This window comes from Diadema setosum, chromosome 12 (genome assembly GCF_964275005.1).
Source record: "Diadema setosum chromosome 12, eeDiaSeto1, whole genome shotgun sequence".
Classification (NCBI taxonomy): Eukaryota; Metazoa; Echinodermata; class Echinoidea; order Diadematoida; family Diadematidae; genus Diadema; species Diadema setosum.
Genome location: NC_092696.1, coordinates 23,081,135 through 23,153,223, shown reverse-complemented (window position 1 = coordinate 23,153,223; position 72,089 = coordinate 23,081,135). Strand labels below are relative to the sequence as shown.

At 38.5% G+C, this 72,089-nt stretch overlaps 1 protein-coding gene across 1 annotated transcript; it reads right to left on the bottom strand.

The window, feature by feature from the left end:
* Positions 1 to 52,361: 52,361 nt before the first annotated feature.
* On the bottom strand, positions 52,362 to 71,640 carry LOC140236143 (homeobox protein aristaless-like 4). The gene is made up of 3 exons (XM_072316114.1): positions 71,206 to 71,640; positions 53,405 to 53,542; positions 52,362 to 52,931 (listed from the first exon to the last, which is right to left on the bottom strand). Exons 1-3 carry the CDS (start codon positions 71,638 to 71,640, stop codon positions 52,470 to 52,472), a joined length of 1,035 nt encoding a protein of 344 aa, XP_072172215.1. The 3' UTR covers positions 52,362 to 52,469.
* Between the last annotated feature and the right edge of the window lie 449 nt (positions 71,641 to 72,089).

The window sequence follows — 72,089 nt, the reverse complement described above, 5'->3', positions numbered from 1 at the left end:
GGCTGTCATCGAGTGGTCGCTGACGGGACGGTGCCGGGCGCGATGGGCGAAGGGGCGGTGTGAAGAGAAGGGCACGAGGGACGGGGCAGCAGGTTTTTAAGGGGAGAAGACAGCAAGACTGTTAATACTTTCTACGACCTCAAACAAAGAGACTGAATGTGATCTCATCATGAAGAGAAACATTGAATTTCTATGATTAAACAATGCTTCTATTTTCGCATTTATTTTGCGCTCCTTTATTTCATTTTTTATTTTACCTCTTCAGTTCTAATCTTTTTGGGGGTGGGGGCACTGGCTTCCGTTCAAACTACACAACGATGCGTGCAAATTCCAGGAATGCAGAATGGATCTTATCGTTTTGAATGAAAAGCCAGATCTTTATACATTCCTTAGCAATTAGTAGTGAAAGAGCTCGTAAGATACTGATGTAGGACTTACAATCTCATTTATTTGAGTAACCATGGAAGTACAGACATCTTAACTATCACCCAATAAAATTCTGACATAGCCATCATTACATAATCAGAACCAGAATATATAGAGATCGAGGGTATATTCATAGGAGAAGATGATAAAGAAACTTATACCGTCCTTGATACATAAAAAGTTTAATGCCGAAATATTTAGAACGGACGCACTTAAAAACAAATGAAATGCCGAAAACGTTTCAAAAAAATGTTTCTTTATCAGCAATAGATAAAAAGTGGTTTATCATTGACTAACAATTCCATATTTTAGATATTAGAGAGATATATAGGGAGAGAATGATAAAATAAGTGTCCAAATATATACGTGACAGAAGTACACACACATGCACACACACGCACACACACACACACACACACACACACACACACACACACACACATATATATATATATATATATATACATTTATATATATGCATATATTCATTTATTTGTTCATCTATTTACAAAACATACATGAAGACACACAATATACATATATGCATAATATATATATATATATATATATATATATATATATATATATATATATATATATATATATATATATATATATATATATATATATATATATATATATATATATATATATATATATATATATATACACATACATACATATGTATAGAGAAACACACAGAGAGAATGAGAGACTGGTAGGGTGTAGATTAATACCCACACAGACATATTAAAGCACACAATGAACAATAGATTATATACTTGTAAAGGTAGAGCGGTCAATATAACTATGTCAAACATGTGGGCACCTATGGCAGGTTAAAGACAGAGAGAGGGGAGAACAGGGCGATTTAAGCTAGGTCAATGTTTTTATGGCTGTCAGTGAGTCACCAATCAGAAGTTGGCCGATATCCTTTCAAACAAAATCTTTATGTAGTTTAGTCCCCGAGACCCCGTGCTAATTCTTTCATTCCAGGAATCGTTCGCCACTGTCTCAGAACACTCCCTGCAGTACTCATCTCCTTAAAATCTTTGTCACTTACCACCACTTCCACAGCTGGATGCTTCCTCTTTCGTTGATTCCAAGGTACATCGAGTTGTAAAATTAATTGATAACACCATTTGATTCATATCTGTTTCGACAACATTGCGGTGGTAACGTTTCTTTTCATCGCATCGATTTGCAAACTCCTTTATCCGACAAAAATATTGTGAAGTCATCGTCACTATTCTATTTAAATATTATCCACAATGGACCAAGCAAGGTCACGAGAAGTAATGCAACCCTTATTTATTCCTGACTGAGATTCATGTTCATCAAACTCTTTGCTTTGATGCGTGTCCCACTAAGTCGATGAGTATGGTTTCCAACGAGTCTGAGATTCAAAGACTATGCATTGTAGTCTTCGTCTGTTGCTACTAACTTTAAGTACTCGATAATACAATGTAGTTGTTTGAATTGTCGAGATGCAAACACAGGTTTAAATTCACTCATTTTCTAAACAAACGTAGGGAGATTAATTACCTGAAGGTTCTTACACATTTATTTCTGTCACTAAATGACAAAGAGGAAACAAGAGAGACAGGAGGGGAGGGGAGGGGAGAGAAGGGGGTGGGAGAGGGAGGGGGCAGAGGGAAAGGGAGAGCGAGTTGAAGGGGTGGGGAAATTAGGGAATACAGTTGAAGTATAGAGATAAATTACTTCTTTTACCAATTGATCTCAATATGTCAGTCAGGTGAAAGCTCAAGATTACAGATTGAACAATGTTATCAAATTTGAATGCACATGTATCAAAAATTAATGTAGTGACATTCTTTTTTCTTTTAGATACCATGTGAAAATATGTGAAAAAGATTTAACAAGATGTAGGTTCGAACATCTTGAACATGACATAGCTTACTACCAATCTCGAAATATCCTCTGAAAAAACATATTACAGTTCGACCTCGATTATCCGGCCTCCTTTTATCCGGACGCGTTCACGCAGTGAAGGACTTTTTTTTTTCCATCCAAAAAATTGAGAAAAAACAGTGACTTTAACAGTGACTTTTCATGGATCTATTTCACTAATTTCATAAGATGTGCATGATAGGTTTCTCAATATCTAATGAGGTAAAACATGTATGATTTTCACATAAAAATATACTTTATTTTTGTGAAGAAGGGACTACAATTTTGCGCAGGCTAGCATCGATTTAATTACACCACCGTTGCGGGGTACGCTACCTGCCTAACTGCCAGTGCACTGGGACGGCAGCTTGGACGGCAGCTATATACATTAACATTGTGTCTCCCATATCAGGCCAATTCGCTTATCCGGATGAGCGCCGGTCCCGATATGGCCGGATAATAGAGGTCGAACTGTATGGAGGAGAAATATTTAAAAATGCATCAAGTTCAAGAATCGTAACATATTAGAGGTGATGACCTTGTGAATGGGAGGGGTTAAAGAAAAAAAAATTCTTTTAAATACAAAGTAATATGAAAGTGGTGAGGGAATGCCAAAATTGCCTCGTGTAAATTGTATATGATGCTAACATCATTGTTTCGCAAAAAAAAAAAAAAATCAAATCAAAACACACACAGACAACAACAAAATACCTTAACTTTCAACTATCCTTAATTTGGCATACAGAATACATTTACTGTTCTGTTTGGTTGAATTTACTATTTTTTGTAAAGTTTTGAGGACAAACAAATCCAATTAATTGACAAGATAAGGAGAGACAGAGAGAGAGAGAGAGAGAGAGAGAGAGAAAGAGGAAAACGGGCCGTTCTTTTTTTATTTTTAAACAGATCTGTGAGACGCTTCCTCGAAGCAAATATAATGACACCTTTTCACATCAAAATGCCCTCCTGAGGGAATGCCCTCTTGAGGGAATAGTGAATACAATAAATTGATCAATAGCCAATACAGGTATCATATAGGCGTGTGTTTGTTTGTGTGTTATGTTGTGTGTGTGTGGTCTTCAGTGTCCACTTTGTCAATAGCCGAGGAGCGAGGATGAGAGATTCTACGTGTAAATCCCTGGAAAGGCAAAAAAGTAATTTGAACTTAACTGTTGTAGGATGGAAAAATCAGCCAGAATTACTCATGTATCTGGGGTATTCTATCACGCCTCTTCACGCTCACGCCTCACTATACACGTGATGATGGGGGAAGAAGCCCTAGCGAGTATGTTTTACGTTAGTCTGTTAGAGTACGGATTGTTATGAGAGCACAGGGAGGAAATAAATGAAAACTTTCCTCTGAAAAACCCCCTCCGAAGACTTGCAGAAAAATCTCGAATTAACGCAACAACTATATTGCTCGGCGGGCCCAATCTGCGAAGGTTTTATTTGAAATTGATAAGGGCACGCTTGTCATAGCTGCAATTCAGGATGATGAGACATATTAGCAAAGAAAATTAATGCCCAACAATTCTATGAGGAGGATATCCCCCGACTCCGAATAATTCTGTTAAGTTGTATTGACTTGGTGACACTTCTTTAGCTTGTTGTTTTTTTACTTTTGTTTTCGTTTGGTAATTGCGGAAAGGTGGGGTACTATGAAACTTGTAAATATACATATGAATATACATTAAATATATTATCTTTATATGTGAGAAATGAATAGAGTATCTTACTAATTTCCGTAACACAATCTCAATTTTTTATCAGCTCACTATACCATCTCTCCAATAACGGAGAAGAAACACCTGAGTGCAAAATGGACTCCTAACAGTGCCCAATCTAATAAGCAAAAGAAAAAAAAAAAAAAGGAAAAAATGAAAAAATATGAAAAGGTACAATATACAAGCACAACAATACAGTCCTGTTTCAATCTCCCGAAGACTAGATATTAACGATACCGTGATAAAGAGAGAGTGTTACAGCTACAACAATACTTAAAGTTGAAAATGCACATTTCGTCCACCCCACAGTGACCGATTTACCCCCTCCTAATCCCTCCACACCTCCTCGGCACAGAGTTTTGTCTCCATCCGTGAAATATAAGGTAACATTCAGGTGTATCAAGGGGGAAAAAAGTGTATCGTCTGCAGTGATTCCATTCCGCAAAATTATGAAGCTATGAGCTACCCGCCGCTTTTGAAATGGGTTTGGTTGTTTACTGTACCACGGAGACTCCATGTACCGTTTTAGTATGACGAACCCGACCCTGCTGACTGCACGCAGGGGTGGTATCAACTCGTCCCAATTGCAACCAACAACTAAAATTGCACATGACATCTTTGGGCCTCCCCTATGCGAAATTTAATGTGCTTTCATTCCAACAATTGTATTTTCCACATCATTAAAGATGCAGTGCACTTTTCATCCCTCTCATTCCTTCTGTAATAATGCGAGTGACAAAATAGCACTTTCCAGCAGTGTACGAATGCTACTTCCATCAAACCATGAAGGATGATGGGATTACTCGAAAGCTTCAATTCGCGATACCGAAAAATATCCGCGGCTCAAGCATGTGTCATTGATCACTTTAAATAGAGGATTACCAGATTTTCTTTAAGAATGATTGATAACATTGCAAAAGAGATGACATATCTGTCGTTATGCTTGCAACTAGGGGCATTCTTTTTTTGTACTTAAAATAAAACAGTTTTATCGTTATCATCATAGCACTGCATGTTTAGACTAGTATTGTAACGTTCATTTATTCTAAACAATTACAATTTTGTGTGCAAACTTTATCTTGTCATTAATATTACTGAGTAGTAAAGACAGAAATAAAGTATATAACGATAATTACAAAATGCACGTAAGTTATCTGCTGAAAATCTTAATTTCAACAAAGCGTCTTCCAGTAGTGATTGTTCACTGACAAACGTCTTAAGTGCCATAATTTTTTTTTTTGAATATCTATGTTAATCCATTTTTGTTTAATGAATATTTTTCCATCTAACTTTTTACAGCAGCCAAGTTCGTAAAGTAATCTACAGTGCTTGCGGATACCAACAATTCGTCGCAATTGCAACCCACAACTAAAATTGCACATGACATCTAGAAAGAAATGAATGAATGAATGAATGAATAAATGAATAAATGAATGAATGAATGAATGAATCAATCAATCAATCAATCATTCAATCAATCAATCAATCAATCAATCAACTGGTCACACTTAATTTCGTGTTTCCTGCCTTAGTGATATTATTCTCTGCAGGTTGTAGTTGCAAAATTCTATAAGACACAGTCCCCTTGAGTGCATTCACCATTAGTTATAAATCAACCCTTTGCTAAAAACTAATGTGTTCTTGGGATACCATCCTGGATGTAGCGTGGCGTCCTATTGTACTATGCTTACGATGAAGAGGAGAAAAAAAAACCCCGCCCTCTGTAATGGTCTATCCGCAAGGTATACCTCCCTGCTTTGATCAATCACTGTAGCAATGATCCACTAGAAGACGAGTTTACGTCGCGGCGCGCGGTACGTATCTCGCTCTCTTGCGTCTAGATCTACTCCAGACAACCTCAGACAAAACAAGGCAAAAGGTGGTAATGAGATTACGTTTAGTCATTGACGTGAGGAGTTTCTCGTCGATGAGCGATAACCGTTTCTTCGAAAAGTTGTTGTACCGCTCTCCAAGCCCATCTCCGATTCGAGAGGGGGGTTTAGTTAACCCTTCCTCTCTTCCCGCTGGGCTCAGCCCACTGACAGCAATCACGAGCGACAATAATTTCCCCTCGCCGGATACTTCGTCCCAAAACGTAGTTCCTTTTCGAATAAAAGTTGTCCCCCCCCCCCCCGTCCCCTTAAAGAAGAAAAAAAAAAGCAATCAAGCAAGCAAGCAAAAAAAAAAAAAAAAAAAACACCAAAGAAACAAAGAACACCAACCAACTAACCAACCAACCAAAAACAAACAAACAAATAAACAAACAAACAAACAAACAAACAAACAAACAAACAAACAAACAAACAAACAAAATAAACACCAAACCCCCTAACAAACACAACAACAACAACGAAATTAAAACAACAATAAGCTACAGATCCTGATTTTATAACGTCCAACTCGCTTATAAAATCATAAACGAAAACAGTCCCACCGACTTGTATTGTTGTCGGCAGCAGGGCAAACTGTGTCATTTTGTTAGCATGGTTAGCATACCCTATGTAAATTGAACAAATGAATACACAATTCTACTAATGTGTATATATATGTTTTTAAATACATGTATATAAAAACTCACTCTTAAATGGTCGTGATATGACAAAGCTTGTGTACAAGTAGCAGAGATTCAAAAGCTATTACTCTATTACACACTTTATGTAGCCGTGATGTATAATGGTTAATTGCTGGTGCAACTGTGGTGTTGTGTTTTAATCAATATAAAGCTCTCATCAATGTAACTGGCAGGTTAAGCGGGCTACAATATTTGCCATAAATCTACCACATAATATTTACAAAAATATTTACATAAACGGAATATTTTTTGTCCACTATTGGTGCCGGTTGAAATCAAGACTGTGACAAATCGGAAGGGATTTCTCGTTTTACGTTGTTTGGTGATAATATATAGTGTAAAGAAGATAATGTCCTGAATTTATATGATTATCAAACAAATAAAATTATGTCCGCAGATGCATTCTGTAAGTGTAGTCGTGAGCTCTTCGTATTTCTCTTTTTTTTCAATGGTGGAAAATAACAACTTCACTTTACAATGTACGTGTATACTGCTTAAGCTTTTAACAATTATACAAATAAATTGCAGTATAATGGGATAGTTAGTTTTCTGTACATTTCTCTTGTCTTCGTTTTAAACAACAAAATCAATAAAGTTTGATGTAAAGTCGCACATCAAGGCTCGAAACGCATCAACGCACGAAAGGATGCTTTGCATTAATGGATCCAGATCGTAGTTGACCTCCAAATTGCAATGCCACTTCATGATGAAATTTACCCTAATAGTAATACGCATGCAGAGTAAAATCAAACAAATACAGTGCTAAGGGTTTCAAAGTCGAACTTTAAATAAGCACGTTTCGAGATGGCGATTTTTTACCAATTCACCGCGTTTTCACAAAGCGTTGATGCTGGTGGCAACTACATATCCAATCAGATGAAGCGGTAATATCACAATCTCATCTAGAATATCCAAAATATGAAAACTAAATGCTCATTTGTCCTTTGTGTTCTTGATGGCACTTCTGCAATTTTTAGTCTTTTTTATTGGGGGGGGGGTCGTTTGACTTTAGTTTTTTTAATTTAAATAAATTTAGAAATGGTCTCTTCAGACCAATGGACGGGATATAAAGCTTTTCTCACATTTGCAGTAAACAACTCATCCGCGCTCATGCAACACACCCACGCATACAGACAAACGTACACAGGCAGACGCATTCAAAACTGTCAGAGAATATCACTTATCGAAAGTTTTTCAGGAAAACCGAGAATGACATTGAAAAATCCGCAAATATAAAAGGAATCCTCCATTCGGTGGCATTTCCTTCCTTCTCCACGGCAGTTTCTGGAATGTTTTTACCAAAGAGGATCTATTTGATTCACATGTTTTCTACAGTTGAACTTCACACTTCACAAACAGAAAGATAAAAATCTTATTTTGGTTACTGTAAAGGCATGTGCGAGTAACGTGAACGGTAAGTCGCTAAATTTAGCGACGCGCCGGGAATACAGCCCTCGGTATCTTACCAACTCCTGCACGCAATGTTAAAGGCGCTACTTGAAGTGCACTTCTTGTCTGCTTTGATAATTATGTCTTGTTTTGATTGGGATATCATGGGGAAGCTTTATGGCACATAATTATATCCTTGTCAATGTTGTATCATTATTCTTGCATATCTAATTTCTTAAATGACTGCCTTATCTGACACTGCTCCAATCAATATTATTTCCTCACATATTCTATTGCTTTATTTACCTGTTACTTTCATTATCATTCATTTTAACATGACCTCATGGAAGATATCAGAGCTCCCGCATAAATCCTTCAAAATATGGAAGCATTAAGACCATTCGATTTTCTGTAAAGTTTACTGAATGTTGACGATTGAACGCCAAATTCTTAGAATGGTGTGGAACGTAAGCTTTTAGATAAGATAGGATTTGATTTGATTTTGTTTAAATACCAACGTCACGACAGTTGAGACTGATACAAAGTAAAATTCCTTGTGACTATTTCGTCTGGCGTAGCCGATATACCATAACCTACTGTGGCAATAGACTGGATATAATTTTGTTACTTTATACTTGCCAAACGCATAAGAAAGTGCATGGACGGATTCTATGGAGGCCAGATATCTTGTGGTGCTTATAAAGACAGTAAAGCAACAGTTACCATTGTAATGCCGTCTCCATCTCATTCTCTTTCTATATTCACACCCATGCATATGCATATGATTATAATCAAAGTGTAAAAATAACAATTATGTTGCTACGATAGATTTAAAAAAGATATCAGGAAAAGGATTGATTCCGATGAATACAGTTTTGGTGGCAAAATTATGATTTTTTATCACTCAGAGACAGAAATATGCGGGCGTAAGAATTGTGAATGTACATCACTACCTTCACGACCACACCGTCATAACCTATGCCTTAAACCGGAGAACTTCTTGTCTTAAACTCTTGCTTGGTTGGTATTATTTTGACAGTGAACTTTGCTTGATTGATGGCCCTTGAACGACACCATACATTAAGCGGGCTATTAAGTGGTTGCGCAGCTCAACCTCAAGTGCGTCGAGCGTTCAGATACGGGAGTCAGGACACACGTGATTACAATGACGAATGTTCGTATCCGAGCAGTCTAAAATGGAGTGCGCGGGGAAATCTTTCATCCTCCTTTTCCCAAAATGCCTCCAACACTCCTTCAATATGTTATCTCAGACTCGCTTATACATCATTCTTAAAAGAACATTACAAGTATGAGGTATGCCTGTAAAGAAGCTCCTAAAGCTGTTCATTAACCAGTAGATTAAAAATTCATATTTGTGTTGATATGATAAACGACGATTGATTTCACGAGTGACTTCGTAGAGACAAGGCAGGGAGATGCTTGTCTTATCCTCGAGTGCCGCATCGTTGAGTCCATCAACCGGAAACAGTTACTATGGGAACGAAATATTTGAACAATTTGTGCCATTAAATCTCCGCACATTAAAATTCCTGCGTCTATAGCTAAAAATTCGACTGTGCAGCCGCAAAGTTATTTTAGGAGTAATGGTAGGGAACCGCTTCGCACTAAAAGTATGGATTCTTCTGGGTTGGGTATTATGAGCTTTTCACTCAACTGCTCTACCATTCTTTTCTCAGATTGCATAATCAATTACTGTACGTTGCCAATTTTGAGTAGGCCTACTTGTCAGGGATCTTGCAGAAGCAGGATGAGGAAACGTCGATGAGAAGACGAGAGGAGGATGGAGCATTTGATGGGGGATGACAAAATTGGGAAGATAGGAATTAGTAGGAAAGTTATTTTACAGAAGTTGGCTGTTTCTCCTTCTCCCCTTCTTCCTCCTTCTCTTTCTTCTTCTTCTTTGCCTTCTTCCGTCTATTGCCATTCACATCTCTTCTTCATTTTGCCTCTTGTCTATTTCTTCTTCTCTCTCTCACGCTCTCTTGCACTCCTCTTTTCTTCAGTATATTGTGTTTTTCTTGTCAATTTTTCAATCTTTCTCTCTCTCTTACTATTTTTCTTTCATTGAAGATTGTTTACATGTCTAAGTGGGCTGCTGTAGTCTTTTTATTATTCTCACTCTTAGTCATCACCGACAACACGGGCTTTACAAATTTCCCATGATGCTCAGCCTCAGCTATACACGGTTTAACCCACCCAGCTTCCTCTTCATCACTTCCAAAGTGAACCATGGCTCTCCTGATCTATTTCTAGACATTTCCGACTAGATCTAAATTCTACCTGAGCTGCAGTATCTGGATTTGAAACGTAAGGACCGCCTCGCGTGTCAATTTGAATTTATGATGGAAAGAAATTCAGAGTATGCCAGCTAATAATGTGGCTCATACTTGGAAATTCGTATTGTCATATCTGGGTGAAAAAAAGAAATTGACACACAACGCCCAGAAATAGGGCGCGGAGCGACTTATTGTGTTTGGCAGTAACTTGTTTCTAGGCCACATACCGGATATATAGCCTGAATCTATACTTCGGGCTCACTTCCGGTTACCCCCTTCCCAGAGCGCTTTGGCGGAAGTTATTGATTCCTAATGCGCGCACTCACTCTCAACGCGGGCTCAATGATTGATGGAAAACCTCGATGTCTCGAGGACTGTTTACAACCTCTTTAACCGATGGTTTGAAAATAGAACAATAAGCGACTGGCGATTAATTTTAGGCATATTTTGATAATTTTGAGCTGCAAATACACCCTTAGCTCTGTCCCCCTTAAGCCTTTCTTCATATTCATTGTTTTCAGAAATTTCGTGACTTCTCAACAACTAGTCCTAGGTCTGTCCTCTGAACTTCCTAGAATAAACTACCTTAGATTTCTATTCCGATATCTGCATCCCCTTACCTGGAATATGTTGATGAATTTAGGACGGCATTCGCTGTCTCTGTGGAATCGTAGAATCCTTTACGAAGCACTATAAAAATGGACTACAAGCGGTTACTGTTTGTGGAGATTATACTGTTGTAAGTTTTGTGTTTGGTCATATTTTATCAAGGACGATGGGATTCAGGCAAGGTGGACGAAATCGAGAAAGCCCAGAGAGAAGAAGATGGGGAAATATTGGAAAATACAATGACTGCGTAAAAATGAAGGTGTCTTCAAAAACAGGGATAAAGACTTAAATCCAGAGAGGAAAGGGGCGTAGAAGACCACGGAGGTACTAAGTGAGCGCTAAGTACTTCCATGAGAAGACTGACTGTATCACTGATAGGATGAATGGGGAAAAATAAAAGGGGAATGAAGATAATTTTTAGTGACAAGATGAGAGAAATAAAAGCATGTGACCTGGAAAGGTAGGATGCGTATCCTGTCAACTCCCCACGTGTCTCTTCGACCACTACTCTGGACAACTTCCCAGCCGAGTCTTCCGGCTCACCTGTTCGGTGCGACCCCTTCTTGACGGCTGACAACTTCTAGATTCCGTTTGCCATTCGCATCAAAGCAATATCCTGATATTCGTGGAAAGGTTTTACTTCTTGATGAGAGAGAGAGAGGGAGAGAGAGAGAGAGAGAGGGGGGGGGGGGGGTTAAAGGGATAGGATCGAGGTAGGCGATTATGAGTGACATGTGAGAACCTGGCAGAAATATCCTACAACTTTGCATATCCTTATGAACAAGCAGAAGTTCTTCGAAAAAGAGGTAGAAAGTTCAAATGTTTTGTCTGCTTCCATGGTCCAAGGCTGACAGACCTTTGTCTTTTTCTTTTTCAAAGGAAACTGAAGAATAAGAAGGTTCCATGTATTTACAAAGAAAGTACGATGATCTTTGTCGGCTCGCAAGGGAAGGACAAGAATAGTCGGAGTCAAGAGCAATTTGTGTCGAGCGCTCACCAAAAATCATCACCGAATCACTCGGCTGACGTTTCCGGTCTACTAGACTCTGTTCCCAATCGTTTCATGAGTTTACTATGAATCTCGTGATCGACTCTTGAAGAAGACTGCCAAGCCATACCCTCGCACAAATCCGAATTAAGCTCTTTTCTCTGCATTGTCTAGACTGTGCAGTTTCTGCAATTATTTAAGGAGCATTAATGAACAGGTGAGATAAAACACAGAAACGAGCGTGTAAAAAACAAACAAACAGACAAACACACAAATCTTAGAAATTATCTGAATTGAGAGAGAGAGAGAGAGAGAGAGAGGGGGGGGGGGTGACGTATTACGGCCCAACGAAGGTTAGCAACTTGGTAAGTATTTTGACAGCGCTTCCTTTGTGTCTTTGCTTTCAATTAAAGACAAAGCAAGCAAACAAACAAACAAGCAAACTAATATGCAGATGTTTTTATATAAGTTTCACAAATTTTAAAACTGTCACATGGATGTTTTCCCAGGCACACTCGTGATTATGTTTGACGTAGATAAAGGACGATATGCCCATTTGGCTTTCGTTTCATATGCCTGTTCAGTCAGAACATGTTTTTAGCAAGTTAGCAAGTTCCGACAACAACATGTAGACTGTATGAAAACTTACTGACAGTCAACAATTTGAATAAAATCAGGATTAGATCCTCTTAAAGAAGCAATATTTCACAATAAAAAAAAAATGCCTACGAGTTATTGTCTGCTGAAAAATACTGATCTTTAGGTAGACATACAGAGTTGATAGGCTCTATAACGATCAGGATTCCTGTTACTAATAGTTTCAAATTTGAGAAACTTGATTGTTTCTGATGCGATACCACCTTTAGAATGATATGTACATCTATCTGCTGGGAATCGACGGAAATCATATATAGGCCGTCTCGGATGCCTGTCCTTTCTAAAGGGATCATTCAGTCTTCTTCAAGCACTAAGAGTTTTATAATTGTTCTCCTAAGAAAGTTGAATGATATATCAATTAGATTACAATGCATTTTCTTTGAATGTCATTTGTTTTATTTGAACTTCTTTTAATGAGAACCATCTTAGGCTAGGAGTGACAAATAATCGCATGAAATGTGACTTACTGACTACGAATTAAATGACCTTTTGCCTTCGTCATACTTGTCTTTGTTAAAAGGTTCAATAAACTTTCTTGTTCATTGCATCCATTATAGTTTTAAGAATGTTGACTTGGTGCAGTTTTTGCTTGATATTAGGAATTTTAAGGAATGTCGAAAACGACTCCCATTCAGGTTATAAACATACAGATAACAATAGCTCAGTGAGTCATGCCATGGTTTACTCCATGTTTATAATGTGTTGCAACGTGGACCCGCGCGCATTATACTTGCACTCTGCGTCAGCTGTTGATGAACAACATGTTTGTTGATAAATACTTTGGAATTAATCTTGATTCTTTTTTATGTCTTCTCAAAAACAAGATAAATTTAATGAAATACTTATCTCCCGTGGAAGGTTGGGGGGGGGGGGGATGAGGAAAATACGACACCGACTTTTTAGCAAAGACATGGGCAAGACGTTTTTATACTTGTTTATACACTTCTCCCTTTTGTAAAAGCGTCCACAACATTGCAAAAACAAAATTTAACGATAACGTTATCATGGTTATTAGCTGAGTCTAGTTCCAATTCAGATAAGATACACCTCGAAAATTATCCCAATGAAATGAAGCCAGAAGAAGAGACTCTTGATTTTCATCAGAGAGACTGGAGCCAGAGACTAGCCGGCGGAAGTAGAGATGTCACGCACACGGCATCTCTTGGGCAAGACTATACGGTAAATCCTTCTAGCGCTTTTTCCTCCCTCCTCAACACTGGCAGGGGGTTCCCGCCAGACTAGCCGGCTACTTGGCCATCCTGCTCCCGGGGAAGTGTGGGGGCTGGAGGTTTCGCTGCAGATGGGTCAACGGCTCTACGTACCAGAGCCAGTTTGCTGTCCGATGATTAATTGATCACCTAGTCTACGTTTCCAGTCCTCAAACTTTTCACTTTAAAATCTAGTGACAGCAAACCTATTCTCTATTCAACAAGACCTTGGAATGATACGCACTATACAAAAATGCAAATTGCATCTGCTGTTCGAAGGTCGGCGTTGCTATCAGCATGCGCATCGACAAAATATGACAGACCTTTAAATCTTCTTGCGTTCATGGGGAAATCCTTATTTGTCTCCACCTATACTTCTGATTTTTCCATTGATTTTTTTTTTTTTAAATCTGTGATACATTTTAGTGTGTTTTACTGGTTTTAGCAAATCAAATAAGTCATTTGGGGTTCAACTTTGCGCATGAGCAGAAAAAGGTCATTTGTACCAACAGGGCATGTTGGTTTGTCAATTTACTGAGATGAGCATCTGTGATGAAATTATTTATCAAGTAATCCTTATAAACATGCATCCACTTGGCAACAAACATGGCAAAGGTAGTATTTGGAATATCAATAGAAAAAATGTTAGTACATTCAAGGCAACTAATGGACCACTTTATATTGCCACCTGGTTTATACGCAGGTTCATCCTTTGTTTGAACATGATTGATGAATTCCATAAATTGGTGTACGTCGGACAAACTCATGCATTATGTCGCTTTGAAAACGAGTGAAGTGCCTAATTAAAACTGAGAAAAAAGAAAGGTCATTTGTACCCATGTACGCATGAGCTAACTCCGACCTGGCTTATCTTGATTTTTAAATTGAAGTACTGTACAATTCCTAAGCTTAATGGTGAAGATATGGGTTAAAAGCCTATTCAACAGTAAACGGCTGTAGCAAGGACGGGGTGCGATGTGGTCATTGCGACCACAGACTTCCTTGCTTTTCATCGAAGAAAAAAAAACTAAATAAAAGACGAGGTGAAAATTGTCTCGGGCCATCAGGGAAGAGTGGATGGCAGCTTAATCTCTCTTCGTTTTAAACTCGGTTATCATGTCCGAATCTCTGGACATGAGATTAAGAGGTCACCTTCGTTTCTTCAGCCGTGGCTTGTCAAACACACCTCTCGTTGTGCCCATCCTCGGCTTATAAAGCTGTGTAGGCCAATTTAGAATTAATTCGATTAATCAGACTGAAGCCTGTCGTGTTAGAGAAAAAGATGGTCGGAACAACTGCCGTGTTCGGTCAGATAGGCGTTTGCAATCAGTGCTCCTAATGAAGGAGATTCTCAAAGTTGACTCAGAGAAACTGTAAACTTCAGGATCTCGAATTCTTTTCCTAAACCTTTCTCCCTCTTTGACTTTCGTAGGGTCTCCTAAAGTGCTGAAAATGAATGTCTCCTAGAAATTTACACATATCGCGTCGAACTTGAGATTTGGCGCAGTATTACCGTGCTCCAAACTTATCTGGATCAGTGTCAGTTTCGCCAAAGCATAGAAGTTAAAGTCATATCTTTCAACATGGAGATCATCGAGTTGACTGGATGAGATCTGCCATCTCTCACTCTTCCTCATACACTACATTCGTCAGCATTCCCTCTGCCCACCCCCCCCCCCCCCCCAGCACTTCCCATTTCCCGGTTTGGTAAGGATAAATCTTTTAAACGTTTGCATTCTTCAAGGCTATGTTTAGGGCACTGTAAGTCACATCGGGACTTTCGGAAGACCTCATGTATGATGACGAGTCGAAATATTGGTGATAAATCATATCCGTTATGACGTCATACCTGTCACTTTTCTCTATCACTGAGGATATATTGTAGGAAAAACAACGACGACAACAACATAATCATATTTGAAGAAAATGTTTTGATATCATGCCATGTCACGTTGATGTGAAGTTTGTGGTTGGAAAAAGGGGCTTTTAGAGTTATTCGTCCTCTTTTGCTATTCTGTTGAGATGTTATCATTAGCTTAAAGTGCTAATTTATGGTCATAGTCCTATTTTCCCCCTTAATAAAATACGATGTGTTAAAATTCATTATGTAAAAATAGGATTGGGTTGCATTTATTTTCACTTTTTAGCTGGGATAGAACACGCCAACACTATATTCAATACAGAAAGTCCTCACCGTCTGAGGAACAACGTAAAAAATAAACAGTAGTTTTTCGGAAGGGAGGATTGCCTTTGTGTTGATTTTGTTTCTTTCTTTTTTATCCCCAAAGAAAAGCAAAAATACAAAACAAACAAACAAAAAATAACAAAAAATTACACCAGACGATCGAACTGCATGATATCAACAGGAGTGAAAACCTCAATGATACTTTATAGTACCTGATGTATTGTGTAATATAATGTAGATATGGCAATCATGGAAGACTTCACATAACATATGACACAAAAAACTGAGTATCTTCATGTTTTTGTGTTAGCAGGAGAGTACACAATGTAGTAGATACAGAAGGTATTTTGTCGGCGAAGTGACATACACGGGGAGGGTGAGGGGCGGGGAATAATCAAAGTTGCCTGTTTTGACAGATGGAATCAAAGATTATTTGTTATCTTTTAGACGCATTCACGGCGTTTTAAGGACACACGCTGGCGTGAAGACATTGCCTATATACTTTTTTTTTCCTCTGCAATTATAATCGAGTAATTGCACTTTCATGACACTTAACAGATAAATACTAGATTAAAATTAGTCTTCAGCCCAGATAGTAAATCTGACATTGAGATGGTTATTTTCATCAATGTATATTATCCAATTAAAATTTATTAACCATGCTGAACTTCTTTTGACACTTTGAGATACAATGAAGCTTATGGAAATGAAATTTATTTTCCAGTGATGGTTTCCTTTATGTTCATTTCTGCTCAAGTCTAGTTGACTTCAAGAAGCTATTAATGGTGTGACGCCATTGTACGGCTAAGTCATTATATCACACGAACTTCACATCTTAGGTAGATGTAAAAATGTAGGAGGCAAGAACTACAATTGTTGGTGGTGTGCCTTCACATCGCGACAATTTCTACTATCCAGCATAGATAGCTGGCTGAATATGACATCGTTACCAAAGCTGGAGCAAGGGTCAGGTGCCATAAACATGTCAGACAACCATGGGGTCCGAGGTTCAAATCCCAGACAGTAAAGCGAAACACATACAAAGTGGGGTGCTGAGGGTGCTAAGATGTTTTTGTGAGATTCTTTTTTGTGTGTGTGCATAAGATTATATATATATATATATATATATATATATATATATATATATATATATAATTACATATATATATATATATATATATATATATATAATTACATATATATATATATACTATATACATAATTTATAATTATATATTTACTTTGTGTGTGTGTGTGTGTTTGGTATGTGAGTGAGTCACTGTTATTCTATCTGACAGTTTATGCTTAATCACATGTTTCAAATATAACATGACAAGCAGAGTCAAAAATATCAATTTTCGTTGATCGTGGGTGAAGTAGGTTATCTTGATCAGAGGCTAATGAAATCAAAGACGGGCTCAGCTTCCCCATTGGCCAAGTTACAAGAGGCCATTGTGGCGTCAGTGTGAGGATATTATTGCTTTCCTATCCATTTATTTGCTAATTTCCATTATCATCCAATATTTTAATGAAAGTGCATTCCATTCTAAATTCCTTTCACTGAAACATTTCTTAAGCAATATGTAAGTGTTTACATAAACGAACTGCCTCCCTCTCATACGAACAAGATACTACGCATTCTTTCTAGAATTCCTGCATAACATGTTCTTTACTGTTCCTCAAGACCTCAAGATAATTGAGGTGCATCTAAGGTAGTAACATTTACTTTGCAGGAAGCTTTTTATGAACTTTCTAACTCTATGGCTTTACCCTCCTCAAGTCCCCCCCCCACCCAATATGGCGAATTCTATGGTCTTTTAAAGGCCACTCTTATAGAGCGCAACTGTTCGCCAATCAGCTTCCAGAATCCAACATGAAATACGCTAGGAAACAGCCCGAGGATAAAGAGTCTTGCTTAATTAGGCGCATGAATGCAGCTGCCTATAGGAGCACAAAACGTGGACCTCAAAACTGAGCATCCATGGTCTTATTCACAGAGATAAATCGGCGCACTATGTGAAATAACTAAATTTTGATATCAACTCGTCAGAAATGCCCAAAAAAAAAAATGTTGATTTGTTGCAGGTACTTAATTCGTGAAGATAACACACACATGTCAAAGCAAAGACACCCTGATGTGGGACCTTTCAATGCATACGAGTAAGCTATATTTCAGATGAGTGCTTTCACAAAACAGCATTGGCAAGATCACCAGTCGCACACTTGTCGAGGATAATGAATAGTAATTCTAACACCCATCAATTCATTAGGTTCATTGGAAAGAATTACCTCGGACATGACTCAGCCGACTTGACAAAGGCAGGAAACGGCGGGACACACGAGGTGCTGGCCTACGCGGGTTTTGGGTTACTCCATTACAATTAAAGGCTGGGACCAACCGTTTGTATGTGTGTGTGTGTGTGTGTGTGTGTGTGTGTGTGTATGTGTGTGAGGGAGGGAGAGAGATGTAGAGAGTGTGTGTGTGGTAAAGCTGCGGTCCCATAAGAAAAAGTAAATAAACACTAGTTTAGTTGGACATGAACGCAAAATGCAGTGACGAAGGTATACAGAAAGAACTAGAGTGAGAGAGAGAGGGGGGGGGGGGAATAGCAATAGAAAAACTAGTAGATGGTGGTAAGGACCAATCAAAAAGACAGCGAGAGGGAGGGGGGGGGGGGTTGAGGGAGAGATAGAGACAGAGAGAAACATAAACGGGGCGTGGGGAGGGGGAGTTTGGTTCCCGTATTGGGGTTACTGTCCGCAAGGGCAATGAACCGTTGGTGCGTCGATGGGGTGAAACTTTGCCCCCTGCCTGGGATTTGGGTGCGGATATGTTTCCTAACTGATAGCAATCGTGGCTCTCTTCACATAATTATCACCTTAAAGCCCCCTTAATCGCAAGATGAGGCAGACCTACTGCAGTAACAGCCCTACACACGTAAACTGTACATTCGTCTGATAACCTGTTCTCAGATACACGTGGAACAATTTAACACGCAATTTATCTTTCTCTATTTTTCGTCTCTTAATTCATCAGTTCATAAAAACATATACTTCCTTGAAAGCATGGTAACGTGACATGTCAAACACTTGCTTTATTATCCCAAGCATTTTTCATAGGCATTTTCATAGGCAATTTTTCATAAGTCTTAAACTGCTTTAAACAGCAAACACAAAGTTTATGCAGTTTCTTATAGATCTGTGGATGGCGTCTATGATCTTTGATATGATATCTGACACCTGTTTGTTCCTATTAGTTTATTGGCTTGATTCCACCACTGAGCTACATTTGTAGCTGCATGATTCCACATACAGACTCAGATTTGCCGTGCATGTTCAATTGAGTTTATAAACTTCGCAACAAAATTAATAGTATTACTCCATTAATCTCTGTTTGACCAACACGATAGTCACTGTTGAAATGAGCTGGTAAATGAAAGCACCATCTCACTTCATTAGTGATCCTATGGAAAGACACAACAATAACGTCAGCAGTAGGTACATGCGGACGCTGTGATTGAGGTAGGTGAGTACAGACCTCGTCCCGTTCACGGAGATCTTTTTCGTTGTGAAAAAAAAAGAGGAAAGTTTTTCTCACGACGGAGTCCTGTCTGTCGTCCAAAGCTTGCGTCGATTCTGAGCTAGGGAGTTCGGCCTCTATCATCCATCACCGCGTAGCTTTCTTCAGGCTTTACACCTTACTTCAGGCGAGAGAGCTGGGCCGACAGACACGGCACGTATGAATGCGTAATCCCCGATAGCTTCTCTAGCTCGCACGCCATATTTCTCTCTCCATCCCACAGTACCATGCTAATCATGGCGAAACTGTTGGGAGTGTGCTGCGGTGATAGCAGTTGCAGGTCGAGTAAAAAGAGAGCAGTGGGCATGGCTCAGCTTTTCTCAAAAAGTCATAAATCTAAGGTAAAAAAAAAAACCCACCACACCAAACAGCAAAAACCCCAAAACAAAAATCTTTCATCTTTACCTACGTAATTATCGCTATTCAAACATTTAGCTTGCTCCTGCACCGCTGACTTAGCAAATTATGCGCACTGAAACCATGACAGAAAGTAGAACAACAATAACCAAATAAAATGATTTAAAAACAAACAAGGTGAACATTAAGCAGGATCGATCAAATGCATCCGATCATACCTCAAAGAAGTACAGAACTGTGCTAAAGCTGATAATATTTAGAATCTTAAAAACGAAATTCTGAGTTTGAATCATTGAGCGGAGTGTAGAGCTATACAAGACACTTTGATTTGACTTGATTTGATTTCTACATTTTCTTCACAAAAAATATAATTTAACACTACAAAGAATATTTTTAAATAAAAATCATACAATGAAAAATATTTCGTATACGAATTATGCAATATGCATGAAGTGAAATCTGAACTTCAACATATAAATTATTGATTATCAAACCAAATTATTACAAAGTACAGCTTAGTCATGATGATGATGATAATAACAATAATGATGTATGATGCATATATATATATATATATATATATATATATATATATATATATATGTGTGTGTGTGTGTGTGTGTGTGTTCAACGCATCAACATCCACTTGACATTGCTTGAGATTTTACAGCAAAATCAAACTAACAGTCCCAATGTTATATTTTGCTGGGCATATTAATTTACCCTTGTAAAGGCATTAAGGTGAAGGTACGTTTGGTGTTAAATGAATGAAAATAAATGGAAATAAAATGATTCAGAGTTTTCTAATTCCATTTGCTTGGCACTGCAAAAGGGGCCGATTATGTTTTCGTGAAATTGTATGTATTTTCAGGCCTTATTTGCCTTTTCTTAAAAAAGAAGAAGAAATCGATTGCTTGGAATGATAGCAAGGTTTTTGCCAAACTCTTCAGCCTTAGAACCGGCAATACACTGTCCAGCATCCGTCATTTCATTGTGATGTCACTCTCTTTGTCAACAAACATGATGACGCAAGTATATTTCTGGAGGTTAATGGTGATGTGCATCTTAGCAGCCACTCGATCGTCATCTCAGTCTGTTCGAACAACCCAACGTCACCCCTACCTTATCACACGTTGCCCTGGCCCCATATCCTTCCGCTTACAAGCCTGTTCACACCTTTGCTGCGATCGCGGGGGACTTTCGTGAGGAACAAGCCCCAAGTTCAATGTCCGGGAAAGGCAACATGTTCGCGATTCTGTTTTAAAAACAAAACTCACGGTGCTACTTCGCGAGGTGCTTTTTTTGAAAGGAGGGATATTGTCCCAATGTACTGTTGAATATTGATTTGAGGTCTGTTAAAATGCCGTTACTGTTGAATATTTATGTGTTTCGTTATGGTTCCATGACATGTGCTCCTGCGACAATTGTTCTCATGAAATATCTGCACTCTAAGCCGAGAATAAATTCTACCCACAAACATAACCCTAATCCTAATCCTAATCCTAATCCTCACACCAAACTAAACCTAAAACCGTGTCACAACCCTAGCCGTAACCGTACAAGTTAGGTCCTTGGCGAATATAAGACCCTGACATATATCGCAGGAGCAAAAATAACGTCGTGTCACCGTTGTTATATTCATGTCGACTAAATTTGTGTTTCGTGCGTGGACGCAAGTTTAGTCATATCTATCAAATCTACCAAGCAATTCCAAACAGATATTACAGCGCATATATCGCTGTTACTTCCTATTTACAAGAGTCACCCAAATCAATAATAATGATTTTTAAAAAAATCATCAAACGTGGTCATACTCAGTAGTTCAGTAACTATGCCTTTGGTAGGCAAGAAGTATATAGTAGACAAGAAGACGATCAAAAGAAATGTTCAGTTAATGTCAACACCACTTCTCCATATCTTGTTGTTCTTTTTTTTACTTTCCAGTTAATGAGACGTATCCAGAAAAAAAAATCAATGTCATCAACACTCTTGTCTTTTCGGTTGCTCCTTTATCCAATCATTATAGTTATCGCCAAACGCCCGGTCTGATTGTTTTTATTTGTAAACAATGATTCATGGTGTTTAACGTATTGTAGTCACAGTTTATTCAGTAATTTCTTCATGACATTACTTAGTCAAGACCAAAGGATTTTCCCCCCCTATCCTTTCTGCGGAAAGGACGATAGAAACGAGTGTTGGGTATTTTTTTAACAACTCACTGTGTAGTCACGTAAGATGTATGTAAACACGAACAAGGAGGAAATTCTGCACCGTCATTCCGTACCATGGAGGGGAAAAAAGAGAAAAGGACCTTATCTCTCAAAATCACGACTGCGTTCTTGTCAAAGGAGTTGATGTACCAAAACAACTGTTCTTGTGGCAGGCTCTCAAGGGTAGGTGATGTTAAAACTCCTCTTCTTTGATCTATTTTGAAGCAGAGCGCTACACGCATGTGGGATCAGCCCTGGTGATGAAGCCGGTGTAATCTAATTGGGAAGTTGGTGTGCGCCATTTTCCCAGTAAAGCTACCCTCATCATCTCCTCCTCAAGTTACCTAAACAAGGCTATTGTCAGTGAGAAAATTTCTAATAGCAACGCGGAATTTCTCGAAAAATAACAGTTATTGATTGAATTGATAAATCGAATTATTATCTTTCTAATTTCTAAAGCTTTCTTTTCTCTTTTTTTCTTGTAGATATTAAGGACTGTGGTATAATTTTATGAAAAGTATTGGCAAGTGAGAGTCGCATTAACCATCTGAGAAATACAGACTCGACTAATCAATGGACGCGCTCTCTCTGCTGGGTGTCTATCGTTTCTTGTTTATAACTTCTACTTGGTGTTTTGGTTCTAAGCCCAAAGCAAAGCAACTGAATACAAACATAGTCATCTGAGAGGAGAACTCATTGCTTTCTTGTACGTGCGTGGGTTCTATATCTTTAATAGGAAATGATACTGACTACTGCTCATTGATTTAGTCATTAAAAGATTGCATACCATCATCATCATCATCATTATCACAGATCATAACAGACACATTTTATGATTTTTTTTTTACAAAACAGACAAAAGCATGCATTTCATGATTATTTCAAATGACTTCAGAATGTGTAGCAACCAGTTCCATAACTTACGCCAGACAATACGATACAACAATAGCCCCCTTGGTAAGAACATGTGTAGACATATTATCTATGTCCCTTGCTATTGATTTCAAATAAGTGTGAGAGGTATGGACGGAGCATCGTTCCAAGAACGGCACTGTTTGGTACTACTGCCTCAATGTCCATCATGATAAAACTGACTAAGATCTTGTCATTTGAAGAACATTGTACAGTTAACCTCGGAATATATATTGTTTTGTAACAGATCAATTAAATACTCAGATAAATTTAGCTCCGTTGTTATCTCTGTGCTAGGCCGAGGCGTCTTTAGTACCGAGTAGGCGAGCAATCGGATATCGAAGTGTAATCCGAGTATCCGTTTTAATTATCCGGATTACGTGATGAGGACAGAATTCGCTAACAAACGGGGGTTATGTTGCGACGGAGTAAGCTGCTGAGGGTAGTCTGCTATGTTCAAGTTTCCAAAACATCTTAATCCCATCAGTCACCGCTGGCCTTGCGGTATGCCTCCAGCAAAACCAAAAGAAGGAAGAGGTCAAACTTGGAGATGATTTATCAACTTGCGTGATTAAAAGAAAAAATGAATAAACTGAAAAAGGCAAATAACGACAAGAACATGACAATCACGCCAAATCTTCGTGGCTGTTATTTTCTCTCGTTCCTTTAATTGCTCGTCTCTTGTTTCTTTTATGTTCACATCAATTCTGAAAAGTCTTTAGAAAAGAGTCATCTTCATGTGATTCAGATTATCTTTTGTTCCCTCCGAGTAAACAAGATTATACACAAATTAACTTACAAACACTCTATATTTTCATCCCTTAAAAAACAACAACGGAGTACGGGGCTTATTTGCTGTCTCCTAGTGTATTCAAGCATCTGGATGCATATTGTTGTATTATTTATTTACTTAATTTACAACTTCAATCTGAAATTTTTAAGCTTATGGAGAAAACATGGCTCCGACGTTACGTGTTCGCACAGACGCGAATCCACTCCACATCGCGGACAAACAAACCCCTCACAGTAAAATTGTGGTTGCCAAATCATTTTCCTAGCAAAGCCATAACCCCTCGCCAAATTTTTCTTTCGCAAGCCATACTGAAGCAAATCTGAACATTTTGAATATCGGTATGCGTGATATGATGCTCAATTTCGAAAAGAAAATATCGGCAGGCAAGAAATCAGACTCGGATGCAAAATAATACACATAGTTTATTATGTTATTATCACTATATTATCATCCTATTAATATATCATTATTTTGGTGTACTACAGTATTATAATCGTACAAAGAGACAGAAGAGTTTATTCACCTGTATTCTTAATTCAAAGTAACAGCATTGATTGTTTAAGCGATCTGCTTATATTTTAATGCACATAATCGGGGGTACGATCAAACATGGATTAGTTGTGATGTTCAGGCTAAAGAAAATAGACTTATCATTAATTTGCTCCTTGATGGATGCCTAATCAGAGCTGTCGATATTTTGTTCCACTCCTGTTCTTGATATTCATGAATTGTAAATAAATTGTTACTTGAAATGTCCACATACTCGCTTAATGAAACCTTGTAAGAAGATGTGATTTGTATCGATATCGATTACCAGTCATTTGATGTCATTGTGTATGTGTCGTTCCAATTTTTGTTTACTATGATGATGATATAATGACTATAATAACAATTTTCATTTTTATTGGTATCATCATTATCATTGTCGTTACGCTATAATACCTATACTCTGTGAAATGCATGCTTATATAGAAGTTTCTAGAAAATATTTCATAATTCCACAGCACTGGGGCGTAGACAAAGAAGAAGAGATATTGTGGTAAAAAAGGAGGAAAAAACACAGAGCTAAACTGAATTACTTTTTTCAAGATTTGTAGAATATCCCTCTGGCAGCTCATTTGAGATAACTGTTTCTTTGCTAACATTTAGTCGAGTCTTGTCTTCATATCTGTAAAAAATGTTAATTATCATAACTCGAACAGAAAACTTGGAAGTAGATAAGAACAGAAAGATGCTTTTGTTGCAGACAGAGCTATCATCCTAACCTGAAGAAAGAAAGAATGAAAAATCAACCTGACGGATGGCTTCTTGATTTGCTTACGGAAGGACGGACACTCGAATGTCTGAAACGTGATAGATGAAACTACTACTCACAACCCTCCCAGAGCGTGCAGAGCCCTTAGTCCCACCTGTACTGCTCACAGGAAAACCTTGTTTAACCCGCAGTCATACAATAGGCGTGATTTAGACAACAATCTGATGGGGAAATTGTCAATTTTCTGAACTCGAGTTATAGAGGGAAATATGATAAGATGAGTCTAGACAATGGAAAGTTCTTGTAGAGGAGGAGCAGGGGGTAGATATATCTGGATGTGTTTCACCAGCGGTGCGTCCAATTATGCCAGTATTAATATCCGCTGCTCTGCTCGGTGCGTTTCCCTCGCGTGCCGCACTGGCAGCCAGCGACGACAATTTGGGCGGACACCAGCGAATTGGGAGCCGTCACGAGAGGAAGTCCCGCGAACCTTTCTAATTCGCAGCTCCCCAGCGGAACGGTGAGCATGAGCTTTACTGTGTATAGTCTCCGGCCACTAAGGGCTGGAACCGAGGAAGCATCGAACGATGATAGTGCCTCCGATGGTGTTTGATTTTTTCCGATGTTGTTTCTAAGCCGCCCCTTGGGAGAGACTGTGAAATCGATATCAAAGTTAGTTTTTCTTGATGAGTGAAATGAATCATACACGTTCGTGACTCTAGATAGCGTGACATCACTTCTTAACATTAATGATACAGAAGATTGTGAACATACAGTCGTCATAATTGCATGATTGAAAAGAAAAATACATAAGCAAGATGCTTGCCTGGCTTAGAATAAAACGCTATCACAGATTCACTAGACGGACACAAAACAAATTTACCAAAACGCACAAAGACATGGAAAATATATGGGCTTACAAACATCAATTCAAACATAATTACTTTGGGTGCACGTCACGAGCTCGACAGCTACAAGTCGTACAGCCTACGAGCTAGCTAGACACTACGTGAACAAGGCACACTAACTCGATATAAACTAATATAGCCCCACGAGCTACACGGTCCACGAGCTATATAGACATTAAGCAATTAAGGTCCGTGAGTTCGACACTAGGCAAACAAGGCCCATGAGCTTGACACTGCGTCACAGGTCTTAATGTCCGTAGTGTCGAGCTCGTGGGCCTTTTTTGCCTAGTGTCGAGCTCATAGGCCTTATTTGCTTAGCGCCTAGATCATGGGCCTGTTTTACTTATTGTGTCTAGCTAGTGGACCTGTTTTACTTGGTGTCTAACTTGCGGTCCATATGATTCGAGGGTGTCGATCTACTCATGGGATGACCCCATTATTTTCACCTGTACGAGTTTGCCAAGTACGACGGTATTTCATGTTTAGGATTTATACCGTAATATTTCCTGCAAGGATTTCAAGGGTCTATCTTTTCTAATGGTAATCAAGACAAACAAATAAACAAGCAAACAAAACACAATATTTACAACACATAGATGCAGTCATAAACACACGAACATACGTTTGAAACAAAATTTCTGTCAATGATATGTCCGTATTTGTAACGCACAAAAAAAAAGAGGAAAAAGATACTTGTCTCCGACTGTTGGAGATGCCAAAACCCCTCAAAATTACGAGAGGAAAAAACGAATTCCTCGACTCGAGAATGAATGGGTTGAGGGCCATCCCTCAATTCTCGAGCTAAAACAAAATTGAATAATTTCATTAAGATGTTGGTCATTCCTTTCCTACCGTATAATCGCCCCTGGTTGTTGAGAGTACCGTCTTCACTGGGCAGACAAATCGGATTAAATCGGCCAGTGATGTTGATTGAACCAATGCGGAAAGCCTGGTGATGTTGGAGGTAAATAATTTTTCCGCTCTTCGTTATGGAACGTGTACCGTTATAGCAAAATGTGTCACCTGCCCTCTGATTCTGACTTGATTTAAAGGAAAACGCAGCAAAATATGAAAAGACTTTTACCGACGATGCATACAAATTTTCTAATGAAGAGCTAGACCACCCATGGTATTCCGTGAGTAGAAAGTTATTCCACGTACATGAGGCTTGACTGAAAATTCTTTCAACTAAGAGGAAATGGGATCCGGTCTCCCTCAATTTATAATATTCGTCTTTGATGTTTATTTCTAATTTACCACATCGTAGGAAGATATGGCTGACATCTTTCCAGTTTGGTAATTCTTTATATATCTGATATCAAATATTTTGAAAGCAAAAGTGTCTTTCCTTCTGGATTCTATCTGTCATCTCCTCCATGCTGTGAAAATATTCCTTCAATTTTGTCTGCATCCTTCACGGAATGCCCCGAGGGAAGAAGTGCCTTCAAGGAGTTCAATTGTTGACAAACTTTGACGATAAATGTGACACACCCTTTCCAAATTGACTTGCCCAGGAGCAAAAGACGTAAAGAAATTCAAGAAAAGGTGAAACTTTGACAATTAAAACAAGGGGAAGACTGTCTGCACAGTAGACCTGTTAATCAGACGGTGGTGATTACGTAAGAATGTGATTGCGCACGCACAATTGTGTGAAATTCTTTTTGACCAACGGGCGATCGCACCTTAAAATTGTGTGCTTTACAAAATGAATTCAAAGTAATCTTTTCATGATTACCAGCGATGTTACATATTTTTGGTTTTATGATATCGATATTGTCTTTAAGTTTTGCGCGAAATAGAAATAAAAATCATCATGAATTAATGTTCAAAAAATAAGCCGAAGACAATTGTCATGTTAAACTAAAAAAAAAAAAGAAAAAAAAATCGGAGTAAACAAACAAACTAACAAAATCACCTCAAAACAAGATAAAAAGATTGACGCCAGAGCTATACAACGCCGCTAAAATAACGTGAGACACAGAGAACGTGAAATGCAGCGCGGTAGAAAATGAATGTAACATTTATCGGATTGCGAGATAGGCATGGCTAGACTTTCACATGCATGACAAACGCACATTCAGGTATACTTGTGGGAAAATCGACAATACATTGATGACTGCTTGGTTAGACAGGTATTCATTTGACAAGAGGAAATGCCGAGGAAGGTATACATGAGAAAAAGAGAGAGAGAGTGTGTGTATCTATGTATGTGTCAATGTATGACATAAAGGGGAAGATTTGTTCATTCATAAAACAATAACGTTCACACAAGTAAATGACTAGTGGTTAATCATAAATAAAGTAACGATGAACCTCTAGTCCTCTACTTATGTGAACATTATTGCTACTCTACGATCTGCCTTCGTGCACTCCTTACGAGGATATACTTCACAAAGTGAGTAAAAATGTATTATACTCTAGTATAATTATGTACAGAAGGAGAGAGAGAGAGTGAGATGACGAGAGGAGAGAGAGATGAAGAGGGATCATGGGGATTGAAATAAAGACATGTATTGAGTCAGGTTTGCTGCGGACTCATCTAACGTAGTTCTCTCTGTCACGGAATGCTACCCTCGTACGTGAAAGGGCTCTCTCCGTCCCCGGCCCGCCTACCTGGCGCCTCGCCGGACCTCGAGCCACGAAAACAGGAAGCTGGACGTAGGGACACCGACCGGAACGTGAGCGGCAAGGCACGGGACTATGATGGGACGCCACTCGCAGGGCTTCGGGTTCCACCCCGACGGCTGATTGGTGTTTCCTCTCAGGCGCTGACCAGAGAATATGACCACTACACTGGACTGAGCAGAGAGTTGTAGAAGGAGAGAGAGATCCATCCACACAATAAAAATGACCACAGAAACGTATGTAAGCATAGGACAAAAAATACTGAAGAGAAAGATGCGCGAGATTTTCTTTATGTGGAGAAAATTTAAACTTAAAAACTTGCGGACAAAAATTGCAGGCAGATAATGCAGAAATAGAGCTTTTCGCTAGGTAATCAAGTCTCATTGTAACACTTTGATATGAAAAATGTATCTTTCTATCACATCAGAACAGAAATATCAAATTCTAAACGTAATGACTGGCTACAAAATTGAACGTTTTGACAGTATATTTTTCCTCAACTTTGGTTTATCAACGCGGTTTTGCAGATGAGAGCTAACAACATAAACATACGTGGATACACACACACAGACACACATTATGCGAATAAATACATCTTATATTTTATTATGTATATATGAGCATATGTATGTTGTGTGTTTGTGTGAGTGTTTGTGTATGTGTATGTAAGTTTACATTGTACTTTTGTATACATGGTATGAATTTGCATAGGATGTTTCTCTGTATTAAAAAAAAATGTAATTTATCGCAGCACAAGTCAGAAGAATATAGCTGCTTATACTTTTGTTTTTATTCATCTCATTGTGAATATTATATGTTAATATCGAATAAAATCCAAGTAACAACATCATGAAAAAAAATATATGTAGGCCCTATCCTGTGTGCACCGACACATCTATAGATACTATAGATCGGGCTTGATACTACAATAGATACTACAATCGGGCTTGCACACACATTGCACATTCGACAGACCGCGTGTGAAAGTCAGACATAGATTATGGCACCACATGCACGTACTTGTATGTATATTTTACAACATACTTGTATGTACGTTATATATATTTGTACATGTATATACATCGACTCATAATATCAGCAGTGGATGTGTTGCTTGGATATATAAATAATGCGAAACACATTCAAGAGAAGACTTATGCATATCTATGTGTTCTTTATGTGACAGCGAAGATTCATTTCATTATCAAGGCAACTCTAAAAATTCAACATATTACATCACCACACAATGAAAGAAAGGTACGACAATTATAAACCAAGGTTTCATGTATAGAGATTCCCTGTACACACAAACTTTGATATGTATTCCATTACCAGCCAGATTACTCAAACAAGTTACCCACATTTGTGGTGAATATACTCTCGGATGACATGAGCAGATTTCGTTGAAATGGATTATTCAAGTAATCTTCAGCAAAATTTCTCCTTTGAGAAAGCGTTACTTTTCAGATCATTCTTATTCAATTCAATCAGCATTTAACATTCTGAGAAACAGTGTTTCTATATCTGCATTTTATGAAACGCGAACTCATATGAATGAGCAGACACACACCGTGACACGAGGGCACTTGAATTTCCTATTATATTGCTCTTAATTGATAGCTAATTCCAGAAACATCGAAACTGTACTTACGGGCAATATGCACTTAGATTTTATATTATGTACACAATGAAATTGCGCTATGAATCGGACTGCAATATACTAAGACAAACACGCACTAATTCTACTACTACTACTACTACTACTACTACTACTGCTACTACTACTACTACTACTACTACTACTACTACTACTACTACTACTATTACCACTACTTCTACAAAAGAAATAAAAAGACTTATACTACTTTCAAAAACTATTTATATGCTTCGAAAAAAGAAGAAGTTCATCTAGGCCAGTACAAATATCTAGGCACTTGGCACAATAATGCAGGGAATTATCTGTGGGTTTGACTAAATCCCTTCGAGTGCATCGACTGAGGGCGACATTTTATCTAACTTCACGGTATGAATGATTCTACTCCATCTATTCTTCCAATCTACACCTGCACCAGGTATTCAAAACTTCCTCTTACATCGGTTTTTCTTTTGGTGCACTTTGAATTCCACTGCTCGTCTTCATTTCAAAATTTTCTTCTGCTGAAAGAACAAAATTACGGAACATGTACTACACTATGACAACTTTGGCACTTTTTTTAGAGAGTCTCAAGAACACGAGCTATCAACTGAAAAAAAATACACTGTACTTACAAAGTAGAGGAATAAGATGACACCCCCCCCCCCCAAAAAAAAAAAAAAAGAAGAAGAAGAAGAAGAAAAAGAAGAAATGAGTAATGTAGTAGGGAAAGTCAGTGTCGTCAGCAGGGAAAATAATAAAATAATCACATAAACATAACTGTCAGGACACTTTGTCGGGTGGAGGAAAAGGTCATGAAGACCGTCAAGCTTTGTCATGTAAGGTCAACTGAAATGGTCGTGCTTAAAGAGGCATTTCGGATATTTAAAAGTCGTTGTAAAAAAATTATCAAAATCGGTTAAAAACTAGGGAAGTTGTGAAATTGTGAAATTCTTGATAATTTTCACAAAATATTTCTTAAAACAGCCAACATGGATATGCAAATGGTGAGTTGCTGATGTAATCGCCTCAGAACTTACTATTATAGTTTAATTATGCATAAAAACTTTACACTCCCAAATTATGCAGCAACCTCAAATTCTAAGAGATCATACTGATCATTAGTTTGAAATTATTTATCCAGGAATGACGTTGTGTATTACACTTCTATAGCAGGGGAATTAATCGTCATTAATTTGTTGTATAGGCCTACACGAGAAATTAGAATCTTGTGAGGTGGTAACATCATCAGCTCACTCGTTTGCATAATCATTTATATCAACTGTTACGGAAATGATCTTCAAAAATTAACGAATATTTTACATTTCATAACTTCTTTACTTTTAATCCGAGTTTGATAATTTTTTTTTTTTTACTGTTTTGCATATAAAATTGTACTCCTTCTTTTCAGACCAACTTTTATCTGGTCAGAAATTCGCTTTAAAGGCAAAACGGAATTTAGCGGAGTCAGTATGATCGAAATAATGTGTGTAAAAGGACATCTTGTGTGGAAGGAAAAATCCTGACAACCAGGCCTCCTGTCGATTGGAAATGGCACTGCGTTTTGTGTTAACTATCGTTATTTCATTATACATGATAATGTGTCAGAACTTACAAATTTATGCATCCTATAATTAGGTACAATAGACCAGTTCGTAATTCCACTTTGCGCATGAGCAGAAAAAGGTCATTTGTGCCAATAGGCATTTTGGTTTGTAAATTCACTAAGATAAGCATCTGTGATGTGATGATTATTCATGTGATCCTTATCTAAATGGTGCTTGCCAGCACATCCACCTGACAGCAATAATGGTATTTCGCAATATAGTAGGAAATAGGCTGTTATTGCATTCAATACAAAACAATGAAATGGATGCCTGCTAGCTAAATTATCAACTGATGGAGTATTCTGATCACCTGCTCTAAACGCACGCTCATTCTTTGTTTGAACATGAATCCCATAGATTGTTACGTCGGGCAAGCTTATGCATTATGCCGCTTTGAAAACGAGTGAAGTGCCTAACCAACTGAGAAAAAAGAAAGGTCATTTGTACCAATGTGTACATGAGCTAATTACGAACTGGCTTATTGTATGTAGTAATGTAACGTAAGTGAGGGGACTGCAATCTACAAGTTCGCTTTTTAGCAGCCCCTCAATTTTCATTTCCATGAAGTTCTTTTAAGAACCAATGTGTATTATTATGTTCCAATATATGTTATCATGTCAAAGTGTATTACCTGTGTTTGATTGGAAATGAAAATAAAAAAAAAACATGCATGTGAACATGCATGTGTGAAATGAAATGAATGATGTGAATGTCTAGTATTCAAGTTATCTGTGATATAGTTTCAAGTACTCGTGACTTCCAACTTGATTCAAAATTTCTTCGCTTCGCTCTCTTTCGACACCAATCATTCTATTATAATGATCACAAAATGACTTCTGCCAACTGGTGTCCCTTTAGTGTCCTTCCTTGCATATACCATGGAGCTACCAATTGTAGCTCCATGCATATACAATGTACATACGTGCGTACGCACTCACGCACACGCACATGCACGCACGCACACACACACACACACACACATACACACATACATCCATGTATTATAATCCTATAATACTTCTCATACATCTCCCATCCGCGGATGTACTGTACCTCACTAAATGTTCAGTTTTTTTTTTTGTTTTTTTTTTTTGATTGAACAGGTAATTCTATTTCTAGCTGTGTTTGGCCTTCATACATGTCATACCCAATCCGTTAACACACGAAATATTAGTAAAGTGACACACTAATCGTTTATTAAGATTGATAAAAAAAAAATTTGCCCTACTTCCTCTATTTGTATCACACTGCTGTCAGTACACAATACATGGAGATGGTTCATTGACAATACGCAAACTTTGGGCGGAACCCGGAACCCTGGACAGATCGAGTGTTTTATGGCTGTGATGTAGAGAATGAAAGAAAGATAAAGGGATGAGCAAGAAAGACACAAAGGGTAACAATCTTTGTATTTTTTAATTTTCTTTTATACGAATGGGAATAACACTGCGTTCATCCCATGAGCATCCGTATCTATTATGCCAGTTGGTTATAAAGAGGGATGATATTTCTTTATTTCATTATTTCTCAAATTTTCTTTATATATTTCTTTTCTATTCTGTCTCTCTCTCCCTCTGTTTCTCTCATTCCTGCATAAAATTGATGGTAGTGTATAAACTGCCAAAGTAACACACCCAACAAACAGGGTTTACTGCTATTTCGGTTATTTTATAAGATAGCATACATTTGATATTCAAAATGCATCCCATTGAAATTTACCGTACATGGTTAAACTAATTTTCACCAATTTTTCATCATCATTTTGTATCACTTATCATTCATGTATCTATGTTTTTCTTCGTATTCATGAACATAATATTTCATTTTCAGCTGACATTTTTCCTTTTGGTTTGTTTGTGTGATCATGTGAAAAGGAAAGTACAGTAGGTGGTGCTTGGAAGATAAGACTAAACTTTGAACCCATTTACGTACTTTTGATTCTTCATTTACACCCCCTCCCCTTATTGACAAGAGGAGGCATATAAGAAACAAAACGAACAAACAGTATAACGGTCCATGACGTGTTCTCTATTCACAACCTTTCCTCTAAACTTTTCATTTTCAAGCAGGACTTCTTTTTTTTTTTGACAGACAGATTTTGCAAATTGAATTTTCCTTTCCACGGTCGGGCCAATAATGCGGGTTATTCGCCTAATTTACGCCAGGTTCTTGGGCGTGCATTCCCCATCTTGTGGGATTTACCTTTAGCCTACTGACCAGACGAAAATAAGTTATCAAACTATTTTCTAAACATGTAATTCACCTTTAGCTTACGATACATTTACCATTATTTTCTTTCCCAATATGCAATAGATAGAATAGGAAGTCTTTTACGCTAAACTTTCGTTAAAGTCGCAAAGATGAACAGTTACCATGGCGGAGAGGGAAAAAAATTAACACAGGACTCCTTGATTCTAGGCTAGGCATCGTCTTACTGCCCACGAATAGGTAAATGATGTAATTGGACAGAGAGATAAAATACAAGGGGGAATCCCCTCGAATTAAGCATTAAAATCTAATATATTTGCGATTCATTCCGTTCGTTATTACGTCAACCTAGGATGATGACATGAAAACGGACACGAAATACGCAATCAGAGAGAAACTAGCCCTGACAAATTTTATAGCATTTGCACATCTTACTCTCTTCAAGCGAAAAGGGATTATTACAAAACAAGGTGTTGTTAAAACGTGCAAAGTAATGAACGAATAGTTGATTATCATCATCAAACAGGTCCGGTTTGAGTTGATCACGACTTCTGTCTCGAGCAAATCAAATAGTGGACATAATATTCATTCATTGTACAAATTGTATTGCCCAACATATCAGTTGATGGAACATACAAGCGAAGGTTGGAGGCCTATCCGCGTGTGTGTGTGGGAGGGGGGGGGGGGTCGGGTGAAAGTTGGAGAAAATTTTGAAAATGAAATCTGACTGGCAGACAGTAAGAAGACTATTAGTTATGAATAGGTAGCAAACGTACATAGTATGTCTGACATATGTATTCCTGTCATTGAGAAATTAGCACTTCTGCCCTGCAGGAAATTTGAGCTGGCGTCTCTATTGCCCTTATAATGCAGAAAATTATCAAGAGCCCCCCCCTTTTTTTGGGGGGGGGGGAGATGAGAGGGTAAATATTACGTAATGTGATATCTATATCTCATGTAACTACTGAAGATTGCTATACCGTAGATGCTCTCGATTGTAAATCCGGACCGCATAATTATATCTTTTTGTCACAACTCGAGACACCAACTGTTGTGGTTTACAACATGTTTTGAAAGACCTTTTTTTTTTTATCTACGTTGTTTAAGTTTCTGATAGTTGTAGATGAGGCCCCAATGAGACGATGTCGTAACGCCCACCTTGAACTAGTAGTGACAGGTATACTTTGGATGGGCCAAAAAGAGCCACATCCAGTGGCGCCCGACGAAGAGCAATATACATGTTTAGGAGAACGAAGGAGGGTGCGTTGTTTTTGCGCATAAACCGGATGTCAATTAACCCAAAGTACGTCTTTAGTAGGGAGAAAGGAGAGATGGATTAAAGAGTTCCGGTGCGACCCTTGGACTCCTCGCTCAGAGATCAAGTATGCAAATGAGCACTTTCCCACGTGATCGCGTGGAGCAACGGGATTGTTACGATCGCATTGCCACCTGTTTTGACCATCCCACACCTGTCTGAAGAAATATCCATATCAACTAGCGCAGAGACCTGAAAAGATTCTAGAGCCTTCCCAATAAAAATCGAATGTAACACTTCCAAATATCACGCAAATATTTAATATACAGAGAAGCGCATTAATGAGCCAAATTGCATTCTTGATTGGTCGATGTGTGATAATGTTAGGTAATAGTCTACCTGTTGTGTCTTCTGCTACCCCTGCTGCTTGTATCATATGTTACAACGGTGGAAATACACTGTACCGGTAACAAGACATAATGAAAAAAAAAAAGATTAATTAATAACAATTACAAATAACTATGTAACAATTACCTACAGTTAAGATCATCGTGATACTAAAAACTGAGGCTTATAGTAAAAAAATAATCTCGATGCTGATAAAAATAGTAACAATAACAGTGATATTCATACTACTACATTTGTACTACTACTACTACTACTACTACTACTACTACTACTGCTGCTACTACTACTACTACTACTACTACTACTACTACTACTACTGTTATCATTAATAACAATCATCATCATTATTATAACATTAATGATAACGGTGTACCTTTACAATGAGCGCTCCTTCGCGGCGTCCACACGATTGCCTTTGTGACTTTGTATTGCACAAGGATTAAAATCTGGTTGTCGGAATTTGACTAAAACATTTATTGGGCATTGTTTACCTGTAGAACATATTGGAATTGCAATGAAGATCAAAATCTCCAAAATCACTTAAACAGCATTTCAATTTGATTTTTTTAAGGTGTCAGTTTTACAAGTTTCTCTTACTATTTTGAGTGTATCGAGGCATTTCCGAAAGTGAGTATGATATCAGCCTTATACTTTCTTCAATCATTGGAAACGTGTACTTGCGTGCTGATGTCAAGATTACGCGACGATAATTAGACGTACTCCTTTTTTTTTTGTCTCAGTGGATAAACTAAACCTTGTAGATGATGCTTCTTGTGGTTCTTTATGATATATATTGACACTTTTAGTGGCCTGCGAGGGGATAGGTATTCTTGTCGATTATAGCATCAGCTATTACTTGTGTTATTTTGACGAAGTTGAGTGACAGTTCTCTGTTTCTATTGTCAATATATCTTCTCCGGAGATGGTTTCCCTTGTCCCGTCAGCAGTAACGAATCCATACAGGTGCAGAACAGCTAATTTTGGCTTTTATTGAGAATGTTTACTTGAAATAGTCTACCCCCCTCTCCTGTGCCTGCACTTAGTTCTCTTTGTCCGCTTATCAATTGTATCCATACCCCCTTCCCTTCGAATTAACAGGATACGTAAATTAGCGTCAGCTTACCCCCCTACCGGAAGTTGTCACGCGTACTTGCCTCTTCCCATCACCCTTTGCTGCGTCTGCACGCGAGTGTTTGAAACCTCAAACCGCAGCTTGATTGGCCGAGACACCTGCAGTGACTTCGCTACGTCACGGGCGGGGAGCTTGATGGATGGACGTGTGTTGTCGCCTGTACATCACATGAGCCCACGCTAGCCAGAAAACATAACCGCGAATGTTCAAGTGTAGTCATAGTGCAGGCAGCCGACATAAGTGTACATGTCACGCTGTAGACAAGAAAGTGCTGTAGCCTTGAAAAGACAGCTATGAAGATCATAACATTGTCATGGCAACGGGGACTTCAAAGTTTTAATCGCAGCTCCATGCCACATTTAAGTTGTCTTTAATATATTCATGGAATGAAACCAAAGAGAGTGGTTGAAGTTTAGTTAAATTCAGACATGGATTTGATAATCATATGTGGAACCTTGATTTCACTGTTTATTTGAAAAAAACTACATCAGTGATAGGGTGGCCACCATTTATGCAAATTATAGAATGTGCTGATATTGTCGTCACTCTACAGCTCTTACACCAATTTATACACAAAGGAATTACATCAAGTTATTATTATGATTATTATTATCATTATTATTATTATTATTACTATTATTATTATTATTATTACTATTATCATTATTATTATTATTATTATTATTATTATTATTATTATTATTATTATTATTATTATTATTGTTATTATCATCATCATCATCATCATCATCATCATCATCACTATCAACTTGAGGGATTGTTCGGTCAGCGACGTACGGAACTATTTGTAGGTGTCTACGAAAGAATTCCCAGAAGTCATCATTACAAGATGATCACAATATTACGATGATTCGATGTAAATACACAACTTTTTACGGTCAATGAACTACAGAGATCAATTTGGAAATGGATTGATATTGACAATTGACATGACCATGAAAAATGAACAGATTTCGTTTAATTCATTGGCTTTATTGTTCTATTTTGACAGATTCATTTAGTAGTCAGGTCATGAACTGATGCCAGGCAAAATGTCAGAAGGCGAATCAATTTTCAGAGATAAAAATGTCATGAGATAGAGAACACAAATATTCTTTTTTATTTAATGTCACCACAAATACTACACTTGATACTTTATAGTGCTTTCCATCTTTTCTTCTGATTTTCTTGGGCCAAATCGTCAAACGTGATATTCATAATGACGCACTACAATGCAGAATGCAACAAACACAAAAGTCAATGTCTCACGTAACTATTAATATTTTGTTGTCTGACTAAAAAACAACAACACACAATTCTGTGATAACTTTGTCGCAAAAGTGATTAAACTAGCTTCATGTGACTGTGATCACTGAAGTATCACTCTGTATATGTTTCTCATGACGGGCCCTGCAACATGGAACACGTCTCGAAAGAGAAAATGGAACCATTTACTGCATTTTGTTTGTAAATGATTTGTTTTTGAAACTTGATTTTTTTCGTAGAACATCATATTTTACCAACATCTCTTTAATATTGCTGAGTTTCGTTTGTATATTGTATTCTTGGAAAAAAAATGAAACTAAAATGGAAGGGTTCTCACTTTAAGTTTGAAGAACGGGAAGAAGGAAAGAGACAGGAGGCAAAGAAGAATAAAAGGAAGGAAGAGAGGACGAGCGACAGAGTGAAATAAAGAAAGATTGAGAGGGTGAAGAAGCTGCAGTATCAGAAACTTTTACCTTGAGAAAAAGAAATAGGAAAAGGTGTCTAGTACAAGCTATGGTGTGACACGAAGAACATGCCAATTATACTTTGTCACTATGTAATAAGACAACAAAGATGACAGCTACACGATGAAGCGAACCTTGGTGGCTAGCTGTGCCACCCGAATCGCGATGCCCCCAGTTAGACACGATGACACACAATGCGACTACCCTCGGACAAGTTGAAAGCTTTCCTGTGAAGAAGACGGCAGACAAGGAGACACATCAGAGATTAACCTAACAACAGACAGATAGGCCAGACAAGCAGATTTTCCAGATACACCTCATTTTGTGGCGCTACTCGTCTTTCCTTCAGAAAACCCCATCGATAAAAAATTGATTCACAATGAAGACACCAACATAACCACATTCAAAGACACTAATTAAATCGACAACTAATCACTTCCCTCTTTCAGTGAAATTCTATAACGTTGACATTGAGCTTCAGGTTCAACAGCGATTCGCTGCCATCGCGAACTTTTTGATCCACAAAAATTCCTTACAGTTGTTCCTTCTTCCTTTGAAAGAACAGTGGACCTTTTTCTCTCTTGTTTCACTGAGGAAACATATTTTGAAAATGTAGAGCTCTTAACAAAACCACATACTTTACGTATCCTAGGATGCACGTGGTTGACGATATTAATTCCTAAACGTGATCCAAACCACGTGGCTTGATAAACATCTTGTTGTTGCCAAACTATGGTGAACCACATTAAGTCTTTGCTTGCTATTGCTCAATTTGCACTGATAGCACAAACACATCTTATGAACCTGGTGTCTGATGGGTTAATGACAAGAAACAAAAGACGCGGAAACTGGAACCTGAATAGGAAAAGTTTGTACATGTATTAAGTTTACGTAAAATGTAAAGAGAACAGCATTCCAAATAGTACACAATAAAAATGAAAAACATGTGGAAAGAGAATCATAATCGTGTACTTAAAGAGAGAGAAAGTGTGTGTGTGTGGGAATTGAGTGAGAGAGGAAGATTCGGCCTCTCATTCCGAGGTTTATTTTGATCAGTCATAAAGGTGACGAGTACTTTTAGAAGTCATCGCTTACCTCTCATGAGAAATTGAGGTGAATCTCAGGGAGGTCTCAGCTTCACATGTCAAACATTGTGCTGTCAGTGTGTAAACAGGTATCAATTCACTTTTATATCTGAGAAGTGTCAGTATCGCAATGAAATGTATTCCACAGACGATGCTAATTCTGAAAATCATACGTTGACGTGTAATTGTTGAGTGAACAGTTATCTTCTGTGGCCACAAGGATATGATTTTAAATTTGATTGAGGGATTGGTCACTTGAATATCATTTTATACTATCTATGAAATATTAACTGTGCCGGCTGTTCTATATCTCTGCATAATCTGCTCAAACTGCTGTTTTTATGTATAAATATACATTTGATTGTCTTCCAAAAATTTTTGATGGCTTCTTCACTCCAAATTCCACCGTTCATTCATATCCAACACGTCAGTCGTCCGATTACCATCTCGAAAACCCCAGAATCATTTTAGCTCAAAAATCATTAAAACATAATGGACCAGATATTTGGAATTCTTTACCCCCTAATTTAAAACAATGTACGTCGTTGAACATTTTCAAACGAGAACTAAAAAACACCCTCATAATCCAGTATACTTCTGATACATAAATATTCATACCACCTGGTCAACAAACACCCTAAACAATGAGTTCACGGCCATAACTGAAGTAACATTCACCTCATCACACTGATACACAAAATAACACTCAACGTACAAACCAAGATTCACCCCAGCACAATGCACACCGCACTGCACGCCCTTCGCACAATTACTTCCCACTCAGTGAGTGGCAAGATTTTCTTTATGTATCTTTTAATTGTGCCCTTCGCACAATTACCCCCCACTCAGTGAGTGGCAAGATTTTCTTTATGTAACTCTTTATTGTGCCCTTCGCACAATTAACCCCCCACTCAGTGAGTGGCAAGATTTTCTTTATTTATCTCTTTACCTGGGGCCATCTTCCTCGTCAAGCTTAGCTTATGATGATGGTCCCCTGCATTTCATTTTTATCATTTCCTATTGCTTCCTTTTATATATAATATTCGTTCTTGAAAAAAAAAAATGTATGTATGATCCAAACGTTACGAATATTAGCTCTGTAAATGACTATGTAAATATTTTGTTGATTTGTTGATTTGTATTGATTTTGAAATGCAGAAATAAAAACTGAACTGAACTGAACTGAACTGATAATGGTCTGCCAGAAATGTCGCATCACTCGTATCATTGTAAGGTCATTTTCTTCGTGAATATTTTACTGTGGTATGATTGTGCTTTTCGAATGTGACAGCATGAAAGTTCTTCTTGTATAACATTTTAATGCCCATTATATCCTCCTCTTCCTTTTCCTTAATGCCACCATGACAACTACAATCATTACCCAATATCAATTAGCCATTGGTACAACCAGGGAGGTGAGACTCTCACCACCCTGGTACAACATGGGATAAAATCATTCTTACTTTGTGTCAATCGCGAATTCAAGATATCGTTAACTCAAATTGAGCGGGCTACACTGTTGAAAAAAATACATAAATTAAAACAAAATAAAGGACTAAATTTGAGGTGAATAAACAAATAAATAAACTAACAACAAAGTTGGAACATCGGCAATATAAATGTGTATTCCACTATTTGCAAAACTAGGTGGTTGTGATGTAAGCAGTCGTACAAACGATGGTGGAGTATACGCTTACGTCATACTTCCCAATGTCATAATGCTGGGCTGACCTGGGACTTTGGTCTGGGCTGTGAGCCAGATCAGACCCGCGTAGTTACGGGCCAGCTCTTTGCCCTCACTCTCACAGATTTTATTATCACTCATATCATTCTTTGATATTCATTGGTTTCTGAATGTTTAATTAGCATATACTTATTCTTGGACGAGAATGAGATTTTTTTTTCTCCATCGACGCTTGAATAGAAGATTGCGCCCTGTTATACAAAAGCCTTTCGCAAAGTCGTCAAAGATTCGTTATCTAATTTCGGTTTCTGTAAACTTTCCTAACTTTATAAGCCAATGATGATGAATTGATTTCCACACTATAAATTCGAAATGCAGTGCAGAAATTTCGAGAAAGTCTATCACCAGATGCAGTCAATTAAGTGTTCAAATTAGGCATTTGTGCACACTAGGTCACAATAAAGCACAATAATTTCATGCTTCAGAAAAAACACCTTATTTTACACTTTCCTGGTTTTCATGTGTGCGACTTCATCAGAATAAAGGTGAAGAGACACAAATTTGAGAATGAACATTAGTGGTTTACTAGAAATGTTGTGAATTCTTACTAATTTATTCTTATTATTGATAGAAGCTGTCACGTGACGGTTGTTCACTAATTCATCAGTTCGTTTGTTTGTTGAAACACTTTTTTAAAAACTAAATAAAGAATAACTAGCCATTAGCGATAACTCACACATACAAACGTTTCCCATTCAAAGAAAAATCGGAAACCTCCTGCCCAAAATGATTGAAAGGCTTGATTTTTGAAACATAATTTCAATGGGTCCATGCTATAATATTTGCGAAGTCCACGAACTGAAATTTCCTCAAATACACGCAAGTAGGAGCAGAGATGCGATTTGGCTGAAAGGCCCTGGTTTTATGGTTTTTGAGTTCATGTCTGTGAAGTTGTGGGAAAAAACGAGGAAAATACATACCAAAAAAGAGAGATAAGATGTAATTGTCGCGTGTCAACACCTCGTCGACGCACTGACCCTCTGGATTGTGGCACATATGCCTGTCGCGACTGATTATTAGCGCCACAACAACTGTGCTGTTGGATAGGGCAAAAGAGGAGTTGCCATGGAAACGGCTAAATTACTGGTGACGGATGACTGTGGAAATGCGCACACCAGAGCCGACAATCGTCTCGGGTCCGAGGAGTCACAAAAACGAGGCACGAGGGAAAGAACGTGGAAGGTGAAAGTTTGAGTGAAGTTTGAATGTTGAGTGCAAATGAATCACGCTCACACACTGAATGTAGGGTTATAAAGAAGGATAATTCAGACATGAAAACTGCTTACGCCATCTCATATCTGTATGATGGAAGAACATAAAGCAAAAGGAGTGACGCAAATGGACAGCTATTATAGACCTCACAACTGTGTCATTTTGACTTATGCATGCATTTTCTGTAATCTTTGAGAAAAACATAGAATCTTTGAAATTAACAGAAAGCAGTATTGCTGTGTGCCGACAGTCGGGACGTGATATAAATACAGAAAAAATGAGGCAGATGCTCCCTTTTCTGTTTGTAAATAGAATGTTAATATTCTTCAACAAAATCATAAACGTATAACAAACTTTATCTAGCTTAAAGATAACATGAGTTTCAAATGTCCAAGAGGTAGGCCTACTATCATTTATTTGTAATTTTTATTTATCATGACAATTGGTTCTATTTTATATCATCTTTAATAAAACATTGTTGAGCACATATTTTCACAATCAAGTCGGAAGGAACGATGTCCTGTCTGGTAATTGATGTTGCTCGGAATAGGAAGAATTCGTTACTGAGGACCTGTAAAAGATTTTACAGCCATAAAATCATCTCCACCATGGCATGTCCAGTGTAACTGTAGCTTTAACGAGAAAGGTCACTTCATGCAGTGCCGCGTATGCTACTTGAAAGATAAATGTTTCATTAAAATAGGACATAGCAATATGAATTACGGAATATATATATTAGATGAAAAAATGTCACCTGTATTGTAATAAACAGAATAACATTTCAAAACAGACATTGTCCAGCTGGTCTCTCATTCCTTGCATACAAACCGTTTTGTTATGAAATGAAAAGGAATAAATTTTATCCACTGCATGAAATGATTGCAGTAATTTTATAAGGTATCGTTAGATGGGTGTGTAAGTGCTAAATGAGCAGTCAAATACAAGGTTTTACAATATAATGTCATGGCATATACAAAAGTCGGACAGTAATTGTGAGGAGATGACATCTCTATTAATTTCAATTTGTATAATATTATGCGTATTATCATGTCAAATAAGAATTATCATAATTTTTAAAGCATGTGAACTGCGAAATTTCATAATTTTCATATTCTCTATCAAAGCGTAATTAAACGTCTTCTGGGTTGCCATCATGGCTGTAGCAAAATGGCGTTCATGTTCCATAGTGTCATAGTGTCATGCCTGCATAGTCTTTTCATTTCTTTTTCTTGTATTTTTCCCCTTTTTATTTGTTCAGGGCAAGACACAAAGACGTCTATCTATGCCAGGTTGGGATAGGTTTGTTGATGAGATGTTGCTTTCAATTTGGGGGGATTGACAACTCGGCGCACCGCCAGAGGGAACCCGCAAAAGGTCAAGTTACGCTGAGCATTTCGAGGGGAAAATTCGACTACATAAAACCCGGTTGTGTCGATTATTATATTCCCCATAATTCTGGGCCAAAAGAATACTCCACACTTGACAGCTTTGAGGAAACCAATGCTAATGATCTATTTGCACTGTCACTCCACATTCTGGCTTATCCTTGTGCATTTTATTAATTCTTATCACCCCCCCCCCCCCCACACACACACACACACACACCCGCCCCCAGCAGCCCAGGATTTACTATGCTGGAAATATAATGGTGCGCAAGCACATTATGTGAATTAGTGAAGTAGGACTACAGTTCTAGTAACGGCAGGGTGTCTTTATGGGTGCTGTTCGTTATTCCGAAGGTTCGCTATTCCGAAGGGTCGTTATTCCGAAGGGTCGTTAATCCGAAACACGCAAATCCCTATACCTAGAGGTTCGTTAATCCGAAAATGAAAAAGGGTTCGTTAATCTTAGGAATAAAGAGCCTTTGGAATAACGAACCTTCGGAATAACGAGCTGTAACCGTATTTATACACCTACTTGACAGAGAACCAGAGACTAAATTTTGTTCTACACTGACATCTCACATGAATAATGATAATAGTAATGATAGTGGCCTCTTATAAAGCGCTGCAGTCCGTCCAAAATGATGTTCATGGCTCTGCTACAAAACCAGCATGAACAGTACATAATACAACCATACAATAATTAAATTCGATAAATTAGAAATAAAAGCAAAACCCCCACAAAATGTTACTTATACATTACGAAATTAATGCCAGGACATAAGAAAAACCAAAGAACTGCAATAAAGAAATTTATACCTACCTGCTAGTTTCCATATGAGTATGCAACAGCTGAGCTGTGAATCCACCAACGCATGGTAACCGAATTCTTATAAGGATTAGAGGGCTGATGATAAACATTTGGGGTGTAGAATAACTATGACAACAATATAGTAATTTAGATTTTGATAAACTGTCTAGTTGTTTGTAGATCCATTATTCTCTCTAATCTGACACCAAAGTTTCTGTCAAGTGATTTATAAAGTGTAACCCTGATCGATCTTCATGATATATTGAAACCGATTCTCATTGCTCTATCTTATTATTTCCGTTGTAGATATTTTATTGTTTCATTTTGTATCGACTTTATTACCTTTTATGACTCATTTCAGCTCATACAATATGCACTATAAATAAAAGAAATTACATTTCTTGTGAAATCACATTTTCCTTCGAAATTTTGAATTGTAGGCCCTACTGGTCTGAACAGCATCCACGTTCTTGGTAAAAATGTTTTCAGCTCTTGTAGACCTTTTTGCTTTGAATGTTTTTATTCTTTACACCTTTTGCTAAACCCGTTCGATGTGATGTTATGCACAAACCACCACAGATTTTTGCAAGAGGCCAAAAGAAGACAAAATCTGCCGTATTTGTAAACAATCACAAACAGCGACATTTCAAACAATATTGACTTCCTCAGAGGGTCGCCATAGCAACAGCCCTTGTGCCATGCGCTGTGTGGTCTCAGTGGCGTTCATCAAAAACCTCTCATTTTGACGAGTGTGACCCCAGCTTTTGACAGCATCGAAATTAGTTGATTCCCCGAAGTGTCGGCTGGTGAAATCGAAGACCGGGCAGCGTGTCAACATGGGGAAAGTCAGGAAGATCTATTCCACAAATTTGCACTTTTTTGCCAAGGTCATAGCGAGGATTTTTCCTTGTTTCTGCTTATCTTTTGAAGTTTCTTTTACAGGGATCTTTTTTTTTTTTAATGCTATCAAACTCTCTTCATCTTTTGTGTCTTGAGGGAAGGGCTGAACTTTCTTCTTTAAAAAAAAAAAAAGTTTATCAAGCGAAAGATCAAGATGATTTTTTTTTTTTAAGTTTAACAAGCGAAGTGAAAAGCTTTTTTAAGTCGCTGGTTTGACGCTAGTTGACAATTTGATATCAAGTTAACTCCTTCAGAGTCTCATGATAAATCAATAGTTGTACAATGTATGGTATTTCAAACAAATCTGAGTGGGTATCTAAGTCATGTTTGCCATGTTTACAGCGCATGATCGTGGAAATGTCATGGTAATGAATTTGATGATAACAATTGTAACATTAGGCCTACGGTCACCACTGGGACATATCTACCACCGCTACCTTTACACTTTTTTTTTTAACTTTTACTTTTACTACTACAACTGTAGTAGTGCTCGTATTAGTAATAAAATCAACAGAGACTGAAATGCACTGTTTAATCTGAAAAGCAATTTGAAACTGACATGATTTGGACAATGCAGACTTTGAAGTGCATATACGTGAATTATGGAAATAAGTCATAAACATAAACAAGTTTAAATATCTAATGCCACAGAGCTTGTCATAAGTTTGATTCAACTTCAATAATTCCTTCATTTATTAATTTATCTATCTGTTTGTTGTTGTTGTTTCAATTGATGTTTTTCTTCTGAGGGGCCCATTTCCTACAAGCTTTGTCTTTTTAGTGGCTCCCTCCATTTTTCGAATTTTGCATATTATTTACTTCCCTCTGATCTCGAGTTATATTACAATGTATAATTATAATATAAGGTTATACAATATTGTACACTCTTTTTACCCTACATAGATTTACGCACCTTATGTTCTGTTATGTCTGTGATTTTTATATGATTTTGTTGAAAAATGGACATAGATTGAATTGAAGTGAATTGAAATCTATTTATTTATCTTTTTGGGGGGGGGAATGGTTAATTAGCAATATGACAATTGGTACTACAAACTTAAAATATTTCGTTCTTTAAAATATTTAATTGTTTTGTGTGTATGTGACACACAGACACAGACACACACACCCACACACACTACCAATGTCAGTGTAGGCCTACTTGTTAATGATTTCGATTTTTTTTTTACAATGAATAAAATATTGAAAGTTTCTAAAAGAAATGTCATGATTGACATCCTCTTGCAGTGTTCATGGAGTAAGCTTTGAGTTAGATAGGTTCAATATGATAAGCATGAATAACATAAGATACATGTAGTACCACATGGAAAATGTCGTAAAAATAGAAGAAAATAATTTGTTTTTACCAACCTAAAACTATGTGTCGATATACTGTTTGTCATAAATGACTTGTACACAATCATATCTGATGAAACGGAATTAAGCAGAAATAAATCAAATCAAATCAAAATCAAAATCTTGCACAGAGATAGCGAAGTTAAAGTAGACATAAATTATGACAAAACAAAATGACAAGAATCTTTAAGTAGGGTACTAATGCGTATTCTGATTTTCAGAATCACTAGAATGGACTTCAAATTTTCTGTGTTACCTGAACACCCAAGAACGCATACACACACATACATGCGCATGTAGGCCTACATAGCCTACATGAATGTATACAAACGTGTCTACACAAACCGTATTAAACATCTCATGTGCTATACTCATATACTTTCTGATGACGTACACAATATTATATTTCGCGTTCTTTCTTTTGTTTTGTTTTGTTGTTTTTGTTGTTATTGTTGTACTTTTTTGCATTCTCTTTCTTCTCGGTGACGTGTGAGGTTATGGGCCTGTTCTAGATTAGTTGACCTTGTTCAAGTTTGCAGTGCCATGCACTTTTCCTGCCCCCTTTGGGCCATCATCCCTCTGTTTCGATACAAGTTGGCTAAACAATATTCGAAGCCCGGCTGATCCCCCATTTCGTTTCACAGCAGGCCCCCGTCATGTGATACGACCAAACAAAGACCCAATCTCCCCGCCATAACAGATCCGTGGCGTTGTAATCCACGTTGTAACTAGCCCCCCTTCTCCCCTCTTTCTGCATCCCCTTGTTTCTCTTTCTTTTCTCTTCTTTTCACTCCTTGCTTTTTCTCATTCACCTCCTCTTGGTCTTTCTCCATCATCTTCCATAAGTTCGTCCGATTTCCACACTTCACTATCTGATGTGCTGTGTGTGTGTGCATTTGTGTGTGCCTGTGTGAGAGCACTTACATAGATTCATTTGTGGGGTATTAAACATAAGAGTACAATGATAGCCTTTATTCCGTTTTTTTTCTTTTATTTATTTTTTTAAATCGAAATACTATAGAAGAAAACCTTTTGGGGTACAGTATTAAGTACACCGGGAGGAAATAGCATACATGTAGTTCCCCAAACGTGAATGTGTGTGCAAATATGGATGAGAGTGTGATTGCATTCGTTGTGTGTGCGATCCAGTCGTCCTTTTACATGAATATCGATTGTCCCTCCTTTGTGATGTCATGTTTATACACGGCACTAAAACACTCGTTTTAAACGAGCTAAATAAGATGAAAAAGTTGCCTTCGTCTTTCATTTAATCCTTTCCCTTCCAAAGTCCTGAAATTCCAAGCGGAGCATAAATCTCATGCCTTCTGAATAGTCTGTTTGCCTCTATATGTTCGCTTCCTACAGCCTCCTCAAATTGTGACTCCACACCATTTAAAGTTGGCTTTAAAAGGAAGTAAGACAAATATACACGTAATTATTGACATTTCATCAAAGTTGGACCTAAGATCAGAAAGTCTGAGAATTTTATAAGTCTCGAATGTTATGAAATACATATGTAGTGATACACCTGTACATGCGTTCGTGGCAAACATCTACGCAGTGTTAGTCAGGTGATGATGTCATAGCTTCGCAAGTTTGCTATTGGACACTCTTCATCTACCTTCCCTTTTCCACATGATATCAAAACATAAAACTTGAATTCTCCCTATTATTACTCACTGTGTGACAATAGCCTAGTAGCGAGGAGTACATGCATTACGGGAGACAGGGCTGTACTTGCTAAATTATCCACCAAAACATACTTTGTCAGTTATTTGCAATGGAAGTTAGAATGTAATGATAACAACACCTACTTCGGACACTGGTGGTTGCCGTCAATTATCACTAGTTCTACCGAGTGAAAATTAAAAAAATCAGTAACTTTATTTGACGTCCAATTTTGAAGAAACTACATTTCCTATTGTCTTATCGCACCTCATATATTGAGGCCACGTTGACCATGATGGGACTTGTACAATACATTTCATTCAAAACAAGATAAGTGGAAAAAAAATATTTGTTATAAAAGACTTTATCATTCCTCCAATCCCCTAGCCATCTACTACTGAACATTTCATGCCTACAGGCTTTGGTGCGATGTTCATTTGTAATACGGTTATATCACTCAATACTGAAAAAAGAAGAAGAAAGAAACCTTTTCTCTCTCACAAATGAAATACGCGAAGTATTCCATCATCTCGTACGTGTCTGCACATTTGAAACAATACAATAACATTCTGTAGCCGAAATATCATGTCAAAACAAAACTTTATTTGACACACACAACAATATAAATCCTCATCTTTTGACAAATGTGATAAATATTGGTATACAAACAGGCTTTGTTCTTAGCGCTACGTCTTACTTCATTAATTTACATTCCACATAATATAGAGTGACAGCTAGTCTACATGAACGCATATTATAGTCTACCTACGATGATATTTACTTGGTTATACACTTATGATATTTTTGGTGAAAACTTTTGAGACAAAAATACAATACAATAGTCTGTGGGTAAGCACTTTTCTTGCACTTATTGAAAATCGCTCTGGTCAAACCCCACGCACACGTAGAAGAGATTCTGCATTACACTTTGTTAGCGTCACGTTTGTCTTACCGATTAATTGAACAAACCAAGGAGAGGATATACAAAAGTCGAGATTCCCATGTCCAGTTTCACTCTTTATCTTTCGTGGAGACCACAATGTCATGTTCATTAGGACAGTTAATTTCACACCTGCAACTCAGCACAACGTTAGCGATGTAATCACACTGGTCACAATTCCATACCTGCCAACATTTCAAGATGAAATATCTTACTTGTGGATTACAAAAATCTTATTTTATATGCAAACTGAAGTTAAAAATCTTACTTTCGGTCAAATCTTCAGAAAATACACATGAAAGGTATATCTAAATATTTTTTAAAAATCTGATTTCTCTGACAGAAAATCTGATTTTGCTATTTTTAACATAAAAAATCTTACTGAATCTGATAAAATCTTACTAGTTGGCAAGTATGCAATTCAAGTTTCAAACAAAAATCAGTTTACATCATCAAAGCTAACTCACATTTTTCTCATGTTCCGCTTTTCATGACTTTTCAACAAGACTAAACAGGGCAATTATAAGAACGAAATAAGACAGGCGTTAAGATTACTCAGTACCAGTGGACAAGGAATAATGTCAGTCGAAAACAAAAAACACTGAATAAGTGAATGAATTTCATCACAATATCATGTGCGAAAATGCAGTTACGATCACATTCTGATTTGGTCCACATGTACAATATTGCATGGGTGATATGGCTGCTCAACAACCTGGCTATTTTAGCATAATACAATAACACATCACTAGATAGAAATGACTGCAATGAGCGCTACTTTCGGATCATGATACTTATATGAGTTATCCGGCGCAGTAAGAAGCCCTGGTTCCATACGTTAACTTTCGTGTTTGAATCAATCCACTACTGGATATATTTAGCATTGAGATGTTCTCATATTTTATTCTTTTGACGGATATTCTTCAGTTTTTGCATCCTTGGATCGACGATGGCACGAGATAAAATGAACATTCTTCAAAGACCGATGGAAATGACACTACACCTTGAATTCAGACGACTAATTTTGCAGACGTTTACTAAACTATCAAAAAAGAACAAAGAACAACAAATCAGATAATGCTGATTATCTTTTTTTTTTTTTAAAGCTGAGTATCATTTGTTGTTGTTGTTGTTAAGGAGAATCCAAATCGTATAAACTTTATCCTTACTGTCTGACATTCTTTTTTTTTTTTTATATCCAAGTCAAAGACGCAGCGTGAGAAATATACTTTGGTAATAAACGAAATTCATTATATCACCACTTATTGTCATCTCCTCATAAATGAATACTTCGATATGAATACTTTCTTGGTTACGAATACATCTGGGTACTAGATCTTTTACGTTCAAAGAAACATCCGAATATACGACCCTTTATCTAAGTCGAAGATGAGACATTAATCAGGCGTTGGTTTCACCTTTGACGTCTGTCATTCATGAATAAAATCAATTTAATGGACGTCAATTTCGATAATTTCAATCCAAGGGCTAAACTTCTCTCAGTTTCAGTTTAACGAGAACGTCCTCATTAGGGATAAAGGCTGTAACACAGCGTCGCTAAAGCTCGAAGGATGGATTGATTACATGAAAGAATAACGCCAACACATTGATAGCAAGCAAGCGTCACAAGATGTATTTTGATCGAGCAATAAAGAGCAACGCTAAAATGCTAGCCGTTCACTGACACCGTATGAAACAACGGAATGAATTAGAGTCATTCCCGTTACTTGACACACGGCAAAAAAGCGCACTTGACATGGTATGTTGGAAGGTTATGTCTCAGCATCCGATTACTGCAGATCGGGAGGATTCTTCCTGATAGAGTCCGATCCTTGTTGAGATCACGCATTCCAGATGAGTAATGCTAGGTATATTGTAGTCTATATTTCAACGCTCATTGCCGGTTCATTGTGAAGGAAAAGATTGCTTGACGTCAACCATCCAGACATTCGTATCGCATTGATCTGAATCATGTCAGTGCTAAGATCACACGTTTCCATTGTCCTGGCGATGATAAATGTCATCTGAATCTCAAAATATCTCGAACCTACGTGCTCTGTTGCAGACATTTTATGTTCACCTCGAATCGCTTCGCTTATGTCGAGTCGGAAAGGGCAAGCCTTGAACCACGAATAGTCAGACGCCAGTGTCCCGCGCGATTTAGTCCCTCGTCTTTCTGGTGGCTACCTTCAACATTGACCATTACGTCACTAACCTTGCTGAAGTCTCCGACCAATAATAACGAATTACGCAGTCAGGAAGTTTGGAACACATCTGTTATGGGAATATACATGACTGTCATACAGTGTTACTACAGTTTGGTTTGTGATCAGAGTTCTTTACTGACAATAACAGGTTTTCATAATATCTCTCTGCTTCCTCCGTCTCTGAATCAATGACATGAACAGTGAGGATAGGGTTTGGTCTCGACATCTTACTAAGGCTACAGATGACCAAAGATCATACTCATTCCATCAAGTCTAAAGAAACAGAAAATATTATACCAGGCTGAAGGTTTTCTGGTAACAGGAAGTCTATAATATATTACTCTCGAGCATTAACTTAATACTTCATCATTCTTGGCATATGTCTTGCAACAACTTTTGCAAGCAATGCAGAAGGTTAGCTGTGATTCACAGCAAGGAAGTTTTGTTTTTCCCCCTCCGTACCTGAATTTTGCGGTAACAACGATTTACATCAACGACTATCGATGGCCGTGCCGTTGGTTACTCAGACAAAATGACGCCGTAGGCAGGGATCAGTGACGTCACGAGTTCTCAAGCGCGTCCGATTTAGGAATACGCGCCGATCATTCCCATTGCGAAGTTGTGCTCCTTGGCTTTGAGGCGCAACGCAGCGATACTGTTGGTACGTCGTTCCGTCTCTACGTGGTCTACACCCGACGACGCCATCATCGTTGAGTGACCCGGAAGTGATGTAGGTATACCGGGAGATGTCTGACCAGAGTAGAGTCCTGCCGCAGCGGCGGCAGCGGCGGCTGCGGACGGCGACTGCCCATGCGCGTGGTTTGAAGTTTGGTTCGTCATTGCCTTTAGGCCGAAGTCTGAAGGCATGGAGTGCATGCCCATGTAGCTCGGCATGTTGGAATTGGGCGCCATGCAGGACGAAGTGAGTTGGCTAGCTGTGCCCTGGACAGGCCAGTTCTGCATGGAATTTGGCGTAGAGTTGAGGGACTGCAGCCCAGCCCCAAAATTACCCAGCTGGGCCGTGTTCCATGCACTCGATCCGGTCATCTGCAATCAAGATTTGAACAACGACATTAAAATACAGCTTCAAATTTAGTTCAGGGGCTCGTTTCATAAAACTTGTCATCAGTGACAAGTTGTCATAGATGTGACAAGCTACTGAAATCCTTGCATCTGATTGGCTGAGAGCAAATTTGTCAAAGAAATGTGGCAGTTGTCACTGATGACAAGTTTTATGAAACGGGCCCCATGTCTACTCGAGATAATAGGACTCTGCAACTTCATTATCTTAATCATGAACCAACGCTTATTTCTTCCCTTTAGAATCATAAACGACCGCTTCCACAAGTACGTCTATACATCAGTCTTCACTGTAACACTATCTTATCCTGTGGTTAGTGACTGAAATGACAAACTATGAATCGGAACACGTGATAAAATGTCATGCTTTACTCTCTCAATGTCTAATCGTATTATATCGACCGAATAGCGTAGATATTCTAATTTCTTTCTTTGCTTACGTTCATTGGTCCATAGGCGTCCGGGCGGGGTGCAATTGGCATCTCGTAGGGGGCTCCCCCAGCCATAGCTCGCATTGTGTTGAACTGACCGAACCGCTCCCGCTTTCTCCACTTGGCTCGCCGATTCTGGAACCAAACCTACATGAACAGAAAAGTCAACAACAGGTTACTTAGACAGGGCTATGAACACACAGTCACGGAGTTATTCACATTTCATTGATTGCTCTACTCTCTTTCACAAAATTCCCCAGCACATCTTGCTCGCTAAACAACTCCACTCCATGTCACAGATCTATAAAGAGAATGCAGTGACGCAATAAAAATATGTCAAAGTTTCCTTTAGACAAAGGAGGGAAATTGTAGATTTATAAAGTTCGAAGGATTTTAATCACAGTTATGTTTGTAACAATCACAAATACGTAAATTAGATGAGACAATGTCATTAACTCACTTTCTCACTCATCATAATATGTCACACACAAATACATCATTAATACATCAAAAAAATTGTACTTGTCAGTGATTCTTTCAAGATCTTTATTGCATGCTCAATTAGTTCAACCAAAGAAATGTTGATATCGAATTCATTTGAGAGAGGAATGTCTCTGAAAAATTTGTGTGCAAGCAAAATTCATGAATGGTAAGCAATGAAATTGTTTCACCTAACTTGCTCTAGACATTTTGGTGAAAGCAGGCATGTAGAATTTGAAAATTCATTAAGTTCCATGATGTTTCGTCCGATATTAATGAGCTTTAATGTTCTGTTCGGTAATATTATATGACTATTCCATTATCACAGTATTCAACTTGAACATAGAGTGGATTTTCTCTTTAACGTTCCCGACGAAAAGATGGTGGGGGATAGTCTTGAAAACACCATACATCGTAAATTTCCTCTTTGTATAACTTGTACTTCACTTCAAAATACTATATGTGCCTTTAAATTTTACAACTGTGGAAAAAGGGGCAGGGAACATGAATGTTCATTCTAACTTTGCACCATGCATGCTTTTGGACCATCTTTTTTTTGATTCCGTCAAAACAGCACCTTTACATGAATTCTTGACGTCATGCATGCTGAGAGGGCAAAAGACACCTGTGTAGCAATTTCTGCCCGATTTCTAAAACGTTTTTTTATAAGTATGAATTCGCATAGATCTCCGCGCCCTTCAGTACATCGTGACATATTGAGTGCACGTAATGTTACTTGGTTTTACTATAACATCGTCTGACAGTGGATAAGTTTTCACATGGCGTCTTTTTCCCATTCATCGGAAACTGGTAATGATACGGGAGCTCAAATCGCAAGTTAAGTACAAATTTTGATTCGATTAAGACATCGTTACTCTCCACCCGGCTGTTTTCATCCGTTATGATCGGCCCCACACACCAAAGCCAGTTTATCAAAACATTCCCCGACGTGCAATATTCGTTGTGTTAACCCGGCTTAAATTGAATCCCCCATTCTCTTGCTATCAGGAACGGCGAGTACGTCTCCCATATCAATTTAGATTCTATGGCTGTCACTTTGAGTAGCAGTGGGTGTATTTTTGCAGGCAAATGACCTGTGAGAGTTCAGATTGTTGTGCTCCCGTAGCACAATAGGTAATATCTACGATTTGCAGTTGCATTCGTCGCAGATTTGATTGATCTAACGCGCATCCGAACGGACTTTGTCGCATGCCAACGAAACTGGTCCGCCTCGCTTTCCCACAGCGTGCGCATCGCCGCTCCGTTTCAAGGCCTGCGCGCCGAATCGAACGTGACAGCAGGGGTCATGCTGACTATGACCCACCGGGTCCGCGTCGGGCTGGGTAACCCGAGCCGGTGCGGTGATGCGAGCTTTCGAAGGCATCACGGACGGGAACGCAAGCCGAGTATGTGATGTCACGTAGGGAATAGTGTTCCACCCATAACAACAAACAGACACTAACTCGTGTTCTACAAATAAATATGCACTTTGAGGTGACTCTTTATGATTGGTATTGATGCCGACAAAAAATGGTCGGTGTTTTCGTCTTCAGGCTCTCGCTCGACATCAAATCCAAGGACACAACCGCTTTCTTTTTACCACAAACGTTCCTCACTACGAGAACATACCATCATAACATGTCTTGGAGAATAATTTCTCTCATTTCAAAGTATACCCTCTACCCTGGGTTACACGAATGCATGTACAATACCTGTACATGTATCACCATTTTGGTCTGGTCTTTTTCAAGTTTTTGAATTATTAATGGCGCCACGTGGACTCAACATGTTACTCTTGCGTTCCTACCTCTTAGGCACAACTGGATTTAAAGTCTCTGATTATTAAATACACATTTTTTTTTTTTCGTATAACATCACATCAACATCCCACACGCATACCCTCACACTCATAATACACGCACACACACACACACAAATATAATATCCTATACACAACGAATGTTAGACCCTTATTTGCGCCACTTTATCACTACCATTAGATGCTTGTTACACTACAAACAGACAACAATGAGTATGTCGAATGTACATTATTAATATCTAAGTACTTAGTACTGAAGCTAACAATTGCATGATATACGGGTAACCGACAGCATGTTGTAAAACTATTGTTAACCAGATGAGAATCCTGCAAACTTAACAAAATTTATGCGACTGCATTTTTTCCTGTCATTCCCTATAGGCCTACAGCATTTCTTTCTGAGCAACACCATGCACGCATATCACGTGGGTAGAAAATTACTTTTCTTTCTTTCGTTCTTTCTTTCCTTCTTTCTTCTTTTTTAAGTAACAGGTGCATCATTATAAAGCATTCTAATAGGGAAAAAATGGATCGATTCGGAAGAGTGTTAAAAGATAGGTTTTGAGTAAGAAAATACAATCGCCTGATCACTTTGCACCAGATCAGGTATGAATAGAAACCACTATCACCGATAATAGGCAGGCATTTATCGAGACAACACTAATGCACCGCCAAGTCCTACACTCAGTGGACCTGGTGGCATAAACCCAGCTGACAAAATTCGTGATGTTGAAATTGAAGGAGTCCGGTGACACAAACCTATGTCAAACCAACCATCTTATTAACGCATAATGTTACTATGGATGCGATTTTGCCCCCATACAGAATATCGGAACAAGAGGTGCTGGTGGAGAGGACGTTGAAACTGTTCTCACCGTATAAGAAGACTGAGACATTCACTAAATGCGGAAACACAGCTTTTCTATGCGAAGGTTCACTGCACCCAGTTATCCATAGGGACTGTGATGACAATCATGATGACTGAGATGATGATGATGACCAAGGTAACCATGACAACGAGGATGATCGACCAACTACAAAGGAGGATATGGAGATCGGTGGATCTGGAGGACATTAGGGAAATATGGAGCCATTTACGGAGGTGGAACGAGATGATGTACCGAGCTTTCTAAAACATAGCGCAAAATCTTGACGATGGAACCTCCTGATGCAGAAAGCACATTATTTCTGAATCAACGTGTCTTACTTCCCCACATATCCAACCAATGACTGTACTATTTGCTAGAAAATACCATTTACAACCCTTGGTATCTAAACAAAATAACTGCCAAGTCGTCCAATAGGCTTTCAGCATCTGTGACGGTCTCGTTTCAAGCCTATTATGGGTTTGGGTGCATATCCCTCGTCGATCAACGTTCGGCATTACACATTCCAGCCTCCGAGTTACATCTTTCCCTTTCCCGTTGTCCATTCATCATTGTAAAGTAAGAGGAATGGATATGGAATATGGCAATTCATAACCAATTTCTTCCTCCCATACGTCATATCTGGGGTGGTGGTCTCATGAAGAACTTTATCACCGATACGACAGTTATCGTTATAAGTTTGTGGCGTCAAATATAAAGCTGTTAAAGTGCTAATCGGCTTATTGAAGTCTTTATTGTAGTTGAAATATCAATGCTTCCTTTCTTTTCACGTGACAGAAATCTTATCTCTATGAAAGCAAAATTTAGATGGTTTGAATTGACAATCCACACAACTTATAGCGATGGATGTTTTAGTTATCGTCCACACTTGAATTAAATAATGACGAAAATGTGCAAACATAATATCTTGTGCGGTTTCTGATTCTCCCATTTTAGATAACAAGCTTAAATTTAGCTCATTAATCGCACGACCGTCATTACCTTGTGAAACCGTTACCATGGAAACTCGGTGTTAAGTGACAAAACACAATATATCTTAAGCATGTGAAAAAGACAACTAATCTGCAACAACGTAACATTGGAAAACATTTCCTCGTTCTGTGTTGTTCGTATTGTTTTGACTACTATACTAGATCAAAATACCTGACCTAATGAGCAAAATCCACTGGTCCCCAAAATCTCCGTATTTCTTGTAGGGCCTATATCATCTTTTATTCACCAAGTGAATTAGGGTGATCATAATATCAAGATTCAAAGGTGTCTAGAGAAAAACACTATTAAAAGTATCAGAGGTGGCTCTCAAAAAAAAAAAAAAAAAATCAAGTACAATCCTGCACAGAGATAATCACTTTTCACGACTATGATATTATCTTATAGACAGGATTGACTAACCATTTTCGTTGTTAGGATATTAACATCAGAGATAATATCGCCAGCATATCTAAATTTAGCAAATGTTAAAGTAGGTCTACCTATACGTCTCATCGACTGAATTATGATATTCAAGCTACAACTGACTACAACCATCAACCAAAATTTGCTTCTACAGTATATGTTAATATCATACTGATTGTTATCTAATGACGGCCAATCTTATCCGATATTTCATTTTCAGTAAGAACAAATCGTCTACAGTATACTACTTCTAGAAGACATAAATGGCTTGGCTTGGTTTCGTAAACTTTCTTTCCAGTTGTTATTTACGGTGGGGAGTGACGGAAACAGGTGGAGTCTGTGATGACATACGGCACAGTTTTAATGACGCGACCCGTGGGAGTCTAACTAGGATTAAGATTGTTTTCAAACAGGCGCTGAATTCTGTTTTCGAAAATTAGATTTAAGGCCAGTGACCCTCTCTCTCTCTCTAGAACTATCAGAAGATCAAAATCTCTTTTCATGTTAGCCGAAGAGTCTATGATCTTTTAGTAAAATATTATGGGAAAAAATGTTAACTTTGGTTATCCTTCTGCACTAGTAATATAAACTGCTATCTAGTCTACGTAACAGATGTATTCACGTGGTATCCACAAAAGTTCCTGAAATAATCACCATGAATCACCAACATCATCATCCGATCAGAAACAACTCTCTACCAGTCCATCTACGAGACAATGGATTGCCGAGAGGGGTCGCTATTGCACTTCTATTCTCCGCGGACCGTAATCAAACAACGGTCGTGTGGGGTTGACACGCTGTTCCATGTTTGTACCAGTTCACAAGGCATCCACACGGAAAAAAAAAATCTTCTGATACCCCCCCCCCCTCAACAAATTCTTGGTACGTCAGTGTATTACCAGCATATTTTTTGTTGACGTCATAGTGGGACTTACCCCAATAGTCGTGTTAATTGCATGTGCGGTAATACAGTGCCCAAACTTTCACAATTATTTCAGTACGACTGACATCTAGCTTGCTTCATGCTATTTATCTTACTTCAGACATCGCAGTTTGAGTGAGTGATGCATTAAATACGCGTATACGCATCACGGCCAGCACTGATTACAAGCGACTGAGGACAACCACATTTAAGCCTCTCAGCACCAACAACTCGTGATGTCATTGGCAATGTAAGAAAAATTACAAACAAGCAAACAAAAGAAGGCCGATGATATTCACAGAGTTAAAACAGTGTTGAAACAGGAAGGTGGGAGAGGGAGCCATCTCACATTTCCCTGGTTTAAATGACTTCATCTTCACGCAGACGACGTATTGAATAATTGAGGACACTATAAATGCAAAACTCTGGGCGTTTTAGGTTAAGGGTAGGAGATGAAGACGAATAAAAAGAAGAAATAAAGTATGGAAGAAAGAAGAATATGAAGAGGAGAATATGAATGAGGAGAAGTCAGCGGTAGTAGTAGTAGTACACCCTGTAGTAGCAGTAGCAGCAGCAGTAGCAGCAGCAGCAGCAGCAGCAGTAGTAGTAGTAGTTGTAATAGTAGTAGAACTAGTAGAAGTAGTAGTAGTAGTAGCAGTAGTAGTAGTAGTAACAGTAGTAGAACTAGTAAAAGTAGTAGTAGTAGCAGTAGTAGTATAATAGTAGTAATAGTAGAAGTAGAAGCAGTAGAGACAGTAGTAGAAGTAGTAGCAGAAAAACAAGAAGACGACGAGATTAGGAGGAAGAAAGGAAATATCAATCTAAATCTAGACTGAAACACGATATAAAATAATCTATTCAATGTGAGGCTCTCACGAACAACTGAAAAATTCTAAAACATTCTTGTACAGTTTTCAGTAAGACCTTCTTCTAAACATCTTCAGAATGTTTGAGCATGGAGCTATTGAACATGTTTAGTAGCTCCATAGTTTGAGCAGGGAGGTGGGAAAAGATCTCTTCCCACCTCCATGGTTTGAGTCAGAAATCAGCATTATTATGATGATCAACCCTCTGAGCATAGTTTGGGTGTGTCATATGAACAGTTTATGTTTTATATTCGGAATAGTATTTCTGTGTCTGCACTATATTTGGTAATAGACAATTTCTATGCAGAAGTTCTGAGCTCGCTGTCTCACATTACCGATTACGTTCATCTGTTTCACCAATGGTCATACCGAGGAGACATCAAACTATGTGATACCTCGTCGGCCATCCCTACATCAGCTCCACTCATATTCCATGTATTCTCTCATCTTCCAAAGATGCCGAGCATCCTTCATTTACTTCTGCCTTCGGGGATTTATTTACGCCTTGTTATCGTACACTCTCTGTGCAAACCTGTTTCCGTTTACTGCACTTCATCCCAAACACGGCGAACTTTGGAAACTCGGCGTATGAATGGCAGATGGAGTTTACCATCTGACTCCAATTTATCAGTGGCCTTGAACGAGCGTTTCTGTACTTTTCGGCATATTTGTGTCAATTCCATTTCTCTGGACGATGGCATCGTAGGGAGGGTCATGTGATGCATTGGAACGGATGATAGACTTTATTGGAGCTAAAGGAAAATGTCTAGCTAATTGACATTTTATGGTTTGTATATCGTTATGTTTCATTTGAGTAGAATATTTGAAAAAATACACTTAGTGGTAGTACATTTTAGTAAACGTTTAATAGGAGTGAAAGGAACTTGGATAAAAGATGGGTCACTGGGCAGAGAAATTTGGTCCCATTCGATTTGGTTGGGTACAGGTGTATTGGAATGAGTGATGCTGAAAACTGGAAGAGGAAGAATGATCACATAGCACGGTGGAACCGGGTTAATATTGTCTCGAGACAAAGAGAAAGGAACATTCACCTGTCTGTCACTTGATTCCCAACATGTGACAAAGATGTTGCCTGAACAGATGGAAAATGTTACGTGCGAATTTCACGGTGAATTTCCCGCCAATTCCTTCCGCTACTTAGTGAAGGGAAAACATAACGAGTCTTGTTCCGCAATGGGACAGCAATTCAACGTGTCAGTCAACGCACGACACGAAAGCTCTTCACGGCCCTACCACCCCAGCAGTAAAGCTTGATACCCTCTCCCTGCCCGTAGTTTCCCGCCCGAGCCGCAAGGCGTAGAGTACCCGAACGGATCCGTTGCTTGGTTTCCATGGTATGTGGAACAATCGTCTGAGGCGGTGCTCGGGTTGAGGGCAGCCGCAAGCGCTGAAACAAATTCAGGGAAATCTCTCTTTGCTTTCAAGTGATGCATGTGACTTATGGGTGGCGGATGATAGAGACGCTCGGCGATTTGAAGTGATTTGTCAAAGTTAAGATGCGCTAGCCAAGTGTTAAAAGCCGGCAAACACACCATTAGGCTAATTCAATTGTTATTGATTGAAAGCTATCACTGACAGCATGAGCACTCATGAGTTGATTTGAAAGGTACCAGGAGGCACCAATCTCATCCTTAATAACACGGAGGGAGGGAAAGAGAGACAAACGGAGATGGTTATAGGAGGAGAAGGGGATTACACATAGAAAGATAAAGACAAGAAAGAAAAATAAAGTAACATAACTATGATCACGATTCGTCTTCTGTACCAAGAAAAATAGGTGTCTCCTCCTCAGATTAATCTAAAGTATTTATCGCTCTTGCAACGAAAGTAAGAGATATTTTCATGGACCGAGAATACGAGATCCAAGGAAAACATGATAATTATATTAAAAGAACAGCAAACATGCTGTTTGTATAGATGATGTATAGCACGGCTAATCACACATCAGTCCAATGAAGCAGCGATATAGAGACAGCATCCACACATACAACTATGTTCCTCCATGTCAAAGGAACTGCACAAACACACACACACACATACATACAAACACAAGCACACACAGAAACATGCATAAAAAACAACAAAAATGTGTATTTAGGCTGGTGATTGGTTCGCGAGCCATATCAAAAAATATCACACACACATAAGAAAAAAACACCCCACACAACTAGGCGTGCATTTCGTGTTTGTGTAGGATTATGAAAAATAATTACATAGGGCCAACATGCAAAATATGCTGGCAGGGACTATATGCCTACCTTGTCTTACCGCTGGTAAGGGCTGGATAAGTTTTCCCAAGGAGGTATATACCTCTTTGGTTTTTTCCTTCTTCACTATCCATAACATCGACGCCAGCAAAAAATAAACTAGTTTCTGAAAACTCGTGAGAGTCATTAGCATCGTATCGCTTCTGCTGAAATGCGAATGGTTGTGAAACGTTTTGGGTACTGAAAGTACTGCCTTGGAGATCAGAGATGATCGATATTACATTCAAAACTTATTCCGTTGCGTGCAAGAAAAATAGATGGTCTGAAGGATGGAAGAAAAAAAAAAACATAACAGCAGCTATGATTTAAATGGGGAAAAAACCTGCAGGAACAGTAGTCTGATTAATGTATCATGATTATCAAAACACACAGGTTCTTCAAGAGCTTGGCGGTGGAAGCAAATATGTAATGCACTCATAATGGCCTCTGAGGCTTGTACTGACTGACGAGGAGAGGAAAGAAATCGAATCAATTAACAGCAAATAGCTCCGTTGTTGGTTACCGCGATATTTTGTTTTCATGATCCTTCTTTTTTTTTGGGGGGGGGGGGGGTGGAAAGAATCCTATCGTGACTGTTCGCTCCGGGAGTTCGTGGATCTTTGGTAAGGCTTTGTACTACTCCAAACTTCATTCTGTCACTCTTTATTTTCATATTTCTTCAAGTTTCTTTTATCTATTTTCGATCTTTTTTATTTCTTCGACAGGGAGCTGATTGCCACAAATTCAACGGTATTTCTTGAAATGCCTCAGTACCATGAAGAGGTAAGAAACGCAGAGCACCAACGCATTTACTTTACTATAATACGGCGAGTACACGCTCATTATTTCATTCTATCGGGGTATTTAAGATGAATATATAGTTTAATACTTTTAAGACTGATTCTTGGTTTCCTAACTTCTCTTTGTGACCATTCCTACAAAATCGTTTGCTGCTTTAACTAACGTACTGTTTACCAACGTGTCCTGTTAAAAATCAATAACTAGCAAAAACACAACCTGAGCTGCATGGTCCTACATGTATTTTATTTTGTGTAAAAGAAGAATCGATTGACTCCCCCCCCCCCAAAAAAAAAAAAAAAAAAAAATGATGTACAGAATGAAACAGCAAATATATATGTGTGACTGACTTTATCCATATTCGATAATTTGTCTTGGTGTTTCTTTTCTTCTTCTTCTTCTTTCTTTTTTTTACTCTTGACATTAGTGTTTGAGGAAGTCAGTCTGGAAATGGTTTACTGGCGTTGTGATATTTGTTCAGGATCGTCCAGTTAGTGTCATCGTAATTATGCTTCAGTGTGTCTTTATCCAATTAAACATCAGTTTATAGATAAGTGAGCAAAGTTAAAACGTCTATTTTTTTATCAGGCCATAAGAATGTCAAACATTGTTATAATATAAACTCATCTTTGTGTTCATATGAATCTTTTTTTAAGTCACGACAAGCTTCGGACGCGATCTGCACTTCCTTTCGCCATGCGATAACACCGAGAAGCCAGTGCTTTCGTGAGGATGCGGGGATTTCTTGCTTTGTTGACAATTCGGCCTCAAACCATCTTTTCATAACAACCACGCAGATATCGGCTTTGGCCTAATCAGAGCTTGGCACGATTTTCAACAAACGATGGACGTAGCGAACGGAGATGTCATGCCGAAAAGTGTTTGGCTTCAACGATAGTACACGATGGTAATCAAGATAAGAACGTAGAAAACACTCCACAGCAAAGCAGCACACATGCCCCACGGAAGACCAGATAAACTTGTCAAGCGGTAGAGCACACTGAATATGGAATAGAGGAGGTAGGAAGAGAAGTGAAAGGAAATACACAGGCGAAGAGAAATGTGGAAGAAGAATGCATGCGCTTGCAACAAAACAACATTTTAAAACGAAAGGAGAACGGAGTAAGATAGGGAGTAGTTCACAAAGCTAGACAAGTCATGAACCATTGTTGTTGTTGCTATTTTCTATAAAAAGTTGACATCCACGCCTTCCATGTTAGTTACGCTTGGAGTCCGACAAGACTTGTTACACCCACGGAAAACCTAGCTGCCTTTCCTCCCCACTTTTGCCCTTCGGGTGTATCTTACCCTTGTAATTAGTCGAGCTTGTCTTAATTTATCTCACGACACTTCGGCTAATTGGAGTCGCGCGCTGCAAACAATGACCAATTAGTTCGGGAAAAGGCGGGGTCCATATTTTACTCGTTTCCTCTAGTGACCGGAAGTTTTTCAAGAGAATGGCATAAACATGACGCGTCATCCTTCTTGTTTTATTTTGGCTTGAGCAGACGAATAAAGTTGACATCGTGCACAGTGTAAGAACCGAAGAAATGAGGAGCCGTGGTGGCATGGCTTTAAGAGCATTCAACTACCACCGCCTTACTCGGAAGTCTTCGTTGACACAAAGTGTTTGACATTCCCTGTGGGTACTGTCCATGTTTTATTGAATATAAATTATAGCATCTCATCATAATTAATCTAATTTTAGCTCATAACATATGTGTACACGCTCAGTACACTACAATACTTTTTTAAAGTTTCTATTTGGCTACACGGGCCGCGTTTTGTTTTGTTTTTAATTTTATTAAAGGGAGGCTTCGCTCGGTAGCTTTGTTTGTTTGTTTTTGTTGGGGGATGGGGGTAGTGCTCTCGGAAAGGTAATGGTTCAATGGGTCACCCCCATTTATTTATTTATTTATTTATTATTTTAGTTTGTGCAAGTGAAATAAAGGTATTTACGGCAAGTTTGACCTTATCACATGACGCCATTTGTGTTTGTATATACATAATCATAATAGATCAACCTGTATAACGACTAAGCAATTTGATAAGCAAAAATAATGAAGAGCAAAAGGAATCGGTTATGCTCCTATCATCTAAGATTTTTACCTTTATGTGTTTTCACAAAATTGGGGACACGATTAGTTACTAAACGTGATCAAAGAAATATCCCTCAATGCATGCGTGGCAGCTGAGAATTCAAGATGTGTAGTTCGTTGTCACGTGACATTTTACCCATTTTTTTCTTCACATATCAACAAATCCGACAGCAAGTGACGACGGCCGAGATATGAGCAGGGGGGTTGCACACCAAACTAATCACGCTAGTAATTAAAAACTGTCTGGTTGGTTGTTTAGGGAAGCGGCACGCGCGGACATCCAATAAACAGATGTGCAGTGGAGAAGCGGGAAAGAGATAAGATAATAGAAGCACGTGCCTTGAACTAGACTAATAGCCGCATTTGATAAAAGCAAAACTTCTTCGTATGGCGAGACTGTACAGGCACAAGGTATATAGATGGTAGAGGATATGCCTCTATCACGTCTTAAATACCTCCTGAGCTTTTTGCATGCCAATTACACATTTTCGTGACTTTCAGCATAAAAATAGATACAACATACCGCCATGAGACAAATGAAGCAAAAAGGAATGCAGGAGCTTAGGCTGACCATTTCCGGCATATAGGTCTGCATGTGTTTTCATTGGTAGTTTTTGTGACTTCAGCAACGTTGAAGTTCGTTACTATGAGGACCGATTTTCCCCAGTCTCTACCGAAGTTGTATTCTATTTTGTTACCATATAAAAATCCAATAAACACCTTGGCACAACAGTTATTAAATCCTATTCATGTCATGAATTCCGGAATACTTCATCTGGTAGGCCTATATTGCATTTTATTTTCCTATTCGCAAACACCTCTCGCTTATTCACAAACGAACTTCAATGAAATTCGTCCCGTCTAACACAACGCCGTAATATGAAGCCTTATCAACTAACGGTTACAGCGAGTTAAACGCTTGCAAAACACACATAAATACACAAACGCACAAACAAACGAACTAGCTAAGCAAGCAAGCGGACACGCGATTACGCCTTCAAGAATAACAAACCAGCACTTTGACGTAAATACTTCCATGATAATTACAAGAATTATAGGAAAAAAAATACAGCTAAAATCACAGCCACCATCTTTTGTGCAATTCCACTCTCTGTTCAAAAGTTGGCTGTTAATGCCTAAAATATAGTCATAACATCAAAATTAGACAGATATAGAATGTAAGTAGAATCTCACATGTGTGTGTGTGTGTTTTTACAGCAATAATATCAGTAGAGATCACAGATGTATATTAAATTGAATTTGGTGATGAAATCAGCCCCATTAACATGTGATACTGTAACAAAAAGTACAACTAGGACTCAGGAGCCAGGCGTATTCTTTTGTTCTTTCTTTTTTCTTTTTGTTTTGTTTTGCTGTTGCCATGTTGCAATGACCTACATAGCGACGATGACCCCTTACATGAACAAAAATATTTCTATACCTTCTATACCGCATAAATCAATAATGTAGTGATAACTGCTAAGTATATTACATCATCATCTCTCTTAATTTGCATATATTTCGTTGCAACCAATTCCAATACTCCGTCGTAAAAACATGTGAAACTGTATCATTCCATAACATTCATTTCAGTCCAATTTGACGAAAAGTCTATCATTCTATCCTTATGAAGAGACGTCATCAATCATGTCATATTGAACGTGGTATGGGATTACAATGAAACAACCACTTCATACTGAAATATTGATAAGTAATTAAAAAGTTATTTTAGACTATGATTATCAAGTAGGTCTACATTTCTTGTCGTTGGCAGCGTTTTACAGGTGTTTGAACACGTACTCTGTAGTGATTGATCGAACAAGTCATTGATGCAGTGGATTTACTACAAAAGTGGACACATACACCAGGCACAGCTTTGTTTAATCCTTACATGTGTTGGCAATCGTTATGACTATCAAGGAATGGCGGACTTCGTGATTTCCCCTTCACTTGAAAATACGGACAAAATGGATTATCACGAAAAACAAAACAAAACAAACAAACAAAAACAAAACAAGGAACACAAAACAACGAAATACAGCGAAGACCACCCTCAAGCACTGGGTATTCTGGGTATCTCTAAGCTCTGAATCACGGAGTTGTCTGGCGTGGGCCAACAAGTGCAGCTAATTGGGATTGACAACTGACAATACTCGTCAATTTCTAAGGATCATCTCGTTTTATCTCCAGACTTCTGACCTCGACGCAGGTTACACATTCACGGGCGACGACGGCCTCCGGGATCTTTGGGGGAGTAGCATCCAAAGCATTGCAGCCCGAGTGGCCACCATCCCCCGTCTACCCCACCCTAATCCTCCTTCCTACTTTTGCCAAACGGGCACATAAACCATAATACACTTTGTCTTAAAAATCTCCTTATATCTTACACAAATTTTTGTGTTTCAGAGCAATTTCCGGTTTAAAAAGTCGATGATGAGGAAAAAATTGAGTATGCGTTCTCGTCTTTCGGATATCTAATATTCTATAGCAATTGCCTTGATTTATTATATCAATGCATGAATGAATGAATGAATGCATGAATGAATGAATGAATATATAAAGAATAGATAAATAGATAGATGAATAAATAAGTTAATAAATAAATAAATAAATAAATAAATAAACATAAAATAAATAAATAAATTAATTGATAAATTAATAAATAAATAGACAGATAAATATATGAATAAATAAAAAAAAAAAAACATATCCATCTATATGAGATGTAGACTCATCTGAATGTCATAATCTCGACGAGATATCAGGATATCTTTCGATATGGGGATCTATCTCTAGCATCTCTTCTAGAGCGCATTGAAAGACCAAAATTCCAACTTTCATCTCAACAAACTAAACATTTCCTTTTCCGCCACAAGAGGGCTTTTTACACTTGTAAATTTTTGCTTAGCCCCGGACTATCGGTGGGGCTAAGGGGGGGCCTTAGCCCCACCGATAGTACGGGACTATCCTTAGCCCACTTTCTGTTTACACTCGTTTTTGCCAAAGTGGGCTAGCCCCACCGATAGTACGGTACTATCTGGCCCTGCAAAATAGCAGGGGTTAGCACCGCAATTGCGGTGCCAAGCAAGTGAGTGTAAACAGAACGAAAAAATAATCCTGGGCTAAGCGACGGAGACGAAGTGCGACCCTCACTGACCAATCAGAAACGAGGTAATCAAGTGCTGCCGGTGCGTGCGTGTACGTGTACAGTACACAGCGTAATTATGAATATTCATGTGGTTTGGAAAGTCCGGGGCTAAGAAAGACGAGTGTAAAAAGGTCAGTTTTCTCCTTAGCCCCGGACAAGAGATAGTACGGGACTAATTGGCGAGTGTAAAAAGCTGAAAAAATTGGTACGGGACTAACGATAGTCCTGGGTCAGAGAAAGTCCGGGGTTAAGAAACACAAGTGTAAAAAGCCCTAAGGAATACTGGTACACACGTACTACTATTCTAGTATTCACTTTCTCTTTTATAATACACACATACTAGTATACACACCCATACAAACACACCCACCCAAATAAACTCAGGCCTACATTAGCAGTGAAAATCAGATACACTGGAACGTTTGTCCCACGCAGTCCACCCTTAGTCACAAGCAAAGAAGGAAAATATTGTGATTTCACAATTTGTGTGTGTGTGTGTGTGTGTGTGTGTGTGTGTGTGTGTGTGTGTGTGTGTCGACTTCCTGTAACATATTATATCAAGTTGATTCGTTTCGATTAATTGAAATCCACGTGTAATCAAATGAAAATCAACTCCATGATTAAGCTGAGCGGGAATTCATTAATACATATCATCATCTTCTCTAATTTGCATATGTGATTGTGACAAATAACTATACATTTCCGCGGAATGATAATGAAAAATTTGAGAACTATGATGATAACTCGTCATAACAAAAGAAGTCTGTTGATTCCAGATTTTTATTTACTCTGCCATAGTGATCTACACTCAAATATTAATAAAGTTCATAATAGTTTCATTTAGAATCAAACGAAGACTCTGTTACGTACAGATTCACCCCATACTATAATAATTTAAGAGCGATGTCACACAGTCCCCGTACGAATTCTCGGACTGTCAGCTGAATCAGTTGTCGAGTCGTGAAGCGCAGAGCTTTGCCAATGGACATTATCTCTAAATCGGCGTGTATTGAATGAATAGGATACAAAAGTAGCTCGCTGTTCGATCACGGGGTAAATGTAAAGGAAAAGAAATGGAACAAGGATTACAAGTTACCATCAGTCAGTTTGGGACACACAGCAATTACGTCACGACGTGATTATAATGACGATGACAGTATGATGGTGACGACGGTGATGATGATGATGACGATGATGATAAAGATAGTGATAATGATGTTAGTGACGATAATGGCGATAGTGGTGGTGATGATGATGATGACGGTGATGATGATTGGATGATGAAGGTGATGATACTGATGATGATAATGATGTTAAAGTGAAGAAGAAGAAGACGATGACGAATCTGATGATTATGTTAAAATGAAGAAGAAAAAGACGATGACGACTCTGATGATGATGATGTTAAAATGAAGAAGAAAAAGATCACGACTCTGATGATGATGATGTTAAAGTGAAGAAGAAGAAGATGATGAAACTGATGATGATCATGATGATGACGGTTTATGGAGTATTGTGTTGGCTGTATTTGTCTGCATCTACCACATACGGTAAAGTATTACAACATCAATACATTGATGACTACTTACACAATGAACCTTGATACACTTTCATACAACTATGAAATCATTTTCTCATGGACCGTGGTGTACTTCAAGTTTAATACTTGCTTGGTTACTGGATATTACGACGTGATGAGGATTAAAGAATGTTCAGTGTTCGTGAATATCAATCCGTTTTTTCATTATGTTGAGCAATACGAATGTGAAGTAATGAATTGCTAATGGTGCTAATCGGTCAAATACTCTTTGAATACATTATTCCCTTACTAGGATGTTTCATAGCCCAGGCCCGCACTGCCCGTAATCATTTTCATTTCTACACTGTAGTCCTATACCGACTTCCTTTAAACACTGTGTTACCCTAAACTTAACCCTAGCAATCCTACAACATGTTTTAAGTTGACATCTAGTATCAGAATAGTATGAGTTTCACTTTAGCTTGTGAAAATTTTTGTTACGGGGAGAGGAAACGTAAATATACTTGAATTACCTATTCGTTATGTCTCAACATGAAGTTTTCTCAAAGACCGTAATGAAAAATAAAGACCAAATTATTTCACTTTGCTAATATTTTTGTTTCAGAGCATTAAGCTTTAAGGTTAAGTTACAGGAGCAGTTCGTTCCTGTACCTCACGTCAATCCGTGATCGGGGCCTTAAACTACTCTCTATAGTAAATGAAGTGTATTGCCTTTAACTTCGTGCAATTATTTAGGAAGTCCATGGGATGAAGACATGGAGCGGCAAGTAACGCTGATTGTAAATAAGCATCCCCTGTCATGTCCCGTTACGCGGACCCGTAAGTCTAGGCACATCAACACGCGGGAACGGCCGTAGCCCGAATCACCGACCTTGGTGGCAGATTTACGGCGCGAACATGTGCCGCAAAAGGGGCTGACGGACGGAATGTGCCTCGCCGAACATTAAGGGCATCTTTTGCATGTCCCGACGCAAACCAGTCTTTCTGGTCGCATGCGCTGATGCCCGATGACAACTGGATATCGCACGACCTTCGATGCGGCTAGTCGGCATGGGAGCGAACGACCTTTCGTCGAGTTTATTTAAACGTTTCACGACAAGGAGTGATTGTTTTCAACTGCTCACCAAAGACACGTACCGTTTCCTCTTACACGGAGTGTTATGGCGACATCTGCATGCTACTTGAGAGTGAAACATGCCCCTAAATGACTTGCAACATTCCTTTCAAAGATACTCTAGCTTTAAGTGCCAGGTTGTGTTTGAGGTGGAATTTGATTAGTTTGTTGTAATGGACATTAACGTACTTGATAGGACATCATGTCACCTCAAGAGTGCGTTGTGCCATCTTTCTTAGATGAGTATTCATAAAACGTACAGATTTAAAAAGTAAGTGCCTAGGTCTATATCGTATAAGTATGTGATTAATTCATATATAAGAGATATAAGATATAAGAGGTTAAATAGACTGCTTACACCTGTTAATACCATAGAGGTGGTGTCATCATACGCAGTTTATTAATTAGCCCCAGGAAGCATTGCATCTTAAACTTTAAATTCAGTCATCATTCCAATGCCTCCCTGTATATTTACCTGAACACGTGCCTCCGTGAGATCACATCGAAGGGCAAGTTGCTCTCTGCAGTACACATCGGGATAGTGAGTCTTTTGAAACACTTTTTCCATCTCATCCAGCTGGTAACTTGTAAATGTCGTTCTATTCCGCCGCTTCTTCCTTTTGGAAGCAGCGTCGTCGTTTACCGCCCCGTTCAGAGCGCCCTCAGGTGAACCGTGGTCGCTGAGATCGGCTTTCACCGCGCCTGGACTCGACGCGGTGGGCGACTGCATGGCGGTTAGTCGGCGGTGGGCTTCCTCCATGACTACCCCATGAGCCGCGGCGGCTCGAACCGCGTTGTGTAGGTGGAGCTGACTATTCGTAGTCCCATGCATTGTAGTTGATGTGTGGTCTTTGGCGATCCCGTCTCCTGTAGCGTCTCGTTGCAACAATTTCAAACTCTCGTTTGTCATCCTCGCACCTCTCCAATTCTCCGCCCCTGCCAGGGATCCCGGACTCACGGCGTGGCTTATCTTGGAAGAATCCCCCTCGACCTTCGTGAAGTCGGAATTCGTCTGACCGTGCTGGTGACGTAATGATGACGTCACACCAAACGATTCAACATTTGTCGCCTCCAATCCAGGGAATCCCTCTCTTGGTGGACGGCTCAGGGAGTGACAATCCTCCAAACCAACGACTGTTGGTTGAGGGAGCTTGAGGTTGCCTGCTGGCTGAGAGGACTCAAGCTGGAACGAACAAGATAATGGTGATGAACCGCCTCGGAGACTTGCAACACGTCCGAGATTGTCGGCGGGCGGATGCGCTGTCGAGCAGTCAAGGGTAGATCTTCCGCTATCCACTGAACAGGTGCGGCCACTATCTGCGACATCCCAAACAAAGCAGCGGAGAACGAAAGAAATGA

What these genes read in the sequence shown, in the direction of transcription:
- LOC140236143 (XM_072316114.1), bottom strand. Translation starts at nt 71,640, where the DNA reads ATGACAAACGAGAGTTTGAAATTGTTGCAACGAGACGCTACAGGAGAC. An exon ending in TCACGGAGGCACGTGTTCAG is followed by an intron (nt 53,543 to 71,205) that starts GTAAATATACAG and finishes CTGTTCATGTAG; the next exon opens with GTTTGGTTCCAGAATCGGCG. An exon ending in ACGCCTATGGACCAATGAAC is followed by an intron (nt 52,932 to 53,404) that starts GTAAGCAAAGAA and finishes TCTTGATTGCAG; the next exon opens with ATGACCGGATCGAGTGCATG.